Genomic DNA, 72,089 nt, shown 5'->3' with positions numbered 1-72,089 from the left:
CAGGCAGGGATCACAGCGGCTGCAGATGGAAAGAACGCTGAGAACGAGAAGGTGAGCTGCGGGATTCTGAGGGCCACAGGCGAGGGGAGAAAGCAATGGCCACAGAGAGAGGACGAAGGAGGGAAAGACCATTTTCCTTAGAACAGGCAAACAGCTGTCATCCTGATGGGAGGGACTCCAGAGCTGGGAGTTGCCAGGAGATTCTGGGTCAGATGGTTTATAGACTCCCAAGCCCCGCCCCCTCATTGGTCCAGCCTAGGGTATCCGCCCCAGGACAGGCTCTTTTCCTCCCACCAATCCTTTAGCAATTTGTAAAAGTTGTAATGTCCTGGCACTGGGGAACAAACCTCTTCAAGGGCCCTGTTCTACCTATTGGCCTCAGTTCCCCTGACTCTCCTTCAGAGTATGGCAATTCTCATGCCCTCTTTACATTTTGTAAATCTAAAGATGTTCTAAACTAAAAGTCTTAATTTTTCACAATTCTCTTTATCATAGTAATGAAGTGTCTCTAAAAATACAAACTGCAAAGATTCTTTCCATTAACCAAATTTCATCGCTGTTGTTCGACCTTCTGATCTAGCCTGTCTCTGGCAATAGAGGTAAAGGGACCACATTTGTTTACAAAGATGAATCTCATTATGGACTTGCTCTTTCGGCTTACTATTTTTACCTAACAAATAGGATCAGATTGCTTTTTGCTAACTCCAAATGACAATGACTTCCTGATTATGGAGTTTTTATACTCTAGTTTTATAAATGAAAATGATGTGTCTCCCAGGATTATTTTTATTAATGGAAATTAAAGTGATAGCAGTTTAAAGAGGTTTTAAAAGGGCGCAAATAACGAGCTTTTGCCTTGTGAATATTATACTGTCCTGTTTGTGTTTTAATATATATAAGAAAATAACCTCTCGTTTAAAACAAGGCATTTTGGAACAATGTAACATATGGATATCTTGAGGGAGATATTAGCATTTTACTAACTAATGACCTTGGTACTGGCCTTTTAAAGTATCGTGTTCGGGATTCGGGAGGGAAAAGCCCACTAAGTGGTTTAGTAGAATGCCTCCCCTTCCTTTTCTCCCTTCCTACCTGCTTTCTCTTAGCTGGCCATCCATTGTAATTTATCACTTGTAATCTATTACTATGTTGGGTTAGTACTTTTAGTGGTTGTTTTAATATCTGCTTTTATTCCTCCGAAAAGCATAAATCATACTACACAGCTCCCTTCAGACTTCCTTTTTAATGGCATAGTTGTAAGGGGAGACCTGACAGCCCTTGAGAACCTCGGAAGCTTCCTTGCCTCAGGTTATGTGTGGTTTAAAAAATGCAACTTAGAGATTATGTGTGTAAGGTGACAAAAGGATATTAAATTGTCTAAAGTCTAAGTTAAGTACATTGATATCAAACTTTCGTTTAAGTCACTAGAGTTCTCTTAAGTTACTGACCTGCTCTTGGTAGCATTTACTAAAACTGATTTTTAAATAGTAAAGAAAGTGTGTCTAATCAAGATTTACTTAAAACTGTTTGGTTTTCTGTCTGAGCTTTATCTAAATGTTACCCAAACGTTAAACCAAATCCACAGAGGCTAAGTGTAGAGTAAGAACTTGAGGGGGCAGATGGATATCTAGGAAAAGAAAATAGAATATATAGTTATGGATGAATGGAGGGGAAGGAACGGGAGGATTAAACAGGGAGTGAGAGAATGAGCATAAGGGAGGGGCAGCTAAAGCCAAAGGCCATTTGAAGGGTCTTATGAAAACTTACAACACTAGAAACTTCTTAAAATATATACATAAATGAAAGAAATCTAAATAGAATCACCAAATGATAGAACAGACAAAACCCTACTAGACATCTCTCATCAACAAATGAAACCTAAAGTTCTGGAAATCTAATCGAGTTGTTGGCCAAAGGAACTCCGTGGACACCCCAAACAACCCAGGCTACTGCCAATGCTATTGGTTGCTCTCCATAAAATGACAGTAAGGCCCTACTGCTGAAGACAATACCTATACAACTTACTGAACATGGAGAAGTTGACCTGGTGCCTACTTAAAACCCGTACTGGCTAATGTTCATGGTCCTAGAAGATACTCACAGAGAAAGGTAAACACCAACCACGATGCAAACTCTTTGATCTTCAACAGTGATCTGCCTGAAAGATATACTGATGCAATAAGTAGTACAAATGTCATAGGAGCAACCAACCAATATCTAATTGTATTTAAAGCCCATTCCAAGAGATGCAACCCACACCTAATAATGCTTGGGTGGCCAAGAAGCTGATACTAGTTAGGCGTGGAGTTGGTGGGAAACCAAATGCTCCTGTTCTGATAAAGGAAGGAAGTGATAAAAATTACTCATACAGCATTCTGTTACACTCATATGAATGCCTTGCTCAACCATCATCACAGAAGCTTCCTTCTGTAGTAGATGAGAAAACAGAAACCTACAATATAACTAAATGCAGAGAGTGACAGACTTTGGAACACTCAGTCCTACATGGGATGTCTCTGTGAAACGCCCCTCAGAGCTCAGGGGACCCTGTGGAAGAGAAGGTGGAAAGATTGTAAGAACCAGTGGGGTATATAGGAGTGAGGATGATTACAGGAAAGATAGAAAGAAGATACAAGAGACAGATAGGGGAGGGCTGCAGCTCAATACCACACCAGCAGCAAGTTTATTTTACTTAGCCTTTTTATACTACACAGTATCATGGGAAGCAAAGCCAAAGGCTATCAGAAACATTGCTGAAATATACACATAAGACATCTTTTCTCATCCAAAAGCCTCCCTGTTTCATCCACCAAGGTCAATAGATTCTTCAGCCCCTTGCCTTGAGCCTCAAGTGCACATCCTCTTATTGTTCCATGCCTCAGCAGGCCAGGAAATCTGCCAACAGGCCCTGATCCACTTTGACTCTGCCTGGCAAGCAGACTTCTCTCCCCCTCTCTCCCCCTCTCCCCTCTCTCCCCTCTCTCCCCTCTCTCCCCTCTCTCCCCTCTCTCCCCTCTCTCCCCTCTCCCCCCTCTCTCCCCTCTCTCCCCTCTCTCTCCCCTCTCTCCCCTCTCCCTTCTCTCTCTCTCTCTCTCCTACAGAGAAGCAGGCAAACTTTTACTTTGCTTTTAGAAAGAGGCAAAGGATTCCCAACAGTTTTCAGAACACAAAGGACTGTCAGTCCTATAAACTCACAGAGACTGTGGCAGCATGCACATTCCCTGAACTAAGCTAGATGGAGTCCCAGCACTGACAGGGGAAGTGCACATAAGCCCTTATCCCTAACCCAGAAGCTATCTCCAACTGGCAATCACTGACAAGGGAAAAATTAGTTGTCTTTAACAGAGTCTCACATGAACAAGCAGTGAGACCCAGCAGGGTACCCAGCAATTGATGGCCAACACAATACAAACTTGGCATTTTTGAAAGTTCTTTTCTCACAATGCTTTGAACATTATTTTTTTCTTTATTTATTTATTTTTTCTTTTTCTCTGCTTACATGTCTTTTGTGCATATATTTATGTTTTTTAGTGTTGTGTTTTTTAATGGGACTTACACACATGCAAATGTACATGTCTCTGTATCTATACATGTTTCTTCTGCTTTTTTTTTTTTGGCTCTTTTCCCCCTGGTAGTTTCTTTGTTTTATCCTCTTCTGGCTTGTTTGTTTTTATTTTATCTTGTTTTATACTATTTAATTATTTATAGATGCCTGTTAATATTCTAATGAGAGTAACAATGAAATAATGTGGACTTGGGTGGGTAGGGAGTCAGGGAGGATCTGGGAAGAGTTGGGGGAGGGGAAGCCATAATCAGAATATATTGTAGGAAAAAAATCTATTTTTAGTTTAAAAGAGCAATCTAAAAGGTATTACCTCTTTTTTCCACCAATTATTACATACATATATATGCATATGTATATATTCTTATATATATTCTTGTGTATATATATATGTGTGTGTGTGTATATTTTTTTCTTAAATATAACCTATTCAATCCATATGTGTTACTTGTATGTACATTTTCAGGACAGACCATTTGGCATTGGACAGCCAAGTGGTGTGCTCTTCCCTGAGGAAGACCATCTCTCCCACTCCCAGCCAAAATAGGCTGCCTATCACAGTCCCACAACCATCCATTGATTGAAAGACATTTAGCTTGTTTCCATTTATTATTGTAAACAGAGCAGCAATGAATATGGTTAAGCAAGTATTGTTGAATAGGAGGGCCATAGAGCCAAGGTGTGGTATAACTGGGTCATATGGTAGACTTATTTTTAGCTTTTCAAGAATTCTCTACAATGATTTCCATGGCAGCTCCACCAGTTTGCAATCCCACGAAGAGTGAGTGAGAGTTCCCTTTCCCTCACACCCCCTCTAGTATATGTTGCCAATTGCTTTGTTGATCTTTGCCATTCTGATTGATCACATTGTGTAAGCTATGGAACACTCAGTTCCTTGGCTACTGGTCTCATAGCCTGTGAGCCTTGCAGTAGTGAACTGGGGATGTCACAGTGGGGGATCTGTGGCTTCACAGTACATGAGCAATGAGACTCACTCCAAGTGGGTAAGTTGTGCATCTCAATTGAATGTGCTGTGGGTCTCACATTAGTGAACTCAGAACCCCACAAGGACCTGAAGTAGTGAGCTATGACATCTTACTTTAGACAAACTGTGGTCCTCAGAATGAATGAACTTAGGGCTCACAGTGATGTGTTCTCAGATTCACGGTAGGTGAGCTGTGTGCCCTCAATAGTGAGCTACATGCCTTACAGTGGGTGAGCTACCTGTTTCACAAGGGTAACCTACTGGATTCTCTGAAAGCTACAGGCCTCAAAATAGTGAGCTACAGACCTCACAGTCTATGAACTATGACTCTCTCAGTGGGTGACCTGTAAACTTCAGTGATAAACTTTAAATCCCACAGTGGGTAGGTTATGTTCATCATTTGGGGGGAGCTATGGGCCTCACAGTTGTTCTCAAGACTGTTGGACAGTGGTGAGCTATGAATGTCATTGTGATGACATGTGAGCTTCACCTTAGTGAACTCGGGACTTCCTAGCAGTACACTGTGGATCTCATGCTGAATGAGCTATGTGCCTCATTAGTGAGTCTACAGACCTTACAGTGGATGAACCCTGGGCCACTGCATGGTGAACTATAGGCCTCATTTGGTGTGGGTGACCTGTGAGCTTCACAGTGTGGGACCCATGACCCTCACAGTGGATAATCGTGGACCACTCAGTGGGTGAGCTATGGGTCTCACAGTGATGTCAGCACCTCACAGTGAGTATCATATCATAGTGATAAACTGTGGCCTTCACAGAGAGCAGTCTATAGGCCTCACAGCAGAGAACTGTGGTTCTCACAGTGTGTGAGCTCTGCACCTCACTGTGGGTGAGCTATGGGCCTTACAGAGGTAAACTGAGGACTTCACAGTGGGTGATCTGTGGGCCACACAATGGTGAGCTGAGAGCACCACAGGGTGATACACTGTAGTCTACATTGCTTAGAACTATGAACTTCATGGTGAATGACCTGTGAACTTCTTACTGGGTGAACTGTGGGCCTCCTAGTGATGAATCATGACCTCACGATGGATAAATTATGCACCTCACAGGAGATATATGGGGCTCACAGCGGTGAGCTCAGAACCCCACAGTGGATGAGTTGTGGACCTCACAGTGATGAACTGTGGACCACCCAATTGTATTTCGTGAGCCTCATTTGGTAAACTGTGGAACCCATGATGGATGACCTATGGGTGATCAATGGGCCTCACAGTGTGTAGGGTGTGACCTTGTGTTTGATGAGCTATGGTTCCCATGGTGGGAAACTGTGGATCTCACACTGTTTATGCTGTATCAGTTTGGTGAGCTGTGGACATTAGGGTGGGGAACTATTGGAAGATCCTGCTATTTAATAAAGATTGTAGTCTACCATGTCCAGACAGCTCCCCCAAGCTTGGCACAAAATGGAGAACTCACTGCCTTTCCCATCAAGGTTTTCTCTTCTCTACCTTATCTGAGAAACTTGACTCTGACATACTATGTCCTGTAATCCTTGGTGAAATTACAGGTTCAACTTCCTGGAATGCCTCTCAATGTAAATGAGGTATCTCCAGAACCTTAAGCCTCAGCCGATGAAAATCCACCTTAAGAAGAACCCCTTCCCACTTCCCAAGGTTTATATAGCCCCTGTTGACCCCAATAAAGAGCACAACATGTTTCATGAATATCGTCTAAGAGGGCTGTTCATTAAACATCATCTAAAAGAGCTGTAACGCTGAAATCTTGAGAGAAGATTTTTCTCCCCCAGGCATTCACTGTTGATCCAACCTTCCAGACTTTGATTCATCCTTTTCTGCCCAATGGTGTGCAGTGGTGCCTGGAAACAACAAGAGAAGAAGTGGACTTTGGCACCCAGTTCTGCTCCATCCTTCTGCTCCTAGTACACAGCAGTTCCCAGAGGAAATGGAACCACATATGCTGCTCACAATTCATAAGCTTTAGACCTCAAATGGGCTGTGCTGCAGGTATCACCTTGGTGAGCTATGGACTACACAGTAAGCAGTGAGCTCACAGTGGATTATCTGTTGGTCTCAGTGGGCCTCAGTGTGATAAACTGTAGGCTTCACACTCCAGCACTCACAATACTAAACACTGAGCCCCACAGTAGTTGAACTGTGAGGCATCACTCTAGACATGCTATGGCCTCATAGTAGTAAACTCAAGACTGCACTAGCAGTGAGCTGTAGGCCTAACACTGATGAGCTGTGAACCTCACTGTGGATGAACTCTGACATCACAGTGAGTAAACCGTGTGCCTCAGAGTAGGTGAACTATAGGCCTGATCATGGATAAGCTGTGCATTACTCGATGGGTTGGCTTTGGACTCACACTGACTATGTTGTGATGAACTGTGAACCTCCCGGTGAGCGAACCATTGGCCTCCCTGTCAATGGGCTGTGTAGACATGAGTGGCAAGCTATGGGCCTCGTGTAGGTGAGCTATGGACCTCACAATGGGTGAGCTCTGGGCTTCACAGTTGTGAACTGCCAGCTTATTGCAAATGAACTGCAGACCTTGTCATGGTTGAATTATGATCCTCACAATCGCTGAACTGTGTGGACCTCTCAGTGGTGAGCTAAAAGCCTCTCTGTACGTTATAGGTAAACCTCAATGCAGGTGAGCTGGGGGGTTCATTTTGGTTGAGATTCGTGCTTTACTATGAGTATGCTGAAGGCCTCACTGTGGGTAAAAAAGGTCAGGATATTAGAGCATGGACTTTAATTGGAACAAAAGAATCAGCACAAAAAGATAGAACTCTTCCCAGGTCCCTTCTGAAATCAGAAGTAACATCTTGGTTGCACTTTGTGGGACTTGGGTGTCAATGCTGCACTCTGGCTAAGAAGGTGGCTAAAAGTGAACTCTAACAGGCCTAAATTCAATGCAATCCTGAAGTCTAACAGACCTGAATCCAATGTAATCCTGCCGGAAATGAGCAGCTTGCTGAGTGCACAGTGGAAGACACAACTGACAGATGACGGAAACAAGGACAAGGAGGTAACCGATTGCCTTGGTGACACCCATTGCATTATAGAAGGTAATCTGTTTTACTCAGGCCAGTGAGTAAATGTTAAATTCATCTAAAAACTTCTTCAAAGTGACACCTACATTGTTGGGTGACCAAAACAACTGCACATCTTGGCCCAGCCAAACTGAAACAAGGAGAATGTCACCTTTTAGGAGAGAAGGGTAGGATCTAGGTGGGCCTGGCCCATGAAGACATAGGTGTATGCCTGGTGGCAGGTCAGAGGCAGCAGGTGCAGAGTGAGGGATGGAGGCTCAAGAGGTGCACAGCAGGAGTTTTGCCAGGACACAGTTGATAAGCAGCTGCCACTCAAAACTGCCTCCAGACCAAAGAGCAATTTGTTTCCTCAGACTAATTAGAAGCATCATCACCTAGACATGTGAGAATACATGGATTTTGCAGGAAGGACTGTGCAGAGTGCGCCAGTAGCCATTGGTGCAGCTGCTCCCCCTCCAGGGTGCCCAGTCTCACTATCCCTGAGAGAAAGTAGGTTGGGAAAGAGAGATCTCTTGGATCTCCTGGATCTGCCTTGCTGCGGGACCTGGGAGAAAACACAGTGAGCCTCAGCTTTCTCTCGGTAGCCATTTCATTCCAGACTTCAGCCTGGATGCCACCATGTAGAAATTCATTTGATGCTTGTCACTATGCTCAGGACCATCCCCAAAATTAGTAATCTTTCCCAAGCCAGTTTTTATGCAGGGAGCATGCACTCCTCCAGCTCCTGAAAATGCCTCCTTTGAGAAGCTGTAGACAGGCAGTTCAGACACTCATCCTGCTACCCAATTTGCTAAGAAATCCACCAACATCCAAGGAAGCCTCTGGGAAGGCTCTGTACTCTCCCCGGAGTGAAACACTCTGGGCGAAGCATTGTCATCTCCTCCCTAACTCCTACAGGTCCTAGGAGGCACAGGAAAGGTCATGTAGAGGTCATCAGGATGATGCCAGAGCTCTTCTGGTTTTACTTCAGGAATCACTGAGCCAGGTGACAGACAGCCCTGAAGGGAGCATCCATTGTTTCTGAGTATTGTGGACCAGCAGTGTGGACAGGCCAGCCTTCAGCAGCTTCCAGTGGCCGCTGGACCAGACCTGTCTGCACTATAGGAGCCTATAAGCTACTTGTTCAAGGCCAGACAGCTCACAAGTGGAGACACACTGCTCTTGTCTGTATTCCTCACTCACAACCATCCAGGCCTCCTCCTCAGAAGGGAGCTTCCATGCATCAAGTAACCCGGGTTTACCTGGCTCTTTGTCAAGTGAGTACATCAAGCCCTGGTGAAGTGATTCATCAATACTTCCTGGGTAAGACCAGTCATGATGGCGCACACCTTTAATCCCAACACTCAGGATGCTGAGGCAGGTGGATCTCTTCAAGTTTGAGGCCAGTCTGGTATACACAGTGAGTTCCACATCAGCCCAGGCTGCATAGCCAAGGCCTTATCTTTAAAAACAGTGCTTCATGAGAAGAAGAGAATCCATCCAAATTAGCTTCCTCAGATAATTCTGAATGCCCACTTAAAAGAATGATTTTTATCAGCAACTTTAGACCCAAATTTGTTCAAGGCCAGTGAGAATGTAGATGAGATCATATAAAACCACAAGGTCTGTGCAGAATCAAATAGACAGAAATGGCAGAAGCCACAGAAAACTCCATAGCAAAGACAAGTGCCCAGGAGATGCAGGAGAAAGGCTGAAAATGCCCATCCTGTCCCTAAGGTTCCTGGTTGCCAAGAAGAAAAGAGCCTATAGTTTTCTCCAACTCTACAACATCTATATTAGCTGTACAACTGGACACTAGGAAATGAACATCTTCTCATTTCATCGTAGTGTCTCCTTAGCTTCATTCTTTGCATGGTTATCTCAGTGAATGAATGAAAATCATACAACTGATTTAATCTGTATCACATGATTTATCAGAATCAAAGACAATTATTAGAATACTTCATCCTTATAGCTAACCCCATGGTTAAAAATCCCTATGCATATACTTTGAAGCAAATCCACAGGTGCACCTGAAGGAAATGTTCCGAGGAATGTAACATCTGGAGAGGTAGGTGGGAAGCCCAGGCTGTTGATGTATATTTGACATGATGTTTCTGCCTATGGTGGTTTGCATAAGAACAGCACCCATAGGCTCATATATTTGAATGCTTAGTCATCAGGGAGTAGCACTACTTGAAAAGGATTAGGAGGTGTGGCCTTGTTGACTCCAACTGGGGTGAGCTTTGAGGTTTCAAAAGCCCCAAGCCAGGCCGTGTGTCTCTCTCTCCCTGTGCCTGTGGTTCTAGATGTAGAACTCTCAGCTACTTTTCTAGTACCATGCCTGCCTGTGTGCTGCCATTCTTCCCACCATGGCGATAATGGACTAAAACTCTGAAACTGTAAGCAAGCCCATAACTAATTCTTGTAGTCTCCCCTCCCCTAGCCTGAAACCTGCTTGCTCAGGGGTGGAGCTTCCTGCTCATTCGTTCTGCCACGCCCACTGCTGGAACCTGCGGAGCCACACACGTGCACCTTTCTACTGGACCAGAGATTATTCGGCGGGAATCGGGTCCCCTCCCCCTTCCTTCATAACTAGTGTCGCAACAATAAAATTTGAGCCTTGATCAGAGTAACTGTCTTGGCTACATTCTTTTCTCTCGCCACCTAGCCCCTCTTCTCTTCCAGGTTTCCAAAATGCCTTTCCAGGCTAGAACCCAGGTTGTGGTCTGCTGGCCGGACACAACAAATTCTTCCTCTTATAAGAGGTGCTTTGGTCATGGTGTCTCTTCACAGCAATAGATCAGTGGCACAGACACTGCCAGATTGCCTTCATAAATGTATCTGTTTCCCTAGTCTAGAGGAGTGCCTGAGAGTTCTCATCAGGATGAACCATCTATCTTTTAATCCTTACCAACCAATATGTGGAAAACCAGTATCTTATCATAATTGATGATGGTTTTAAGCCCCTCATAGACTCAACATTCAATGGTGATTATCTTTTGGTGTCAACCATTTCAATATTCATATTGTAGGGTCTCCATGTTATCATTTGAAACTTCGCAGTTGCAAATGAGGTAATAGAAAATACAGAGATGATATAACCCCCGAGCTCAAGAGCGATTCAACTCCTGCTGGTGTTTTCCCTAATGCTTAGAATAAAGTGCTCCAATTATGTATCCGATCCAAAGCAGTGCTGATAAAGGGACAAGTGGGGTATAGGAATTGGAAAGCCCTGAGTGAACAAGGAATCCTTAGTAAGACAGTCATGCACTTCTCTGTTCCAGCTTAGACTTCACCATCACAGCTTCATACAATGGTACCTTCAGAATCTCCTCAACCTGTCGCATATTGCTTGGCCTCAGCTGCTCTTGGGCATCAAAATGCAAAACTCCAGGGCCCTCTTGATCTCAGATGGTTCATGCTTGCATAACCAGTACCGTGTGAGCAATGCTTCTGCAAGCTCAAGATGGAGCCTGGTCCCCTGACCCACAGCCATAGTTTAGCAGCCTCTGGATTCTTTAGAGGCTGACTCTGCAACATCACTTTCCTGAGCAGTTGTTTTTAAGTAGGGAATCCTTCCTGGGGTCCTCAGTTCAAGCTTCTCCTTTTAAATAAATGATCACAAATTGGAGCCTTTGACATGTGGGGGTCTGGTCTTCCGGACACCTTTGTCTTGGAAAAAAAGAATGGGCTCTCTTTTTTATGTTTTTTAAGTGTGTGTGTGTGTGTGTGTGTGTGTGTGTGTGTGTGCTTGCCCGAGTGTGGGAGAGAGAGAGAGAGAGAGAGAGAGAGAGAGAGAGAGAGAGAGAGAGAGATTCAAACATACCACACGAATGTAGATGAGTATGGAGGCCGAAAGAGGGCATTGAATGCCTGATACTGGAGTTACAGGCTACACTGGTTGGTTTTTATTGCCAACCCGACATTAGTGTCCTGGTCTGCTTTCTATTGTTGTGATAAACACCATGACCAACAGCAACTTGGAGAGGAAAGAGTTTATTTCAGCTTAGAGCTTGTAATCTGTCATGAAGAGAAATCAGGGCAGAAACTCAAGGCAGGAAGGAGTCTGCAAGCAGGGACTGAGACAGAGACCATGGACACTCCTTACTGTCTTGCTCGCCAGGACTCACTCGATTTTGTTTTCATTTTCGTTTTTATTTTACAACCCAGGACCACCTGCCTAGGGGTGGGACCACCCACAGTAGGTGGGGGCTCCCCATGTCAGTAACTAATCAAGAAAATGTCCCTACAAACTTTCCTACATGGCAATCTAATGGAGGCATTTTCTCAACTGACATTCCCTGTGTCAAATTTATTTTTGTAAAAGCACATCTAGGAAGAAGGACCCTCAGTTGAATAATTGCCTCTATCAGATTGACCTGTGAGCATGCCTGTGGGCATTTCCTTGATTGCTAATGCTGTAGAAAGGATAACCTACCGAGAGCAATAGTATCCCTATACAGGTAGGCCTGGGCTGTGTGAAAAAGCTGAGTGAGGTAACTCAGACACAAAAGAACACACATGGTATGTACTCACTGATAAGTGGATATTAGGCAAAAAGCATGGAATACCCATGGTACAACTCATGGACCACATGAAGCTCAAGAGGAAGGAAGACCAAAGAGTAGATGCTTCAGTCCTACTTAGAAGGAGGAACAGAATAATCAAGGGAAGTAGAGAGTGTGAGGGACATGGGAGAAAGAGAGGAGGGGGAGGGGGAAAAGAGAGGCAGAATCATGTATGGGAGGAGATGGAGAAAATGAACAGTGTCAGAAAATTGAACAGAGGTGTGTGGCAATGGGGGATGGGAAACTGGGGGTAGCAACCAGAAAGTCCCAGATGCCAGGAAAGCAAGAGCCTCCCAGGACCCCATGGGGATGACATTAGCTGAAATACACCACAAAGGGGAGGGGGAACCTGTCAAGACCATATGCAGAGGTTAGGCATGCCCCCCCCCCCCCGTTGAGGGATGAGGCCACCTACCCATCTCCAAAATTTTATCCCAGAATTTCTCCTGTCTAAAGGAAATACAGGGACAAAGAGTGGAACAGAGACTGAAGGAAAGGAACAGAGACTGCCCCACCTGGGGATCCATCCCACATGCAGAGACCAAACCCAGACACTATTGTGGATGCCAAGAAGTGCTTGCTGACAGGAGCACTCTGTCTCCTGAGAGGCTCTTCCAGATTCTGACCAATACAGATGTGGGGGCTCGAAGCCAACCATCAGACTAAGCACAGGGACCCCAATGGAGGAGTTAGGGGAAGGACTGAAGTAGCTGAAGGGGCCTTATCTGGCATTACTGGGAAGGAAGTCCCCTGGTCCTGTGAAGGCTTGATGTCCCAGTGTAGAGGAATGCTAGGGTGGTAAGGGGGGAGTGGGTAGATGGATGGGGAGCACCCTCATAGAAGCAGGGTAAGGGGGATGGGATATGGGGTTTGCAGAGGGAAAACTGGGAAAGGGGATATAATTTGAAATGTAAATAAATAAAATATCCAATTTGAAATAATAAAATAAAATAAAATCTCATATTTCCAATAGAAAAGAAGAGAAAATGTGAGCCAAGTGGGAGCCTGGAGCCAAGCTCTTAGGCAGAGTTCTGCACGTTCTCTGATTGAGTTTCTGCCTCCATCTTCCTGCCTTGAGCTCCTGCCCAGCTTCTCTCAACAACAGATTGTCATTCTTTTTTTATGGCAACTTCTAGGCTGTTGGCTGTGTTGAGATGAAGTTGAAGATCTCCTTCCCAGCCACCAGCTTTCAGAAACTCATTGAGGTGGACGTTGGGCACAGACTTCAGCCTTTCTACGGACAGCCTTAGCCACAGGAGTCATTGATGATGTTCAGGATGAAGAGTAAAGGTTATGTGGTCCCAACAGTTGGTGGAACCACAAACAAGGTTTTCCCGTGAAGCAGGTTGTCTTGACTGCTGGCAGAGTGCCCCTGCTGTTGAGGGAGGGGCATTCTTGTTATCTAGGTCAAGGAGAACAGAAGAGGATGCCTGAGTCTGTGTGTGAATGCCCTGTGGATGCCAAGCTGACTATTCTCAACTTGGTTATTGGTTTTTGTTTTTGTTTTTTAAAAAGGAAAGAAAGATATTCCTGGACTGACAGATCGTATTGCACCTCTGCAGTTGGGGACCTAAAAGAGCTAACAGATGTTTAAAGGTTTCCAATCTCTCTAAAGAAGATGACCACCCCCACCCCCACCCCCCATCCTATGAGACAGCCCTTCAACAAGGAGGTAAGAAGCTCAGAACAAAAACACCCAATATTCAGCATCTTGTTAGTCCACATGTCACGCAACACAAACTGCCAACAGACGGCTCTGAAGAAACAACACACTATGAAAAGCAAGGAGGGGCAGCAGAACATGCTAAACTTCAGCCAAAAGAGTGAAGAAAGCCAAAGAAAAATGCCAGGGACAGACTGCCAGGAGACAGACATGGTCCTCACTAAGAGCTTCAATTTCTGAGTCCAGGAATAAAATAAGTCTGTAAGAGGAGCAAATGATCAGATCTTGAACCAAAAGGTAGACTGTAACATGGAAGTATTAGACGAAATAAACGGCTCCTCCACCCCCAAGCCCCTTTGCAGCAACAAAAAAGCAAACTATGTACACACACACACACACACACACACTGACTGAATGTTTGTGAAGAGTCAGAGAAGAACTTGTGAGGGTCATCTCTCTCCTTCCACCAAGTTAGTTCTGGAAATCAAACTCAGGTCCTCCATCTTGGCAGCAAGCGCCCTCGCCTGCTGAACCATCTCACCTGACCTTTAGTTTTAAATTCAGCCTCACTCAGGCTCTCAGGACATGAGCAGACTGTCACCAGATCCTTTGCTGTAAGATAACCCGAATGCCCTCTAACGGATTCCACGCAGTCCTTGTTCCCCTCTGAAACCACCAGAGCTGCACCTCTCCTCCTTTCCAAGCTCCCACCGAAAATGCCTGACAAGCTCCTTTTACAGATCCTGGGGACTTCTTTGCCCTGGAGCTGCAAGCTTTTCTGCAGTCCTCACACAAGCCAGTCCCAAAGGACCTCACACCGCATGGTTTACTGAAGCAATGGTCCTCACACAGGACAATCCCAAAGGATGGCGCTGGTCATATTGTAGTCCCAATCAGAAAATAATGTCAACAGGAAGTCTGGCCAGATAACATATAAAGGCCTGTCCCCAGGGACCCTCGATCTCCAACAGGGCTCTACCTCCCAAAGGTTTCATAACCCAAAGAGCACCAGCAGCCAGCAGACAAGTGTTTAAATAATGTGTCTATGAAACATAGTTCACACTCAAACCACACAGTGTCCTTCCAAGACACACTGTGGTGTGGAGAGCTGGTAGGTTTACTTATCCTATTGTTTTAACTGTGTTACACTGTGAGTAATTTTACAGATCACCACTTCTAATGCCACATATCTAAGCCCACTGAAGTTGGTACATTCTTCCAATTAATTAGCCAACCAAATTTAATTTCACACTACAGAGCTTTGGAATAGCTACTGTTTACTGAAATCACCACTGCAAATAATGAAATCGAATGTTTAAAGCACCAACACTCAGTATTGTCAATTAAGCCTGGGCTAAATGTTAATAATCATAACACAATGTGGGAAACCATCTGCTGGCTCTGGCGGGTGGGGATTTTACCACAAACAGCCGGGTCCAGACAGCTCAATTGTTCGACAATAGACTCTTCTAAAAGAGCTGGGGGTGGGGGAAGGGTGCCATAGCAGCCCTCTGTTAGAGGATCCGATCGCCAAGCTACTGAGAGGGGTCATCTGGCTAGCTTCACATTTTAAAACGGTCAGTCTGTTGAATGATCAGCAGTAAACCAAACCCACACTATTTTAAACCTTGCAGATGGCCCTGTATTTACTTATTTCTCAGGCATCCCTTCAACCTCCATCTCATGATGGGCACGTGTTATACACACACGGGAAGCACATATGCAATTTTCTGCAACCACATCACATTGGTATTGGTAAAGCACCCTGCTTGGAAACTGCCATTTTGATTTTTGGAGGTTGACTTCACCTTCCCTCTGGTTTTCGCTGGTTTAATTTATTGCTAATGCAGATGGTTATTTGCCAGGAAGCACACAGAGTTCTCATAGCTTCATTTTCCTAAAGCAAACCCCTTCATTAAAGCAGCAAATCAAAGAGGGATCACCGTTTTTGCAGCTTCAGTTTTCTCAGTCCTGCTCACTGCTCAGAGCCCACCCACCCCACCCCACTCCACCCCTACCCCACCCCCAGCCTCCAACCTTCATTTCTTTGCTAAAAGAGAGGGGCCTTGCTTTGCCCCCTCTAGGTTCTGTACAATCTCCTGAATGTTTCATTGCCCTGAGGCTTCTGAGGTCCCAGACAGCCTTTCCTAAGGAGCTCTAAATCTGGTGGGAATTCAGAGAATTGTGACAGTCCCTTCTTTACCAAGGGGCCAAGCCCCCTGGTAATGCTAATAATTTCTCACTCAGTTGTCCAAAAGACTCTACTTCAAGAGTGGTTCTTTTATCTCACTGTTCAGAAAGATTAAAAAAAAGTGTGTTCAGAAAGCAGCAGTGTGTGAGCGAGCATGCATAGGACTGTGATATGGGTACTTCATGAAACTGTGCATGTAGAGACGTGCTTGCATGTGCATGCGTGTGTGTGCATAGGCATCATTAGAACACGTGTACATGTATGTGCATGGTGGGTGCAGCAGTGCGTGTGTGAGTGAGCATGTATTAGAACTGTGAGATGGGTACTAAGTGAGGCTTGCATGTACACATGTGCTTGCATGTGCATGCATGTGTATTCACGGCATCATCTGCACATGTGTGTATATAGGTGTGTGGCAGACACAAGACTGTGAGTCTGTATGCACACGTGCATGAGGCCACATGTGCCCTTGTGCTTCTTGTCACAAATGCTCCAACTGCTCTGGCCGGACAACATTGATAGTGTGCCACCTAATAGCAAGAGGTGCATCGAGCCTCAGGATGTCTTCTCTGCCTGTTCAGAGATCCCAAAAGCTAGATCCTGCCAACCTATGCTGTGCCCCCCAAAAAAGATCCTGCCAACCTATGCTGTGCCCCCCAAAAAGATCATGTGCTTTAATTGTCAGGTATGGATTATGGGGCCCAGGTTTTGTTTAAATGGAGACACTATCACACTATGCAACCCAGGGTGGCCTTGAATTCAATATCCTCTTGCAGAGACTCCCAAGTGCTAAAATTCTGGGAGTATGCCACCATGCCCAGCTTCTCACTAGCTTTCTATTTTAACTTATTTGTGGCAAAATTTTCAGACCCATAAAAATAAAGAATGCACACAACTTCTCCATGTCTGATTTATGGACACTTACTTCATTTTACAAGGTTTCATATCTCAAATACTATAGAACGAACACCTCTGCTGTGGGTAGAGACTTGTGCCCTCTGAGCAGGCATATGTGATCCAAGTAAGATTGCTAGCCCATGCCTCCTCAGCACTAATGCCACCAGGTTGCTCTCCACAGCACTTTGCATGCCCATCATCAATGGCTTCCTTACATTTCTGCCAGTGTCTGGCACTGTCAGACTCCCATCTGTGGATTTCCGTCTCATTCTCAAAATTACTGCTCACCATAAAATATTGATTTCCTGTGCATGGCCTGTTCATCTGGAAGTGGTGTGAAAGAGAATGAACCCCATAGGTTCATATGTTTGAACACTTCCCTAGGTTGATGGAACTCTTTGAGAGGGATTAAGGTGTGGCCCTATGAGGAAGATCCCAGTGTCCTCTCTCTGCCTCACGCTTGCGAATCAAGATGTAAGCTCTCAGCTATTCTTGCTGCCATATCATTGCTCCACCATCATAAAGTATAACCCTCTGAATTTGTCAGTCCAATTAAATAGTTTCTTTTATAAACTTTCTTGTTTTGTTACAGCAGCACAAAAGTAACTAAGACAACTTGCTTGGCCCATTATCTTTCTTGAATGCTTGACTTTTGCCTTATTGAATTCTTATTCTCTAGACATAGTGTCAACAGTTCATATTGCAATTATTCTGTATGTCTTCCAACATTGTTGCAATGCATTTTTGTATGTTGGCAACATTGTTTACATTTATGGTTAAAATGATGTGACACGACTGGAGGTTCCTCAGAAAATTGGACATAATACTACATGAAAATCCAGCAATGCCTCTCCTGGGCATATACCCAGAAGAAGTTCCAACTGTTAATAAGAACACATGCTCCACTATGTTCACAGCAGCCTTGTTTATAGTAGCCAGAAGCTGAAAAGAACCCAGATGTCCCTCAACAGAAGAATGGATACTGAAAATTTGGTACATTTACACAATGGAGTACTCAGCTATTAAAAACAATGAATTTATGAAATTCTTGAACAAATGGATGTAACTGGAGGATATCATCTTTAGTGAGGTAACCCAATCACAAAAGAAGTCACTAGATATGCACTCATGGATAAGTGGATATTAGCCCAGAAACATAGAACACCCAAGATACAATTTGCAAAACACAAGAAAATCAAGAAGAGGGAAGACCAATGGGTGGATACTTCGTTCCTCCTTAGAATAGGGAACAAAATACCCATGAAAGGAATTACGGAGACAAAGTTTGGAGCTAAGACAAAAGGATGGACTATCCAGAGACTACCCACACCCAGGGATCCATCCCATAATCAGCCACCAAACCCAGACACTATTGCATATGCCAGCAAGATTTTGCTGAAGGGACCCTGATATAGTTGTCTCGTATGAGGCTATGCCAGTGCCTGGCAAATAAAGAAGTGGATGCTCACAGTCATCTATAGGGTGGAACAGAGGTTCCCCAATGGAGAAGCTAGAGAAAGTACCCAAGGAACTGAAGGGGTCTGCAACCCTAGAGGAGGAACAATATGAACTAATCAGTACCCCCAGAGCTCATGTTTCTAGCTCCATATGTAGCAGAAGATGGCCTAGTCGGCCATCACTGGGAAGAGAGGCCCCTTGGTATTGCAAACTTTATATGCCCCAGTACAGGGGAACGCCAGGGCCAAGAATCAGGAGTGGGTGGGTGGGGAGCAGGGCAGGAGGAGGGTATAGGGAATTTTTGGGATAGCACTTGAAATTTGAAATGTATATAAAGAAAATATCTAATAAAAATGATGTGACACGTACAGAATATGGACTTACTGACTCAAGCTAAGGGACAAGTTGACACTCATCATTTACTCCTCCTGCCTAACTGAAACCTTGTCCCCATTGGCCAGAATGTCCCCTTCCTCACCTGCTGCCATAACAGCCTGGGACTCCTCCCAACTCTGTTCCTATGATTTTAATAGGTTTTGATTGTAAATGAGAATGCATCGTATTTTTCTGTGACTTACTAATTTCACTTAGCATAACAACCTCCAAGTTGCAAGGATAGAACCCTCTGGTCTCTTTAAGCCTAACAATATTCTTTTATGTACATTTACAATATTTCCTTTATTCCTACATCCATTGATCTAGATAATTCTATGACTTGGCTACAAAAAGCATGGCCCTTCAGACTTCTCTTTGGTATCCTGATGTTTTCAACACATTCAAAGAGTTTATTATGGTAGTCAGATTTCTGCAGCTTTTCAGTATATTGATATCATTTTGTAAAATTAAAGGAACAATATTAATAACCAAAAATTATGACAGAAAAATGATATGGAAAGACAAAATTATGGCAATATTAAATATTGCCCCCAATGGCTCAGCTGAGGTCCCCATGAGTCCTCCTTGACATACTAAATTTTAAAATTCTCTGGATGTGTGTTCAGTTAGTTGTACCACTATGGGTGTGTAACCAGTCAGTCATATCACTACGGGTACATACCCAGTCAGTGAGGTCACTATAGGTGTGTACACAGTTAGTGATGTCACTATGGGTATGTACCCAGTGAGGTCATTATAGGCATATGCCCAGTAAATGACATCGCTATAGGTATGTACCTAATCAATGAGGTCACTAGATCACATAGTAATTCCATTTTTAACTTCTGAGGGACCTCTGTTAATGGTTAATCTTGGTTGTCAATTTAACTGGATCTATAAACACGTAAAAGATAAACTACTGGACATCCAGATAAGGAATTTTTTAACATATTCTTTGCAGTAAGGACCCACCCTAAATGTTCACAGCACCATTAGGCAACCAGATAAAAGGTGGCCTGAATGGGAAAGCTTCCATTTGCCTGTTTGCCTTCTCATCATACCAGAAAGTTCATCTACCCTGTGGCTGCTTCTGCCACAGATGCTATAATTCCTCACTAACTTCAGAACTAAGATTCTTTGGTTTTCCCATGTGAACTAAGCACAAGTGGCCTTTTAGGAATTCTCCAGGCCCTCAGTGCCATGCTGGGACTGCTGAGGCACTGCTTCATGGTCTAAGGAACTGTAGGGTTCTTGGTCTCCCCTGAGTGAGGACAACTGCTTTGTATAAGCCATTCCAATAAGTATTCTTTTACTATGTATTCAATCTTTCCCTAGAGAAACCTGACTAGCAGGGAACAGAAAGTAAGGTTAGAGGGTCAGCCTAGCACACCAAAGACTACAGGTTCAGTCCCCAGCATCATCTAAAACCAGGTGATATGAGCACAGAGGTATGTAATCTCTGACACTCCAGATGGAGGCTGGAGAATTATGTCTTCAAGCCCATGCTGGGTGTCTTAGTTACTGTTCTGTTGCTCTGCAAAGATACCATGACCAAGGCAACTTTTATAAAGAAAACATTTAACTGGTGGGCTATCCAGAACTTTCCCTTTGTGGACACGTGTCCTTGTCGTGTGGTCCCTACCAAGCAGAAGGAAGACATGTTTCTGGATGTGGAAGATGCTGGTCTGGCCCAGCAGGATGAGGAGACAGCTCCCCCAAATGGATATAGCCACTGGGCTAGTAACAGAAGCCTCCTCCAGGTGACAGGAAGGAGGGGCAGCTGGGATGGCTGGTGGCTGGGGACCTTCAGCTGTAACCACCATGTCTGCTTTCCCATGGTCACAGGAAAGAAACAACTGGCCAGAGAGTCAAGTGTTACTCTCTTAACAGGTTAATTCACAAAGGTTTTGAGGTTGAGAACTGAATCCTCTGGTCTTGTTCCAGGCTATTTGGCTACTTCAGGTATTTGTTTATGTGTTTCACGAAAAAAAAAAAAAAAAAAAAAAAGCCTTGGGATCCCATGGTGTGTGCACTGAATCGACAGATCAGCTTGGGAAGACTGTCATCTTGGTAATGCTGTTGTCTTAGCGCGAACTTTGAGCAGCTCCACATTTCTTCTGACCCTGTATGCTTCCCCTCGGTAATGTCTTATACTTTCTTTTATAATTTTCATTCTAAGTGTTTAGCATTTTGGTGATATTGACATAAGAACTATCATCTTCTTTTTTCATTTTTTTATTAGATACTTTCTTCATTTACATTTCAAATGCTATCCCAAAAGTCTCCTATTCCCTCCCCCCTCCCTGCTCCCCTACCCACCCACTCCCACTTCTTGGCCTTGGTGTTCCCCTGTACTGAGACATATAAAGTTTGCAAGACCAAGGGGCCTTTCGTCCCAATGATGGCCTAGTAGGTCATCTTCTGCTACATATGCAGCTAGAGACACGAGCTCTGGGGGTACTGATTAGTTCATATTGTTGTCCCACCTAGAACTATCATCTTCTTAGTTGCACATAATTGAGTTTTATATATTGACCTTGTGATATGCAGCAGCCTTATGGAAGCTGTTCTTGTAAATCTGTTAATTCCTCGGGATTCATGTATGGGAGCATTATGTGGCCATACTGTTTACTGCCGTTATAACTGTTTCTTCTTTTAGCATGCTGATTAGAACTTCTGAGGCCACACTGAGTGGAATGGGTTTAAGAGCACTCTTCCTTAAAAGGGCACTGCTGCATTTTTGTCTAATTACTAAACCAACCTTGAATTCCTAGGATAAATCCTACCTGATGATCTATACAAATAATTCTCTTGTTAAGTTTCCTGATTGGTTTGTTAATATTTTATTGAGGACATTCTTAATGTTTGTAGAGGATGTGACTTAGTCTGCAATCTTCATTTTTGTGTGATCTCTTTCCAGTTTTGGTAACAGACTTGAAGAATGAGCTGAGAAATATTTGCCTCTCTACTTCCCTGATTTGGTATTATTTATTCTCTAAATGTTTGGTAGAATTTGACAATGAAGTGTTGTGAGCTGTCCAGCGGCTCACATGGACGGAGTACACCTGAGTGTCAGGCCAGTGCTAAAAGAAAGGGAAACTAGGCAGACAAGAGAGAAATGGAGCCAAGACAATGTTCTGATCAAGGTTCAAATGTTTAATGGCGAATGCACTTATAAGGGGTGGGGGTGGGGGGAGGCCCATTCCCGCCAATTCATCCTTGGAGCCTGGAACCAGCTGCAGGTGGTGACATGCAGGATAGGGAGTAGTCTCCGGAATAGCTCCGGGGGGCCTCTCAGCAGGTAGCAGTATCTTGAAAAGGAACAGGGTTAGAACAATAGAGTGATCTAGGGAGGAAGGCTCCACCCTAGGTAATCTCCTTAGTGCAGCAAGGTCAAGGTCTGGCTCAGCCTGCTTCAGGCTGAGGGGAGGCTACAATTTCCTCCCTGTTATTAATATTTTAAAAAAAAACTGGACTGAGGCATAAAATTTATTTATGCTCTATAGTACTGTCTGGGACTTATGGTGGCTGGCAGCCATGCCTGTCTTAGGAAATCTTAGATCTTCCCGAACCATCCAATTCTGTCTTGGAGGCTACGTGCAGCTAGTTTGTGTTATATTTCACACAAACATGGCTCTGTGGTGTGTTATCAACAGCCACGGCCTTTTGGCATGTACCTCTGTCTTAGATTGGTATGATTCCGAGATCTGGGTGCCCGTCATTGACTGTCCAGCCCTCATTAGCACACCTTATTCCCAATTCAGACCAAAGCCACAAAATGTACTTAAAATGCTTCTTGATGAAGATTAATAACTGCCACCTGTGCTGTTGGAGGCAAGGCTGTACACCTGCTGCAGTCAGGCTGAACTGTGCGGCTGACCTGCTTGAAAAACAAAGGTGGGACAGTGAAAAGCAACAGTATAAAAGCTTCTTTGGCGAAGTCCAGGTACTCCATTCAGTTTCAAATTAGCAATGATCAAGCTTAGACTTAGAGCTCCCGGTGTGGGGGAGGTGACTTTGAGAATTGCAGAAAGGCTGCAGCTTCTCTAGGAGTGGAGGCTGTGCTCCAAATTAACTTTTCGGCTAAAGAGGATTTTTAGTCATAATCAAGGTTAGAGTCATACTTACTAGAAGATTCAGGATCTGTGTCCAGTTGACGAACTAATCTCTCAGGCAGCCATTGCGCTCCGGCTTCTTTTTGTGAAAAAACACAGACCTAGCCCCTTCCCCAGATTAGGACCAGGTCTGGACCCTTCCATTCATTAGTTAATGGGTCTTGCCACTTTACCATGGCATAAGAACTAGAAGTAACTGGATGCCAGTGGCGATCCGCTGCAGACTGACCTTTAACATCAGTTTGCAAAAAATATAGAACAAATAAAGCAAAAGCAAGATGTGCCTTTGGTGACCTTGGGGGATATAACTGCCCTTGTTTTGTTTTTAAAAGCCAATTTTTAAAAGTTCGATGAGCACGTTCAACTATTCCTTGTCCCATGGAGTTATAAGGAATTCCAGTTTTATGTTTGATGCCAAATTCTTTACAAAATGAAGTAAAACTTTTTGCTAGAATAGGATGGCCCGTTATCTGTCTTAATACATTTAGGCAATCTCATGGCATTAAAGGCTTGTAGGCAATGATCAATTGCATTTTTGGAGGCTTCTCCAGTATGAAGAGAAGCAAAAAGAAATCCTGAACAAGTGTCAATACAAACATGTATATATTTTAATTTTCCAAATTCTGCATAATGAGTTACATCCATTTGCCAAATATGATTAGGCATAAGACCTCGTGGATTAATTCCTAAATGTGGCACTGGAGATAATGTAATACACTTAGGACATTGTTTTACAATCATTCTTGCCTGCTCCTTAGTGATCTTATGTCAGAGCCTTAAGGTATGGCTAGAGAGATGAAACTTTTCATGATCATGTTTGGCCAAAGCAACAGGATCTGAAATTAAGGCTTCTCCTATTAGAGCTCTGTCGATGCAACCATTGCCTTCAGCTAAAGGTCCAGGAAGACCAGAATGAGATCGTATGTGGCCAATACAGAATGGGCGATTTCGGGCAAGAATGATGTTTTGCAATTGTGAAAACAGGGATCCTGTTGGCGTATTAAAGTTAAACGTACCACCAGTCTCCAATAAGGGTACCGATTGTGGAACATATAAACTATTAATAAAAATATTAAAAGCCTCATGTACAGACTGAAAGACATTCAGTACTGCTGTTAATTCTGCTAATTGAGCTGAGAGGCCAGGAGTCTTTATGATTACCTGTTGATTATTTATAAGAAATCCAGCTCGCCCTTTAGAAGAGCCATCAGTAAAAACCAGAACAGCATTGTGTAAGGGTTGTAAAGAGGTCATATTAGGAAATATCACCTCATGTACATTCAAAACTTTTATCAACTTATCTTGAGGGTAGTGGCTATCTATAGTTCCTTTAAACCCTTTTGAGCAAGCAACCAATATGTACTGTGCTGTTTCAGCCAAGTGTCTTGACTTATGCTGTAAGGCTGAACAATAATATCTGGCTCTTTGCCAAAATAAATTAGTGCCTGATTCCTTCCAAGGATAATCATCTGAGCTACTGCTTCATAATGTGGCAAGATATTACGTTTAGGAGAAATCCTCAAATGTATCCACATTAGAGAAGACTTTTGCCATAACAATCCTGTAGGCACATGAATCGTATTAAAAAAATAACAGATATAAAGGCAAAGAGTAATCTATATAAGTGACAAATTGCTCTTCAATAGCTTTTTCCACTTGTTGTAAGGCCAGCAATCCTTGTGAGGTTAAAGATCTAGGGGAGGTAGGATCAGAACTCCCTTTAAGAATATCAAATAAAGGTTTCAACTCCCCTGTAGTAAGCTTTAAATAGGGGTGAAGTCAATATCACCTAACAATTTTTGAAAATCATTCTAAGTCCTTAAGTTGTCTCTGCAAATAACTATCTTCTGGGGAAAAACAGCTTGATTAGTAAGTCTAAAACCCAAATAATTATAAGGATCCTGAGTTTGTATCTTTTCAGGAGCTATCTGTAATCCTTTCTCAGCTAAAGCTTTTTATAAATCTCTATAACACAAAAGCAGATCCTGAGGGTCTTTTCCTGCCATCAAAACATCATCTGTGAAATGAATGATGTAGATCATAGGCCATTGTTGTCTCACAGGCTGAATGGCATAAGGTAGGACTATTAGCCATGCCCTGTGGGAGAACTGTCCATTGATATCTCTTCATAGGTTCCTTAAAATTTATAGATGGAACACTAAAAGCAAATCTTTCACAATCCTTAGGATGCAAAGGAATAGTAAAGAAACAATCCTTCAGATCTACCACAATTTTATAGTATCTTTTAGGGATGGCTACCAGAGATGGAAGCCCAGGTTGTAAAGGTCCCATAGATACCATGGTCTCATTAACTTTTCTTAAATCTTGTAACAATCTCCATTTACCAGATTTTTTCTTGATAATGAAAATTGGTGTACCCAAGGGGACTGAGATTCTACTAAATGTCCTGCCTCTAGTTGTTCCTGCACTAGCGAAGAAGCAGCTCCTATTTTTTTCTTTAGGTAAAGACCACTGATCCACCCACACTGGAATATCATTAAGCCATTGAATTTTATCAGCATGGGATGCAGGCAAGATAGTGGCCATTACCGAAAATACTCTAAACCTCTTGTGTTAGAGTGAGGTTTAGGATCTTCAAAAGTCTTAATTCCTTGTCCCTTCTTTTTTAGCCCATGACCAGGCAGAAGTCCCTGTCTGAGTGTCTGCTTAGTCACCATCTCATTAGGACTGTACATTATAACGCCCACAAGAGATCTCTTCCCCATAGAGTTACAGGCAAATTCGACATAACATATGGCTGAATTTGTCCTGAATTGCCTTCCCCATCTCTCCAGGTTAGCAATTTGGAGCTTTATTTTGGGTTACTAGTGTAACCAATTCCTTGAAGGTGAGTAAGTGTATCAGTCAAAGGCCAAGTTGAGGGCCAATCCTGTCCTCTAATAATTGTTACATCAGCTCCAGTATCTAGTAATCCTTCAAAGCTTTTTCCATCAAATGTCAATTTAAGGTTAGGTCTCTGATTAGTAATAGATTGAACCCAATTCATACCAGAGGAGTCAAAGCCACCTTGTCCTCTCTCATTCTTAACAAATCTGGACGGTGGTGGATGTAGAGGGATTAAAACAAGTTGAGCAATTCTTTGATTAGCAGGTACAGTTATAACACCATGGGGGGAAGCAGCTATGATTTTAATTTCTCCCTCATAATCATTATTTATAACACCTGGATAAATCTGCAGGCCTTTTACAATAGAACTGCTTCATCCTAAAAGAAATCCACAAGTTTCTACAGATAGAGATCCAAAGACTCCGGTAGGCAGAGTTTGGACTCCCATTTCTGGGGTTAATACTGCGTGGGTGGTGGAACAGAGGTCCAATCCTGCACCTCCTGGTTTTGCCCTGACAAGTTCAAAAACTGATCTCTTTGGCTGGGCAGCAGGTTCATGGGCCCATAAGCTGTTTTCTGTGAGTAAGGCGGGGCCTGGGGCTGGCCCCTCCTCTCATTTCCCGGCATTGGAGGCCCAGAGTGCCTGGCTTGGATTTGCACACCTTAGCCCAATGGTTGCCCTTCCTGCACCGGGGTCAAATTCCTGGGACAAGGCCTGCTTGCCCACTCTTGGCACCTTTGTTCTTAGGACAATCACTTTTAAAATGACCCAAACTTCCACTCTTAAAACATGCATTATTCCCTCGTTTCCGCAAGAACATTGCTTGTAAGGCAGTCCCTTGCAAAGCAGCACCGAAAGCCAAACCCTGATTATATGATGGCCCGATTTCTGCACAAAGACAGACATATCCCACTAAATCTGTCCTTTGTGTGGCTGGATATCAGCACAACACATTGCGTTAGCATTCTCGCTTCCCGTGTCAGATTTTCCAAGGATTCTACTAGCTGCTATTAATAGCCTATCCACAACGTTCTGGTAAGTCTCATCAGGACTCTGCTGAATGCTGGCTAAACTCCCATCAACATCCCCTCTAACAGTAACTGTCCCCAAGAGCGGCAGGCAGCCACCGTGATCTGCGAGTACACTCCAACGGGAAAACCAATCTGATTAGCCTGGCCCTCATACGGACCTTCTCCCAGAAGCATGTTACTATCCCAGTCTAGATTACCGGTCTGAGCATTTAAAGCAGCAGTTTTCTTACTGGTGTCTCACCATTCAGAATCCCAAAGCAAGAAATCTCCTCCTGACAAGGTAGCCTTACATAATCTTCCAATCTAGGGGGGTTAAGTGTGACTCCACGACCATATCCAGTAATGCTTGTGTGAAAGGGGCTGAAGGACCGTATTGCACAACAGCTGTTTTTAACTCCTTTATCGGCTTGAAATCCAAAGTCTGGTAGTGTCTGACCCTAGTATCTTTCTGGTCAATTACTTCAATGACAAGAAAGGCTAGCACATCACATGTATCTTGTCCTCTCCCACAAGCCTGACTCACAGCTCTTCCTAACAGCGCTTGGTACATTTCAGAAGAGTTACTCCTTCCTGTATCTGACATCCTTTTTAGCTCCCAAAGCTCATTAATCAATTTCTGCAGCCTAACTTCAAACTCTAATTTGCTTAGTTGCATGTCCCTATGAGTAGCATCTCCCATGGTAGAGGCTATAGGTGGAGTGGGAGACTTGCAAGGAGGCCAATCCTCTTCAAAATATTTGGCAGTTCCTCTTTCTGAGTAATCTTCTTTGTTTAAAATTAGCTCATCATCAGAGTCTCCATATCTATCAAATTTAGAGTTGAGAGGGCCCCTTTTCTGAGAAGACCCTCTCTGAAAGGCTCTCTTCCTGAGATTCATCAAGCTCTGCCTGGGTACCATCTAACCCCTGGGAGATCACCTTTTCAATAGCATCTTTTACGAGCGCCCAGAGGCAAAGGGTCAAATTATCTGCCTGAGCGATTTTCAAGGCTTTTCCAATTTTCTCCCAGGTTCTGATATCTAAACTTTCTTCTTCCTTGAACCATGGGCAACAAGAATCTATCCTATCTAAAAGATTTTCTAGTAATTGTACTTCGAGCCCTACTCCTCTTGCTCTAAGCAACTCTTGAAAACTGAGGACAATCACCTGATTCATTTCTTTTTTTTTAAACCCTTTTCCTCTCGCCTGAGGCAGCTTTTAAAAGCTGTGGACAATGCCTGATCAGTTCCTAGTTCTGATAATTCCGATGCAGACCTAAGTGGATCCAGCTCTGAGTTAGTGCCGAATCCAAACTTAGCCCGTATCTTTCCACACCTCTAGCAACCCTTTAAAAAATGAAGTTTGAATGTGTGCCTGTTGCTTTGGTGTCCAATACGATCCTTTTCTTTTTCTTCCCATGGAGCTCCACACAAAATAGTGTTCCTTCAGCATCTTCCTGAACTTCTTCAGGTCCCAGTCCGGGCGCCAGATTGTTGTGAGCTGTCCAGCGGCTCACATGGACTGGGTACACCTGAGTGGCAGGCCGGTGCTGAAAGAAAGGGAAACTAGGTGGACAAGAGAGAAATGGAGCCAAGACAATGTTCTGATCAAGGTTCAAATGTTTAATGGCAAATGCACTTATAAAGGAGTGGGGAGGCCCATTCCCACCAATTAATCCTTGGAGCCTAGAACCAGCTGCAAGTGATGACATGCAGGATAGGGCATAGTCTCTGGGGCCTCTCAGCAGGTAGCAGTATCTTGAAGAGGAACAGCGACAGTGGCTGAACAATAGAGTGATCTAGGGAGGAAGGCTCCACCCTAGGTAATCTCCTTAGTGGCAGCAAGGTCAAAATCTGGCTCAGCCTGCTTCAGGCTGAGGGGAGGCTACAATGAAGCTTCCTGGGCTGGGACTTTTCTGCATGGGGATGATTGGACTACATCTATATTTAAGGGTGGGTGGGAAGGGCCATCCTATGGGGATGCTAGAGGACAGGGGAGAAAGCAGCCATCGCAAAGCTGGGAACCTTCTAGTTTCTCTCAGGCCTTGTTGAGGAGCTGACTGAAAGGAATATTGAGCTGCAGTATTCAGTTCTTACCTGGCATTTAGTTAATGAACAGGACTGATTCAAACCGGTAGAATCCTTTAGAACCGGTAGAATTCTCTGTGTCTTCTCAGAATTCAGGAACTCCAAGCAGTGGAGTAGAACAGACATCGGCTCTTCTTACATTCTGGGACCTCTGTATTCACAGTACCGATGCACATGTGCTGCTTACCTCACTGGTGATACAACAGACAGTCCTCCTCACCCAACTGTCTTAGGTCCATGTGTCTCAACCTGTGGGTCTGGACCCCCTTTGGAATCAAATGACCCTGTCATGGGAGCAACCTAAGACCATTGGAAAACACAAATATTTACATAATGACTTGTAACAATAGCAAATTTAGTTATGAAGTAGCAACAAAAATAACTTTATGGTTGGAGATTGCCACAAAATAAGGAACTGTATTAAAAGGGTCATAGAAGAACCACTGTTAAAGGACCTTCACACTGTCTATTCTGGGGAATATTTTGTGTATAATTGTGAGGAACGCGTGTGTATTCCCTGAGCTTAGGTGAAGTGTTCCATAGATGTTATTTTGTTCAAGTCCATTGGTAATCCTATATAAACTTTCTGTGGTCAGCCTGACTTACTGTCTGTTTGCTCTGTCCGTTACTGTGAGTAAGGTGTGGAAAGCTGCAAATATTATTGTTGAATTGCTCATTGTTCTTTCTGCTGGGGTTTGCTTTTCAGATTTAGTGGTTCTCTTGTTAAGTGCATAGATGTTTACAATAAGTATCCTCTGCTGATATATCTGTTCCTTTATCACTATAAATGACTCTCAGTCTCAAGTGAAATTCCTCATCTGGAGACGGATTTTGTCTGAGATTACTATACCCATGCCAGCTGTCTTATTTTTATTACTGTGTGGTGAATTTGAAAGACCCACAACGTGAGGACTCCCCCACATTCTGACTCAGGAGAGGCGACACCCCAAAATCACCAACAAGAAACGGTCTTGCTGCAAATTGCAAGAGGATTTTTATTCAAGAGCGCTCTCGGGCCCACGGTCATACACCACGCAGGGGTAGAGGACTGTGGCGCCCCGAGTAGCTGAGTAAGGGGGTGTTTAAAGGAAGGAACCACAACTCAAGGAGGTGGGAAGGGCGTTGTTGGAAAATACCAAAAATACCAGTTAAGAGTCACAAGGAAGTACAAAGTCACAAGTGTCAGGTTATCTCTCAAGACAGTTTTTAAGGGCCCCTAACAATCTAAGAGCCCCTAGCAATAGCACCTTTGCATAGTGGGTTCCAGCAATGGTCAGAGTGGGTCAGGGTGACTTTCTTTGAATGAGCATTCTTTGAACCCAGGAAGAGGGTGTGTGGAGGAAGGAATGTCGCTATCTGTTTTATGATTAGCATACCTTGGAGCATTGAGTTTACAACTCTTTCAAATTCCTATAATTTTCTATTACCTAAGCATCCATTTTAAATAGATGTTGGATTTGTTCTCAGCCACAGCAAGCATCATGAAGTTCATGTCTCCTTGCTCTAACTAGATATTGTCCAGAAAAGATGATAAGGTGATGCCCTAGGTTGCAATAAAAGATTATGTTTACCTCAGACACCCAAAATCACACTTACAACTATTTTACATGTCTTTTAAATGTTGTATGTGTGCGTATGTGTTCATATGGGTGTGTAAGCAGGTGAGCACACTTGTATGTGCACACACTGGGGGTGGTGGGCAGAACTATGTATTGAACTTCTTCCTCAATTGCTTTCCATTTTACTTTTTGAGACAGGGTCAGTCACTGAACCTGGAACTCACAAAATTGGCCAGGCTGGATTGCCCAAGAGAACCAGCTTCCGAGAGCCACCCATCTCTATCCCCAACTCCAGTGTGGTCTTACAGATCCACCAGCATTTACTGGTGCTGTTGGTCCACACTCATGCTTGTACAGAAGGCAGTTAATCATTTGAACCAACCCCCTAGTCCTTTGTAAAGATTTTAAGACAGAGAAATACAGCTACCACTGCTAGCACTATGAATGTCTTCCCGTGGATGCACACTGCCCTGAATATTTCCTTTTCTCTCGCCAGTTCATCCCTGCCTTAGCATCGCTCTCCTGTAATCACTGCTCTCCCTCTTACCTGAGACCTTGAATTGCTCTGTCAGTGGTTGTGAAATTAACTTTAAGTTGGTTATGAGAACAGAAGTGGGGGGGGCTGATTTTTGTAATTGCCCACATAATAAGCTTTATTGGTGCACTACATGTTGTGTTATGAATAAGATTGCTCTCTGGTGTTGCTTCCTTCTATCTCAAATAACTTTTCAGAAACTCTCAAAGGCACAGATGCTAGTGAGGAGTTGGCTCAGTCTTTGTTTGAATGAGAATGTCTTCAGTATGAAAGAAGCTTGCAGGCTATTCCTATTGAATAGGTTTTAGGATTTAGAGTTTGGGGATTTGCTTTTGTTTGGGTTTGGGGGGATACTTTGGATATATCACCCCACCACTGTGCTTTCTATTGCTTGTAATGACATCAGTTGTTTTTCTTATCATAGTTGCCTTTATAAACTCTTTTTATTGATTTCTGTGTCTTCTTATCTCTTGACTGTTCCACTGTGTCTGCAGTTGCTCTGTCTTGCTGTGATCCTGCTCAATATTCATTTGTCGCTTTTTTTTACTTGTAGACATTCTTATTATTTGGCATAATCTTGCCTGTTATTTTCAATAGCTTTCACTCCTCCTCCTGGACTGTCACTGTGCATAAGTTTCTCAGTGTTGTTCTGGATCTGTTGATGCAGAAACACAGCTCTTGCCTCAAAAGGAATAAGAGATGGTTTGTTCTGGGCCAACAAAGGATGACTGTGGCCTAAGAACGTGCCCCACTGGACAAGTGGTTATGGACCTTATATAGCCACAGAGCAAAGAGGGTCCTCAATCCATGTGCTTACCAAACACACTAGAGCATGGAGGAGACCAGGTAGGCAGGTTATAGCAAAGTAGAAGAAACTCTGAGATAGATTGGAGATGTTAGCGGGTGATGTTTATGACACTGCTTTCTGTCCCATCGAACTAAGAATGATTTTTCCTAAGGTCTAATAAAAATGAGTATGTATAGACTGGAAAGATGTCTGCAGGAGATAGAAATAGCTGCTAAAGCTGTAAAGGAAGTAGCCCCTGGGTCATACTGACATTATTAGCCATCATGTATAATGATGCATGGTTAATACTGCTCTCCAATTAGCAGGACCTAGAGTCATCTAGGAGAGAGCCCCTGGGCATGCCTGTGAGTGTGAACTGAGGTGGGAGGCCTCACCCTAGCTGGCAGACTACAGAAGAAGGAAACAGGAGCTGAGCACTAACACGCAGGGCGCTCTGCTTCCTGAAGCTCTAGCCGCCATGACGTCCCTTCAACTGTAAACCAAATAAATTCCTCTTTTTCTAAGTTGCTTTCATCAGATGTTTGGTTGTAACATTTAAAAAATAACATATAACTGTCCTTCTATTTCCATTTCTTATTTATTATTTTTGGTCCTGGGTAGCATTATATTCATATAGATATAGCATTCACATAGACAGATAGTAAGAATATTATTATATCTCAAAGAGAGAAAATGTGAAGTTGAGTGGGCTGGGAGGTAGGAGGATATATGGAAGGAGTTAGGGGGAGGGGGGTGAATACAATCAAATTCATCATATGAAATTCTCAGAATTAATAAAAACATTATTTTAAAAATAGTGTTACATGCACAGTTAAAATAATCAAAAATAAATTAAAATAGCAGATGAGACAAGGAATGGCATTTTAATTACCGCCCCCCCAATTCTCTGCATGTTTCTTGATACTCTTTAACTAGACTGACTCATTTGCTCCTTGTTTCTATAGTTACTATAGTCTATGAAATATTTTAGTTGATGTTTTGAGGGTTTGAAATAAATCATTATTATTTTTTTTAATTCTAGCTTTTCCTTCTAGCCAGGTTGATTTCATGCCCAAAACCTCATGCGAAATAACTAGGTTCTAATTTTAGAAATGATTGGTCTTTCATGTCTAAATTACTCTAGCTCTTCCTTACGGCTAATAATTTTCTTTGCTTACTGTTTGATATTGTATCAGATTTTTAGCTTGGGTAAGTAAACAGACAGTCATAATGCAGGCTAAATCAGATAATAACAGTGTCATTTTTTGAATTCTTTTCTCAACAAAATTGTCCTTTCTCCACGCAACAAACATTAATGACAGTGGGCCAGACACAAAGCCAGACTTGTGGAAGATCAAGATTCTATGGACACAGCCCTACCTTAGTCCTCATTTTACAACCACAGAGGAAAATAGCTCCAACAGGAGTCATTTTGTAATACAGCCTGTTTACTTTCCATTGGCAAAATAAGACTGTTATTTAGTCTCTCTACAACCTCAGCTAATTGTACTGTGAGCTACACTGAAGACTAATTTCAGAGGAAAATGCGGGCTCACGAGGCACAGTCTCTTAGGTTACACATTCTCACTTTTAAAAATAATGTTGTCTCTACATGTCTTATGTTTTGAACACGAATCCTTTCCTAAAGCGTGCCTTTATTATTTTTAGTAAAGCCAGCCTGTCTGAAAGATTCCCAATTTCTGTGCCTGCACCGTGAGTGAGGTAGGTTTTGGCTCTAACATTTGTCCAATTTTGATTAAAAATAAATAATTGAACTGATTAGAATACCATGAGGCCATTGTCATTGACTGTTTTTGGACACTTTGAATATGAAGAATCAACCCAAGTTTTTGAGTCAAGAGAGCTGGAGGCACTCCAAGGTAGGCTGGAGTCGGAGTGTGTTAGGATTCCCAGAGCCTTCCAGCCCTAACGGTGGCCCATACCCGAATCCTGTGGAACTGAACCCTATGAACTGGAGTTAGTGTGATTAAGAGGTATGACTAGGCACCATATCAAAGGACATATAAATTTACATATTTACAATATTCGTATACATATTTACAATACAGATGGTCATCAGAACAGGCTGTGCTGATAGGATTGGGGAATTCATTGAATCTTAGTTCCACTATCAAGATCAGTAGCCAGCCAGCTGGACCCAGTTAATATTCCTCTGTTTCTCTTAGAAGAAACCCTGTCATTTGCACTGTAGGTGTTTTATATCTAAAAAGAAGTTCTCCAAAAACAGGGCTCCTTTTGGAAGATATAAAATAAGTCTCTGTCAATCTATAAACTAGATTTTCTTCCAGCTACACTGAATAATGAAAGGATTATTTTATGGCAATAAAAAAAAAAAAGATTGGAATCTTTTTAAAGATGAAGACCCAGATCAAATAAAGTATGGAGACTTGGGTGAGCACAGAATAAGAACATTGTCAGTGAGAAGCGGTGATACCGTCACTGCTGCCGGGAGTTTTCCTGAGACCAACATCCCCAGTATCCCTGTTGTTTCAGGATCTCAGACATCTCTGTTGTTTAAGAGAACACACCAGGACAGAGTCCGAGGATCTCAGACAGTTTTCCAAAGCTCTAAATATAAAAAAAAAAAACTTAAGGGCCGGGCGTGGTGGCGCACGCCTTTAATCCCAGCACTTGGGAGGCAGAGGCAGGCAAATTTCTGAGTTCGAGGACAGCCTGGTCTACAGAGTGAGTTCCAGGACAGCCAGGACTATACAGAGAAACCCTGTCTTGAAAAAAAAAACAAAAACAAAAACAAAAACAAAAAACAAAACTTAAGGACTGTGTTCTAAAGGCTGAGTATCAGAAGAAACGTCGCCAGTGGGGTTTTACACTCTGTTCCTGTGGTTTGAGATGACTGTCCCCATACTCCCTGGCGCCCATGCAGCTGTGCTCTCAGAAGGAGCTGGCACACAGGGAGAGTGAGACCCAGCCTGGGAGTCAATCCTCCCCAGCTCTGCAGCACAGCAGGTGGCTGGGATCCTGCTTAACCACACAAAAGCCTTCCCAGAAGTCTCAAAGCCTTTCCTTCTCACTTAGCATCTTTATCACAAATATGCTTAAAAGTATACTTTTCATCTCTTGTGCCTCACTTTCATACTTGAAATACTTTCTTACTTTTCTTTATAAAATTTCTCAATCTAGAAAACTCATTTTGGTAACAAAATAAAATAACTTACATTTTAATTAAAACCTAGAAAGCTACATCTGTCTCTCTTTCTCTGTCTCTCTTTCTCTCTCTCTCTCCTCTCTCTCTCCCTCTCCCTCCCCCCCCCTCTCTCCCTCTCCCTCTCTCTCTCTCTTTGTCTGTGTGTGTGTGTCTCTCATGCATGTGTACATATACTTATGTGTGCAGATATGGAAAGCCAGAGGTCAGCACTGGATGCCTGCTTCAGTTGCTCTCACCGTATTTTTGCATCTCACTGGTCGGGAGCTCACTGACTTTGCACAGCTGGCCAGCCAGTAGAGTGAGGATCAGCCTGTCTCTGCCTCCTTGGCCCTGGGATTACAGGTACGCATGTTCATACCCAGCATTTCTGTTTTAATTCTTCTCTCTTATATTACTTCCTGACCGCAGTTGCTCCTCCCTCCTCTCCACCCAGCCCCTCCTCCCTCACCCCTCACCCCTCACCCCATCCACTGCTCCTCCTCTGTTTCTTTTTAGAAGAACACCCAGCTTTTTTTTTTTTTTTTTTTTTTTTTTTTTTTTTTTTGTGAAACCTGAGGATCTGAACTCAGGTCCTCAGGCTTATGCTGCAAGAGCTGCACTGACTGAGCCATCTCCCTTCCGGGAAATTACATTGAAACATAGAAGATGTGGACACTGTGTGTTAAATATCTAACAATAATAACACAGGCAAGAATGTGCTTGCTGTCTTTGATACGTTTCTATTTTCTCTTACTAATAAGTCTAAGTTAATTTATTAAACTTGTTTCAGTCCTATGAATTAAGAAGTATTTCAACTAAATTTACATAAGCACTTACTTTCCTATAAGCTGATTTCGACTGGCCCTTCACGGGATGGTATCATGTAGACCATTCACACAACAAATATAAAGGTGGCTTTCAGAAACTCACTCATATGGCAAGATCACATGACTTTTCAGTTGAAATCTTAACCATAGACAAAGTAATCCAATAAAGCAGATTGGTAAATTTTAAAAAGGAGTGTTGAGACTAGAGAGATGGCACAGTGGTAACGAACACTGACTGTTCTTCCAGAGGTCCTAAGTTCAATTCCCAGCAACCACATGGTGGCTCACAACCATCTGTAATGGGATCTGATGCCCTCTTTGGGCATAAATCTTTGAAAGAAAGAAAGAGAGAGAGAGAGAGAGAGAGAGAGAGAGAGAGAGAGAGAGAGAGAGAGAGAGGAAGGAAGGAAGAGAGAGAGAAGACATGACAAAACAAGAAAAGAAAAGAAAAGAAAAGAAAAGAAAAGAAAAGAAAAAATGAGTCTTGATCTAAATTTGTAACAGGGTGAAAAAAATTGTAACCACCTGTCTATTTGGTCAAATCCTAAGGATTTTTATTGTTGCTGATGACTTAGGTAAAACTCATTGTTTTATTATTTTATGTGCGGGTGTTTTGCCTGCATATCTGTCAAATATCATATATGTGCCTGGTGACCAAATCAAAGAGAGAGCTGGATTCCTTGGAACTGGAGTTACATGCGATTGTGAGTTCTAGGAATCGAGCCTAGGTCCTCTGGAAGAGCAACCAATGCTCTTAACTGTTGAGTCATCTCTCCAGCCCCACTGCTTAGATTTCAAACCTTTTCCCTTACACAGTCCCAACCCAGGGTCATAATTAACTGTGGCATATCTGACTTTAGGTAGGATGGGCTTTAGACAGCAACCTTCTTAGACAACACAGAAACAACCAAGGAACATAGTGAGGCAGACATAGGGAAAACACAATGCCACCAGGAGAGTAAATATACATATAAAACAAGGGTATCAAATCAGACCCATAGGCCAACAGACAAAACAAAACGACACAAGCATTTCATGAAATCAACAGTTACCATGAAACCAACCTAACAAGGAACTCTAAGACCACAACACAATCGCATTAAGTCCAAGAGGGAGATTAACCTAAATGTGGAGAAGGCCTAAGGAAGACAAAGAGCCAAAGGATGAGCTTGCTGTGCAGAGGCCAATAAACCTCCTCCCTGTCTTAAGAGTTAGTGGCTGAAAGACAGACACCCTTACAAAACAAAGTCAGAAAACTTGTTCATAGGCTTAGATTTTTCATGACCTACTTTATTAAGGGTTCTTAAATACTCCAGCCTCCTTTCCAGTCCACTGACTAGAAGTAGGGAAGAAAGAAGGTTAATAGGAAAAGGGTGTTGTGGACTTGTTTAGAAGCACTTCTTTGGGGGCAATTCCACCCTTGTTGTCAGTATACCAGCAGTCCTGTTTAGTAGCAAACACCAAACACAAATTGGTAGTGGTGGCATGATCCAGCAGAAACCACGAGGCTCTACTGGATCAACAGAGGAGTCAGTGGAAGCAGCCAGAGTCAGCCAGAATACCACAAGAAGTTTTTTGGTGCATTTCTCTCTACGAAGTGAGGTCCAGCAAAGACCAGTGAAGCATTGCAGGGCATCGCAATGCAAGAGCCACCTCTCACTGTTTATGGGGTTCCATTTACACTCTTCCCAAACATCACACCCCCTCTCAAGAGTCTGCTTCAGCAAAACATCACATGCCACTCACATGTTGGCTTCAGCAAAACATCACATGACACTCACATGTTGGCTTCAGCAAAACATCACATGCCACTCACATGTTGGCTTCAGCAAAACATCACATGCCACTCACATGTTGGCTTCAGCAAAACATCACATGCCACTCACATGTTGGCTTCAGCAAAACATCACATGCCACTCGCATGTTGGCTTCAGCAAAACATCCTCTCACAAGAGAGCTTCTGGAAAAACATCATATGACACAACTGAGTTTCCAAAGAAACCAGAAATTTCCACTTCACCTGTGAGTGGGTCAGTAGTATGATCTGAAACACTTGGGTAAGTCTCAGTGAATAAATGACATGACTCAGGAAATAGCTCAGGTTTTGTCCAATACAAAAAGTTTTGGGACTCCCTCTGGGCTCTGTGTTGAGATTATAGAGATTTTTCTGGGATATAAACCTCCATTGGTCTCTTGTGTCACCCCTGCACTGCCTAGGTTTGGTGTATGAGTCAGAGAAGGTCCAGGCACACCCTGCTCTGAACTACTACTTGGCTTTCCTGTCAAGATGCCTGAGGAAGTGTACCATGGAGAGGAAGAGAGGGAGACCTTTGAGACAGAAATCGCTCAGCTCATGTTCCTCATTACTGATACTTTCTATTGAAACAAGAAATTTCCTTTGGGAATTGATCTCTAATGCTTCTGATGCCTTAGGCATGACTGACTGAGAGCCTGACAGATCCCTTCTAGTGAAACAGCCATAAAAACCCCAACCCTCAAGAGTGCATGCTGACTTTGGTGGACAGGGGCATTGTCATGACCAAGGCTGACCTCATAAGTAACTTGGGAGCCATTGCTAAATCTGACACAGGTCTTATACATGATCGATTGATCATGGAGGATCTCCAGGCTGGTGCAGGCATCTCCATGATCGGCAGTTTGGAGTTGGATTCCACTCTACCTGTACAGTAGCAGAGAACGTGGTTGTGATGACAAAGCACAATGGTGATGAGCAGTATGCCTGCACGTCTTCTGCTGGCACATCCTTCACAGTTCATACAGACCAACGTGAGTCCATAGGCTGGAGTACCAAAGTGATGCTTCCCTCTGGGCTCTCACCTCAAACGAGACCAGACAGAATACTAATAGGAGATGGGGTCAAGGAGGAGGTGGAGAAACTCCTAGAGTTCATAGGCTATCCCATCACCCTCTACTTGGAGAAGGGACTAGGAAATGAGATCAGTGATGAGGAGGCAGAGGAAGATAAGGTGAGAAAGAGGAGGAAGATAAGAATGATAAGGAGAAGCCTAAGGTTGAAGATGTGGAGTCAGATGAGGAGGATGACAGTGGCAAAGTTAAAAAAAATAAGGAAAGGAAGAAAAGGAAGGAGAAAGACATTGATCAGGAAGAGTTGAATAAGACTAAGCCTACTTGGACCAGAAACCCTGATGACATCACTCAGGAATATGGTGAATTCTATAAGAGCTTTACCCATGATTGGGAAGGCCACTGGGCAGTCAAGTATTTCTCTGTAGAAGGTCAGTTGGGATTCAGGGCATTGCTCTTCATTCTTCATAGGGCTCCCTTTGACCTTTCTGAGGAGGAAAAGGAGGAGGAGGTGACCTGTACGTCCACCATGTGTTCATCATGGGCAGCTGTGATGAGTTGATTCCTGAGTACCTGACCTTCTCCGTGGTGTGATTGTCTCCAAGGTCCTGCCCCTGAACATCTTCCAAGAAATGTCCCAGCAGAACAAGATCCTGAAAGTCATCCACAAAAACACCGTGAAGAAGTATCTGGAATTGGCTGAAGACAGAGAGAACTACAAGAAATCTTATGAGACATTCTCCAAGAATTTAAAGCTTGAAATCCATGACGATTCCACTGAACACCGGCACCTCTCTGAGCTCTCGATATCACACCTCTCACTCTGGAGATGAGGTGACTTCCCTGTCAGCCTATGTATCTCACATGACTGCAACACAGAAGTCCATCTAGGATATCACTGCTGAGAGCAAAGAGCAGGTGGGCAACTCTGCCTCTGAGGAGTGTGCACAGAAGAAGCAGGGCTTTGAGGTGGTGTATAGGACTGAGCCTATCGATGGCTACTGCATACAGCAGCTCCAGAAATCTGATGGAAAGGGCCTGTGGCTACCAGAAGGTGGGGAACAAAAGAAATGAAGGAGAGCAAGGTGAAGTTTGAGAATCTCACTCATGAAGGAGATCGTGGATAGGAACGTTGACTGGTGACAATCTCCAATAGGCTTGTGTCTTCACCCTGCTGCCTGTGACAAACACCTACAGCTGAACAGATGGAGTGAATGATGGAGCGGATCATGAAGGCCCAGGCACTGAGAGACAACTGTGCAGTGAGCTACACAATGGCCAAAACACACCTAGAGATCAGTCCTGACCACCCCATTGTGGAGACTCTGGGGTAGTAGGCTGAGGCAGACATAAACAACAAAGCTGTCTGAAACCGCCCAGCTCCCCTCTTTCTCACATAAGGATCCCAACCCCACTCCGACTGAACCTGCCACATGATCACACGAGGCCTGGGCATTGCTAAAGATGCAGTGACAGCAGAGGAGTTGCTGTTTCTGATGACACTCCCACATACACACACACACACACACACACACGCTTGAGGGTGAGGAGATGCCTCGTGCATGGAAGAACTAGACTAGAGACTCCCTGGGAAGCCCAAGCCCTCTGTATAGTGTCCCTGTGGCTCCCCAAGCATCCTTGAGGGGTCCTGACCCACCTGGCTCTCAGCTAACGTCCAAAGGGATCTCTTCTATCCTGCCCTCGTACCTTAGGGCAGGAAAAACCTCTCCCATGGAATAACAGGATTGGGTACTGTGTATTATGGGTTGGTTGAATTGTTGGTTGGTTGTGTTATTTTGTTCTGAAATTAAAAGTATGCAAAGTAAAGTAAGATGACTTTCTTGCCCTTGAGGGTGAGAGTAGGAGCGGGAGGGAGAAGCGAGGTCAGAGGAGGACAGTGAGCGAGCCACTGACACTGAGTTCCTCAGAAGTCCTCTTTACTTTCTTACTCTTTAACATCACTTTGTTTTAACCTCCATGTAATTTTCAAAGCTCTCATTGACTTCTTGCTAACTAGTAATTTCATCATTTCCTCTCTTACATGCTTTTAAATCCCAATTAAAGGGGGTTGACAGGTTGTCAACGTCTCCACTTCTAGTTCAGCATGAGAAACATGAGGGATAGCAAATGTCTCCCCACTTCCCCCAATACCTTGAAACTGAATTGCTACAACTATTCTAAAAATACGACCCTGGGGTCTCAAGAAAATAACCATGCCACCCAAAGTTTTTTGGCAAGTTCGAGAGTTTTAGGTCTGCTGAAGAGTATGTAGCTGCCAAATCAAGCAGGCATGCGCACCCTGCGGATGCCCCACGGGGTTTCCTTCCTTTGTCTGATGCTGAACAGTCAGCGCTCAAACTCACGCTCAGAGTTGGCTAACGTACAGCAACTCGGGTTCTAACTGGTGGTTCCTCTCTGAACCATTTTAGGATTTTAGGTTCCCATTTTAGGATCCTGTGCTCTCGCTCCGGCTCCCGTTCCTCCTCTCGTTCCCCCTCCCCCTCTCCCTCTCCTTCCCCTCTTCGCTCTCTCTCTCTCTCTGGCTCTCCTAAAAATTGCAACCTCTTTGTTACCTGTGGGATACTGTTTTCAGTCAACGTTCTGTGCTGATTATGGGCATGGTTCCCTCTATTCTCATCCCCAGGATGCTTCTACTCATGAAGTCTGGGGCCGGGGTGCCTGTTTATAAGAACTTGAGGGCGCTCAGGAGCTGGGTAAGATATATCTCCACATATATGCATCTTCTCAGCTGAGCCAGCAAGGCTCCTTTCCGCTCAGGAGTGAGGGATGTGGTCCTGGGTTTCCCCGTGAAGCCATTGTATGTCCACTAGGAAGTCTCACCCGACGCTTTTCGTACTGATGGGCTGGTGGAACGAGTGTTTTTACCATCAAGTGCTCGTAGAATTTCTAGAAGCCGCACGCACACACACAAGGCTCCAACAGGCAGGAGAGGAAATGAAAACCCTGAGTTCAATATTGGAGGTGTGGCAAGGGAAGGCCTCGTGATCCGAGGTTCTGACACCCGCTCCGAACCAAGACTAGAGCACTGGACTATCACCCTGCCCAGTGTACTTACCAGTGTTTTCCTGAGGAAGCAATATGAGCAGCCAGGCACCCCAGGTCCATGCTGGCTCTTCACACCAACGTGGATGAAACAATATGAAGCAGCCAAGCACCCCAGGCCCATCTGGCACTTCACACAAGGTGGATGAAACAATATGAGCAGCCAGGCACCCGGGCCCATGCTGGCTCTTCACACCAACGTGGATGATCTTCTGGTGAAAGTGGATCATCCTTGGGGTCCCATACTGAACCGCCCAACACCTGACACATATCACAGTCCTTGTTCCTCAGAAAATAGCAAGTAGTTTGTTCTGAGCCGAGTACTCCGAAAACCCAATTTTTACACAGTACCTTGATACATATCCTCATTGACTAGTTCCCAAAAGCCCATGTCTATAAAATAAAGCTAAGCTCTGTTTCTGTATCTGAATTATGACAGCTTGAGTCTCCATTGGCCTCACTGGGAGAAGCTAACTCCCTCCAAAACTGCCGTGAGTGTCCCCTGAGAATTCCACAGAATTGTTCTATGGATGCTTAGGGACCTACACCTCCCAGCCTATCACGGAACCCTCTTCCCCGTTCCCATCTATGCACCCACAAGATGGCCACTCTTCGGGATCACTTTCGGATCACAGTCCTCTCCTCAGCCACTTCATCTGAGGTGTGAGTGGACTCCTTGTTGCCCCCATAACAGCTTTTACTGACATTTGTGGGGAGCCAGTGACCTGAGGGAAGCTGTAAGTCCCTAATTCCCAGAGATGATGAACATGATCCAGTCAGAAAAGATCTTGGCAGATTGAAAAGTTACACCAGAGCACTTACGGAGTAGGCGCCGTGCCCCTTGGGAAAGCTTGGCCTGTGCATTTCCCCGTGCAGATGAGTCTGGACTCGGTGCTCGTGAGCACTCATGGGCGTTGTCTGCCAGAGATGCATCTCATACTCCCTTTCCCAGCTCTTGGTTCCATGTGCAAAGATCTGCTTCACTGGGGTTCAATCTCCAATGTCACCTTGATTGGGTTTACCATCACCTAGCGCAGAGACCCGCCCTCAGTGTATGAGACTGCATCCCCTGGACTGAGGGCTTGTGTGGAATGATACTGGGGAAAGAAAAATATCCACAGGGTACTGGCACCCACCCTCCTGGCCCACCATGCTAAAAACTGGTCAACTCTCTGGGTCCTTTATACTGTGAAACAGAACTTCTTATACACACACGAGTCAAAATAAGTTCTCCCTCCCTTCCGTTGTTTCGGTGGGGTACTCTGTTCACATAGACAAAAAGTTAACTGTAAAGGCCCAACCAAAGCCTGGTGTGAGGCCACATTCAGAACCAAGAGTTCCTTGCCAGGACAAACCATCATCAGGCATCCTTGTGTTGGTGACATTCAGCACACTGCCAGGTCACCATGCTTGTCAGCCTGTGGTGATTGACATAAACTAGGAAAACCTCACCAGCTGAAATAACAAGTCCAAACCCACGTATCTGTGCTGCTTGTAGAAACAGGAGCGCTGAGTCTTGCCTTATCTCATTCTAGGACACTTGACAGCCACCTCAAAATTGTCTGTAAGCCCCAGTCGGTCCATCATCTCCTCACAATTTCAAAGGCTTCACACACAAACCTAGGGAGGCAGTCCTCTGCGGTAGGGGCTTCTCCTTTTCTTGTCCTTGGTGAGTAAGAGGTGGCTGACAAGAAAAAATCTTGACCTGGCCCGGGGGGGGGGGGGGGGTACTGAAGCGTAGTCTACAGGGAAGGCTCCTGATGGCACACAGTGTATCTGGACTGGGGATCTCTGTGTTCTCACTGGTCAGGCAGCCGCAACGGGGAACATGCCCCTGGGATTGATGCATCCTGTACTTGCAGTGCGGTGGTGAGGCTAGCTCTCCCTCCCTTTCACTTCAAGCCTGAGCCTCACCTGCTCCCAGAGACCACGTGCAGGAATTGCCCAGGGAAGCCCTCAGTGCTGAAAAAGCTAACACACAACCATGTGGCTCGCTTTACGGGAGTCCAGAGATTTGTATGGCAGCAGCTTTGAAGACAGGCTCGTCTCCTGCTTCTAAAAATAGCTGCAGGTGAATAATTCCAGGGAGAAACGAGACTTCTGTTCTCCAGAAATTCTAACAATACCTTGAAATACCTGCTGCTAGAATAGATCTTCACTGCTGTCGCAGAAGTCTCTCTGGGGACTGCTGGAGGCAGGTGAGCGTGGAGGTCTGGAGCTGGGCGTAACCATTACTCTCACTGTCTTGGCCATGAGTGTGACAGGAGCTCGCTTCTTCAGCTTTCTTCTGAGGTTGAAGTGACTGCCCATGAACCAAGGGATGTGCCCACAACCTTCCCATCCCTGAAGCAGCTGAAGAAGCAAGAGTAAGCAAGAGATAAGATCTTAAGTCACGATAAGACAGGTTTCTGGACTACCTCCCAAGCCTGTGCAGTAGGGCCTTCCCTGGTGTGAAAAGCAGAGCTAACTCACCCCTTCCCATTTATCCCTCATTCGTTCATTTATCTCAAGAATATATCCTGAGAACCAAGCCTGCTGCTGGAAGCAGAGAGGTCCCACCACAGGGATCAGCATCCAAAGGAGGCTGTCTCACAAGCAAACTGGTGAATGGGCTGGGGGTTCCGAGGGAGGTAAACTGGGGGCATGAAGCTCTGCAGAAAAGCAATCTCTCACCAGCAAACAGGTGAGAGAAGAGCAAAATCCCAGGCAGCCAAACAGCAGAAGCTGAAGCAGAAAGGCCTTAAGACTGTGGCCAGCTCATGGGTCCACCCTGCAGTGAGGGCTCAGGGGCACAGCCAGCCCACACTGCTGGCTCCGAACACGAGCTTACCACTGCATGTGGCCCCTCACTTGGCACCTTAGCTCACAACCGGCTAAGAGATTGTCAACCGCAGTCATGGCACTCCTCAGGCCAAAGCACAGAGTAACATAGTGTAGAGAGAGCTAGCTCCTGATACTCAGGCTGTCTCAAGTTTCTCAGGAACACAGAGACTCTGCAGAAAAGTCCAACCAAACTCTGGACCCTCAGATTTCTCCTGCTTTCCAGTGCCCCACCCCCACCCCCAAACCAAGCTCCACACTCCAGGTCCCTGAAGGCCACGGTCACATGCAAGAAAGGCATGCTTACACAAAAAAACTTCCTTGACTCCAATAAACGTCCATTCCTGCTATCCTTTACGAAGTCAACTAACTAAAAATTAACAAGGAAAATTCGGAAGCACATAACTGATGAGTTTGAGACCCCATCCTGAATAATGTAGGACTCGTGTGTGTCCCTCTGTCCCACTGGGAGCATGGTTAGCAGTCCGCCCAGGAGTCCTTGCTGTGTAAGCTTCCCTCCTGGAGCTACTCAGCCATCACCACAGTCCTCAGACGGCTTCCACAGAATTCTGGGGCTTGGTTCAAGTGACCTCTGCTTAGCAATGGCCTCAACCTTTAAAAGCTTCAAAAGCAACCAGATGAGCCAGGTGGTGGTGGCACACTCCTCTAGTCCCAGCACTTGGGAAACAGAGACGAGCAGATCTCTGTGAGTTTGAGGCCAGACTGGTATTTAGAGCGAGTTCCAGGGCACCCAGGGCTACATAGACAAACCCTGTGTTGAAAAACCAACAAACGCTGGAGAGATGGCTCAGCGGTTAAGAGCACTGGCTGCTCTTCCAGAGGTCCTGAGTTCAATTCCCAGCAACCATATGGTGGCTCACAACCATCAATAATGAGATCTGGTTTTCTCTTCTGGCCTGCAGGCATATATGCAGGCACAATGTTGTATATGTAATAAGTAAAATTTAAAAAAAAAAAAAAGAAGAAGAAGAAGAAGAAGAAAAGAAAAGAAAGGAAAAGAAAAGAAAAGAAAAGAAAAGAAAAGAAAAGAAAAAGAAAATCAAGCAAACATCAACCAGCTGTAAAAAGTTGAGATAATCACGGAAATGCAAATCAAAACAACCCTGAGATTCCACCTCACACCAGTCAGAATGGCTAAGATCAAAAACTCAGGTGACAGCAAATGCTGGCGAGGATGTGGAGAAAGAGGAACACTCCTCCATTGTTGGTGGGATTGCAAGCTTGTACAACCACTCTGGAAATCAGTCTGGCAGTTCCTTAGAAAATTGGACATAGTACTACCGGAGGATCCAGCAATACCACTGGTGGGCATATATCCAGAAGATGCTCCAAAATGTAAGAAGGACACATGCTCCACTATGTTTGTAGCAGCCTAATTTATAATAGCCAGAAGTGAAAAGAACCCAAATGTCCCTCAACAGAGGAATGGATACAAAAAAAAAAAAAAAATGTGGTACATTTACACAATGGAGTACTACTCAGCTATTAAAAAGAATGAATTTATGAAATTCTTAGGCAAATGGATAGACCTGGAGGATATCATCCTGAGTGAGGTAACCCAATCACAAAAGAACTCACATGATATACCCTCACTGATAAGTGGATATTAACCCAGAAACTTAGAATACCCAAGATACATTTCGCAAAACACATGAAACTCAAGAAGAAGGAAGACCAAAGTGTGGATACTTCGATCCTTCTTAGAAAGGGGAACAAAATACCCATGGAGGAGTTACAGAGACAAAGTATGAAGCAGAGACTGAAGGAATGACTATCCACAGACTGCCCCACCTGGGGATCCATCCCATAAACAACCACCAAAACCAGACACTATTGTGGATGCCAACAAGAGCTTGATGACAGGAGCCTGATATAGCTGTCTTCTGAGAGGCTCTGCCAGGGCCTGACAAATACAGAAGTGGATGCTCACAGCCATCCATTGGATGGAGCACAGGGTCCCCAAAGAAAGAGCTAGAGAAAGGACCCAAGGAGCTAAAGGGGTTTGCAGCCCCATAGGAGGAACAACAATATGAACTAACCAGTACCCCCAGAGCTAAACCACCAATCAAAGAAAACACATGGTGGGACTCATGGCTCTAGCTGCATATGTAGCAGAGGATGGCCTAGTCGGTCATCAATGGGAGGAGGGGCCCTTGGTCTTGTGAAGGTTCTATGCCCCTGTATAGGGAAATGCCAGGGCCAGGAAGTGGGAGTGGGTGGGTTGGTGAGCATGGGGAGTGGGGGAAGGGTATAGGGGGTTTTCAGAGGGAAAACTAGGAAATGTAAATAAAGGAAATATTTAATATTTAATAAAGAAAGAAAATATTAAAATCATGTTCTACAAAAAAAAAAAAAAGTTGAGATGAGGCCATGCTTGGTTTACATTGAGCCAAAGTGGAGGGTTTTGTTTTTTGTTTTTGTGTGTGAGTGTGTGTGTGTGTGTGTGTGTGTGAGTGTGTGAGTGTGTGAGTGTGTGAGTGTGTGAGTGTGTGAGTGTGTGTGTGTGTGTGTGAGTGTGTGAGTGTGTGAGTGTGTGAGTGTGTGTGTGTGTGTGTGTGTGAGTGTGTGAGTGTGTGTGTGTGTGTGTGTGTGTGTGTGTGTGTGTGAGTGTGTGAGTAGTAGAAAAGTAAAACCTCCATGACATATAAGAGTGTCCCTCCTGATTACTCAGTCCAAGAGGAAGAAGCTCATGTGTTATGGTTATGAGTTGTTCTCTGGGCTCAGTCATGGCCCCTGCCATTCCGGGCTGACCCCGGACTGCGCAAAGTAAATAAACTGACTGCCTTTAGGACTCTAAGTGTCCACTGCTCTTATTATGAAATGAGAGTGCTCTTATTATGGAATGAGGATCTTTGTTCCTCACACTGACTCTGCCTCGTCTGTTGGGGCTACACCAGAGGGAGTGTCCACTGTGAGGCAGAGATAAAAAATAAAAATTAAAAAAAAAAGAGTCCTGCGCCCTAGGAAAGCAAACCTCTTTAGTGGGATGGTTATTTCCATAAGAATCAGTACTGATTCTAACCAATACCATCTCAGCTTAGCAGGTACAATTCAAAGAAATGACTGAGTGCTATAATAGGGAAGAAACTTCCTGGAGACAAAATTAAAGCGAAGGTCCCAAATTAACACACTCAAAAGATGGAGTCCTGCTCTCTCAGGTAACCGGCCATGGAATTTTATTGCATATATTTTTAAATACAGCTAAGCACAAAGTCAGTTACAGCTGGGGGGGGGGGGGGCTATGGAAAGATTCAGCTATAACTCAGAGACCGCTGTGCCTGTTGTGGGACATAAGGAGAAAACAATGCAGGGTCACTAAATTATAAATCAGTTTATCCTAATCCCAAACTAAGAAGAGTGGCATTCAGAAATTCGGTAACACAGAGCCCTGTGGGCACCACAGTCCCATCAGATCAAGGCCACGTGTCCCTCGGTTTATCCATTTTCTCTCAGCTCCCACAGCACCAGCAGCCCAACACCTCCAATTACACCAGCCCTGCCCTCTGTTCCATTGTCAACCACAGAGACTTCAGTGCTTCTTACAAACTCGCTGCCTCTAAAAATCAGACAGCCCCAGGGCTCAGGCCTCGGGCTTCCTCTCTTTGCATGTTTGCCTTCCTAGTTCAGAAGGATTCAGTAATGTCCTAAATAAAGTTAGAGCCCAAAGAACAGAGGAAGGGAAGCTGTGTGTTACAATTCACAGCTTCGAGTAGGATCAGCAAAGAAAAAGAGAAGGCGGTTTGGTGTTCCTGGTTTTAGGGTCAGCCAATCGAAAAACAGCAAAACCTTCTCTTTGTATACTGGTTGCTGGTGTCCTGACAGCGAAGCAGATACCCTAAAAAGAGACACCTGTACCCCTCCCTTTAGCTTTCAGACTATTGAAACAGGGACCCCAAAATAATGAGCCCTGGAGAATCCCATCCTGGGACAAGGAAGAGGCTCAAAAGCCCCTGCATAGCAGAGCCAAGCAGAGGAGAACCTTGCTACGTGAGCAGGAGGCTCACACGACTCTCACAGCTTGCTTCACAGTTAACACACACATACATTTCCTGGCCTTTTGCTTCACAGTTAACACACACACACATTTCCTGGCCTTTTCTGCTTTAAGGAAGGCAGGCTGAAACCAGGAGTCTTTCTCTCCCAAGTTTGGGCAAACTCTATAAACTGTTTTTCTTTACCAGTTTCTAGTTCCCTCTAGGGACTGAAATCCCATAGAAGAGACTCCAGCCATATCTACGCTAATAATAAACCAGGGGGGACTGACAGAGAGAGTTGGAATGTTGCAGATTCAGAGCCAAGAGGATCTTGGATCATCTGCCAGCTGTCCATGCTGCCCACTCCAGGAGGTGTGAGGAAGCCCTTTCTGAAGCCCAGACCATCCCTTGGTTTGCTCAATGTCCATTCCTTTCTTCTGAGCTGGTCGCTTGGATATTCGTTTGTTTCAGAGCATTCCCTTTAGAGTGTTTCCATGAAAGCATTTGTCTGTGACATTCAGCCTATGTCCCTGCCACTCCTCCCATATCTAAAGCTCCTTTTTCTGTCTCCTCTCTACTGCTTTTTATAACCTTGTCTTTTGAGTTTAGAAATTTTGTGAGTGCTTCATAAAAATACCAGTTAAAGAGCTTTTCTTCCTCCAATGCAACAAGGTAGAGGGGTCACATGGGGACTCCCTAGAACATGCAGTGGCCTCCCTGGAAAGACTAAAGCATCTCTTCTATCTTACTGGCTTAGCCATGAAGATGATCACTCAGTCTCTTGAGCCCCTGATACTCCCTTAAACATTTGAGATTAGCCCTATATAAATCAGGGTACATGTGGGAGGACGCACCCTTAGGATGTGAACTCTAAGGGAGTGACTCCCATAAGCAGCACTGGGCTCTGACCCAAAGCACACATCCCACCACCTGCCATACACAGTTGCAATAGTCATAAAAACATCTTTTAAATGACACTAAAGCAAGAAATAAACCCAAGGAAGGAAGAAGTGTTTTGAGAAAATAACTTCCATTCTGTACTCCGGTACGTGGTAGCAGTGGTAATTCAACTTGAAATGATTCTCAGAAATGGAAACATTGATAGTCTAAATTAGGTTTTGTTCATTAAACTAGATAGCCTAAGCAATAGAAGAAAAGATGACAAATGGGCAGGCTACTCTAATTAGAATGTTAAAGCATTTAAGAGAACAAGTGAGAAATTGTTATTTTATAAGAAATTAATAAGTGTTTTTGAAAGCCACCAAAAAAAGAAATGAGCCCAGAAGCTTCCATCTTGGATGAAAGTGGAAGTAGTTAAACCTCCTTTGATCTTGGTCCCGAGACCTCCCTTCCTCTCTGCCTAGTTGTAACTAACTAGCTCCCTGTCTCCTTTGGAAGTGCATCACAGACTTAGAAGGAGAACATGTTGTCCCCAGGCAGGCAGCGTTGGGAGAGGGGGAAATGAACAGAAGACATAGTGACCATCCAGAGAATGCTGAAGAAGCAAAATTACAAGCAAGGGATCCTCGCCTAGGACAAAAGTCTGGCTGTTCCGACTCTTTAAGCAAATGACTGCAGAAATGGGCAAGCAGGTTGATATTCTGGCGGTGGCAAGATGGCAAAGACTAAGATGAAAGAAAAGCTGCTTCCTGCCGCAACCCAGAAGACAAGAGGTGAGCATATCCTAGTTCCCCGGGGCCTTCCTCAGCGGAAACCAGCCCTGGCTTCAGGCAAACTCACTCACTGACTAAAAGATCTGATTGTCAGGGATGGAGAGATGTCTCAAAGATTGAGAGCCCTGACTGGTCTTCCAGAGATCCTAAACTCAATTCCCAGCAACCACATAGTGGCTCAACCATCTAGAATGAGATCTGACGCCCTTTGCTGGCACGAAGGCATGTATGCAGGCAGAACACTGTACATAATAAATCTCGCACGCCTTTAATCCCAGCACTCGGGAGGCAGAGGCAGGCGGATTTCTGAGTTCGAGGCCAGCCAGGTCTACAACGTGAGTTCCAGGATAGCCAGGGCTATACAGAGAAACCCTGTCTCGAAAAAAACAAAAAACAAAAAACAAAAAACAAAAAACAAAAAAAAAAACAACAACAACAACAAAAATCTGTGTGCCTTTAACACTTCCACACAGGGTGACTTACCCACTCTTAATATCTGTTCATGTACAGTCATTTGATAGTGACAGCTTCATATGCAGCAGTGCTGTGTGCTGCAGGCAGAAGGAAGCATATCTATGCAGAAAGCCATGTTGCAGCAATGTAAGTAATCAACCTGAAAATAATAGTATATATTATGTACCTTAGTGTAGACCTAGTTCATGCAAGCAGCTAGTGAGCTCCACAATATTAACATTTTCATTTCCTTCACCATAATTACAGCTTTGTGTGTTGCTCTTGCTCAATAGGACCCACCTCCATTGCCTCGGATTTCTTCTTTCTTCCTTTCCAAAACAGAACTTAGAAAACTTACGTACTTCAAACGCAAGTTGGTGGGCTCCAAAAGATTTGAATGGCTGTGCAAACTTGAACTTGGCCTTAAATCTGTTTCCTATTCAGCAATAGACTTTTAGTAGGGCGGTATTTGCCTATTCTGGGACACGTGTGACTTCAGCACTTGCTGGCTGTCACTGAAGCCAGTGTCCTGCCTCAGCTCTGCAGTGTTGGGGCAGCTCCCTTGGTTGCAGGTGGGCCTGCAATGACTGCTGCGTTCATTTTTGTCCTGTTTTTGAAAGTGCTATAGTTTTGCATGGTCAAGTTTTGCACAGCTCTGGGGACTTGACCTGACTGGGGTCACAAGGGAATGGAGACAGGACAGACACAGACATACAAAAAAGCTGGGGTCAGGTGGTCTGAGCTCACTGATGGGAAGCTACAGCACCTAGACGCCCAGCGTGTTTATGATATACAGGTGAATTGAGAGGTGGGGTTGTTGAGTAGATCTGAACAAGGGAGTGGGGCTGTCGTAGACAGATGAACAATGAGATAGGCTTTATGGGACACAGCTGAGAAAGGAGACAAGTATAGACTGAGTATGAGCAGTCTTGATAGGGGGACAGTCTTCAGGCTGTAAACATGGTGGACATTTTCTGCATTTACTGTCAACATTTGCACTCAAACCAGAAGGACAGACTTTTCCATTTTCCTGAGCCATGCTTGGAGACGGCTTTGCCATGTTCCCATTGGTCTAAGGCATTGTTCCTTGACATGGCTGACTCAGTCAACAACAAGCATCCATTTAGAACATGACACACCAGGGGCCTCCTCCACCTCCACCCCCACCCCCACCCTCCACCCCCCACACACACACACTGCACAACCTCTTAACATATCTGTATAAACTCCACACATTCAAAAGGAGACACTATGCCAACCAGAAGCACAGACCACCCTATACATTCTCCATATGCCACTACAGCTCCTGTAGAAGAGCCTACAATCCTAAGCTTATAAAAACTGAATGTCTGCTCTGCCAGCTGAAGAATTATACTCATTCATTATTGCTAATATTCACAACTTTCAGTGGCCTTATACAAAAATGCTACTTTGCTGAGGCTTATCTTTTGCGCTGTGCAAAACCTTTTTATTTTGACTTCTATGAAAATTATACTTCATATAATTTATATAAACTTCCTTTTACTACCACATTCAACTCTGGGGACACTAAAGTAAAAGCCTTGCATTCTTGGTTTTCTGTTTTCTTCTCATGTCCCACACCACACACACACACACACACCACACTCCCACACACATCACACACCCCCACACACCCCATTCCCCACACTCCACCCTATATCCCACACACCCCACACACCCTACACTCCCACACATACCACACACACCACAGTCCCACACACACTACACATACCACACTCCCACACACACCACACACACCACACACATCCCATTCTCCACACTCCACCCTATACCCCACATACCCCACCACACATCCCACATACCGTACACACCCCACACTCCTGCACCCCTGCACCCCTGCACACCCACACCCTCATATCCCACACCCCATCTTTTCTCTGCTTCAGTGCCTCGTGATTTCAGGATGTTCCACTTTTGGAAAGCATAAGTGTCTCTAGCTTTACTCTTTAATTTTACTTAAATAAAAGATTTTTGTGAAAAAATATAAAATACAGATGACCAATAAACATGAAAAGATGTTTGACTTCATTAGCCATAAGAAAAGTGTAGATCAAAACTACTTTGAGAGTCCATCTCACTCCAGTTAGAATGGCAGTCATTAAAAGACAAATAGATTCCGGTACAGGTAAGGACAAAAGGGAGCCCTTCTATGCAGATGGTAGGAATGTAAACTGAAGTTTTCTCAAATGAACCTTTCATGTGACTCCGTGTTGTGTAACAGTTTCCTCAGAGCTTAAAACCCCTCATCTTGGAAAGAAACCTCTTAAGACTTGGGATGTAAAGGAAATGTAAAAAGGAAGGATATTTTAGGACAGATTGTCTACAAAGAGGCGAAACATCCTGAGAAGTTCATTAAGACAAGAAGTAGAACACCGGGTCACCTTGGGAGCGGATTCGGCGGACACCCCCAAGGTCCCCTAGAGGACAGCTGCTGAGACAGACCCCTTTTTAGGCTCCAGACATCCGGGCACCTTCTCTGCCAGAGGAGAGGTGTCCGCCCTGCCAGACACCCGGAGGGCTTTGCCAGAGCACCTGGGGAAGCCATCTTGGTTCCCTGATCCCTCCAAGACTAGTCTGTGCAGGTGAGAGTGTGGACTACAGAAGCTAAAAGTTTCTGTGACAGGCCAAAGCAACACGGCTTCTGGGACAAGTCCTGTTTCAGGCCTTCATCTTCTGCCAGGAGGGAGGTCCGAATGCCAGATGTCTGTGCACCTTCCCTGTATAAGGAGAGCTTGCCTGCAGAGAGTTCTCTGACCACTGAAACTATAAAGAGAGAGTTAGTCTCCCAGGTCTGCTGATAGAGGCTAACAGACTCACGAGAGGAACAATCTCTAACCAGAGACAACTATAACAACTAACTCCAGGGATTACCAGATGGCGAAAGGCAAATGTAAGAATCTTACTAACAGAAACCAAGACCACTCACCATCATCAGAACCCAGCACTCCCACCTAGCCCAGTCCTGGGCACCCCAACACACCCGAAAAGCTAGACCCGGATTTAAAAGCATATCTCGTGATGATGGTAGAGGACATCAAGAAGGACTTTAATAACTCACTTAAAAAATTACAGGAGAACACTGCTAAAGAGTTACAAGTCCTTAAAGAAAAACACTAAAACACAACCAAACAGGTAGAAGTCCTTAAAGAAAAATAGGAAAACACATCCAAACAGGTGATGGAAATGAACAAAACAATACTAGACCTAAAAAGGGAAGTAGACACAATAAAGAAAACCCAAAATGAGGCAATGCTGGAGATAGAAATCCTAGGAAAGAAATCTGGAACCATAGATGAGAGCATCAGCAACAGAATACAAGAGAAAATCTCAGGTGCAGAAGATTCCATAGAGAACATCAGCACAACAATCAAAGAAAATGCAAAATGCAAAAAGATCCTAACTCAAAACATCCAGGAAATCCAGGACACAATGAGAAGACCAAACCTATAGATAATAGGAGTAGATGAGAATGAAAATTTTCAACTTAAAGGGCCAAAAAACATCTTCAACAAAATAATAGAAGAAAACTTCCCAAACATAAAGAAAGAGATGCCCATGAACATACAAGAAGACTACAGAACTCCAAATAGACTGGACCAGAAAAGAAATTCCTCCCGACACATAATAGTCAGAACAACAAATGCACTAAATAAAGATAGAATATTAAAAGTAGTAAGGGAAAAGGGTCAAGTAACATATAAAGGCAGGCCTATCAGAATTACACCAGACTTTTCACCAGAGACTATGAAAGCCAGAATAGCCTGGACAGATGTTATACAGACACTAACAGAACACAAATGCCAGCCCAGGCTACTATACCCAGCCAAACTCTCAATTACCATAGATGGAGAAACAAAAGTATTCCACGACAAAAACAAATTCACACATTATCTTTCCACAAATCCAGCTCTTCAAAGGATAATGACAGAAAAAAAAAATACAAGGAAAGAAACCACGCCCTAGAAAAAGCAAGAAAGTAATCCTTGAACTAACCTAAAAGAAGACAGCCACAAGAACAGAATGCCAACTCTAACAACAAAAATAATAGGAAGCAACAATTACGTTTCCTTAATATCTCTTAATATCAATGGACTCAACTCCCCAATAAAAAGACATAGGCTAACAGACTGGCTACACAAACAGGACCCAACATTTTGCTGCTTACAGGAAACCCATCTCAGGGAAAAAGACAGATACTACCTCAGAATGAAAGGCTGGAAAACAATTTTCCAAGCAAATGGTTTGAAGAAACAAGCTGGAGTAGCCATTCTAATATCGGATAAAATCAACTTCCAACCCAAAGTTATCAAAAAAGACAAGGAGGGACACTTCATACTCATCAAAGGTAAAATCTTCCAAGAAGTACTCTCAATTCTGAATATCTATGCTCCAAATGCAAGGGCAGCCACATTCATTAAAGACACTTTAGTAAAGCTCAAAGCACACATTGCACCTCACACAATAATAGTGGGAGACTTCAACACACCACTTTCATCAATGGACAAACCATGGAAATAGAAAATAAACAGGGACACAGTGAAACTAACAGAAGTTATGAAACAAATGAATTTAACAGATATCTACAAAACATTTTATCCTAAAACAAAAGGATATACCTTCTTCTCAGCACCTCATGGTACCTTCTCCAAAATTGACCATATAATTGGTCACAAAACAGGCCTCAACAGATACAAAAATATTGAAATTGTCCCATGCATCCTATCAGATCACCATGGACTAAGGCTGATCTTCAATAACAACATAAATAATAGAAAGCTAACATTCACGTGAAAACTGAACAACATTCTTCTCAATGATATCTTGGTCAAGGAAGGAATAAAGAAAGAAATTAAAGACTTTTTAGAGTTTAATGAAAATAAAGCCACAACATACCCAATCTTATGGGACACAATGAAAGCATTTCTAAGAGGGAAACTCATAGCTCTGAGTGCCTCCAAAAAGAAACTAGAGAGAGCACACACTAGCAGCTTGACAACACACCTAAAAGCTCTAGAAAAAAAAGGAAGCAAATTCACCCAAGAGGAGTAGACAGCAGGAAATAATCAAACTCAGGGGCGAAATCAACCAAGTGGAAACAAGAACTATTCAAAGAATCAACCAAATGAGGAGCTGGTTCTTTGAGAAAATCAACAAGATAGATAAACCCTTAGCTAGACTCACTAGAGGGCACAGGGACAAAATCCTAATTAACAAAATCAGAAATGAAAAGGGAGACATAACAACAGATCCTGAAGAAATCCAAAACACCATAAGATCCTTCTACAAAAAGCTATACTCAACAAAACTGGAAAACCTGGATGAAATGGACAAATTTCTAGACAGATACCAGGTACCAAAGTTAAATCAGGATCAAGTTAATGATCTAAACAGTCCCATATCCCCTAAAGAAATAGAAGCAGTCATTAATAGTCTCCCAACCAAAAGAAGCCCAGGACCAGATGGGTTTAGTGCAGAGTTCTATCAGACCTTCAAAGAAGATCTAATTCCAGTTCTGCACAACAGATTGGGAAAGGATCTTTACCTATCCTAAATCAGATAGGGGACTTATATCCACTATATAAAAAGACCTCAAGAAGGTGGACTCCAGAAAATCAAATAACCCCATTAAAAAAATGGGGCTCAGAGCTAAACAAAGAATTCTCACCTGAGGAATACCAAATGGCTAAGAAGCACCTGAAAAAATGTTCAGCATCCTTAATCATCAGGGAAATGCAAATCAAAGCAACCCTGAGATTCCACCTCACACAGTCAGAATGGCTAAGATCAAAAATTCAGGTGACAACAGATGCTGTCGAGGATGTGGAGAAAAAGGAACACTCCTCCATTGTTGGTCAGATTGCAAGCTTGTACAACCACTCTGGAAATCAGTCTGGCAGTTTTTCAGAAAATCGGTACATAGTACCGGAGAATCTAGCAATACCGCTCCTGGGCATATATCCAGAAGATGTTCCAACTGGTAAGAAGGACACATGCTCCACTATGTTCATAGCAGCCTTATTTATAATAGCCAGAAGCTGGAAAGAACCCAGATGTCCCTCAACAGAGGAATGGATACAGAAAATGTGGTACATTTACACAATGAAGTACTACTCAGCTATTAAAAAATGAATTTATGAAATTCCTAGGCAAATGGATGGACCTGGAGGGCATCATCCTGAGTGAGGTAACCCAACCACAAAAGAACTCACATGATATGTACTCACTGATAAGTGGATATTAGCCCAGAAACTTAGAATACCCAAGATACAAGATACAATCTGAAAAACACATGAAACTCAAGAAGAACGAAGATCAAAATGTGGACACTTTGCCCCTTCTTAGAATTGGTAACAAAACACCCATGGAAGGAGTTACAGAGACAAAGTTTGGCACTGAGACAAAAGGATGGACCATCTAGAGACTGCCATACCCAGGGATCCATCCCATAATCAGTCTCCAAACGCTGATACCATTGCATACACTAGCAAGATTTTGCTGAAAGGACCCAGATATAGCTGTCTCTTGTGAGACTATGCAGGGGCCTAGTAAACACAGAAGTGGATGCTCACAGTCAGCTATTGGATGGATCACAGGGCCCCCAATGGAGGAGCTAGAGAAAGTACCCAAGGAGCTAAAGGGATCTGCAACCCTATAGGTGGAACAACAATATGAACTAACCAGTACCCCCAGAGCTCCTGTTTCTAGGTGTATATGTATCAGAAGATGGCCTAGTCGGCCATCACTGGAAAGAGAGGCCCCTTGGTCTTGCAAACTTTATATGCCTCAGTACAGGGGAACGCCAGGGCCAAGAAGCTGGAGTGGGGGGGGTGGAGATGAGTTGGGGGGAGGGTATGGGGGGACTTTTGGGATAGCATTGGAAATGTAAATGAAGAAAATACCTAATTTTAAAAAAACTTAAAAAAAAAAAGATAAGAAGTAAACAATTTAAAATATCCTCAGGAAGTCTCTGAAACTGACCAGATTCACTAGGTCCCTCACTTTCTGTCCCAGTTAGGGCTTTTATTGCTGTGATCAAACAACATGACCAACAGCAATTACGGGAGGAAAGGGTTTATTTCATCTTGCACTTTCACATAGTCCATCACCTAGAGAAGTCAGGGCAGGTACTAAAACAGAGGCCATGGAGGAACACTGCTGTCCCATGGATTACTCAGCCTGCTGTCTTATAGCCCTCAGGATTACCAGCCCAAGAACAGCATCTCCCACAGTGAGCTGAGCCCTCTCCCATCAATCACCTATCAAGAAAAGGAATTTCAGGCTTATCCACAGGTGAATCTGGTGAGGGCATTTTCTCAGTGGACGTTCCCTCTTCCCAAATAACTCTGCTTGAGACAAGCTGATGTAAAAATAACCAGCACACTTCCCAAGAGTACACAAGCAATGCTAAGACAAAACAGGCTGCAAAAAGACTCCCAGACCAGTTGCTTGGAAAAGGCTCAGACCAAGCAAACTGGAAGAAACAGAGACCATCCGAGAAGCCAGAAAGAAGCAGCGACCAGCCAAACTGCCTAGAAGAAACAGAAGATTGAGCCATCAGGAAAAGACATCCTCCAGCCTGTTAACGTGTGCCGGTTATGCATGTCTTCCAGGCTCCCAGCTTTCATAAGCTTTCACCCATCTGGGGTGGGCTTTAGTGATGCAGCTGTCTCTTAAGTCACGTCTGCTCCTGTAAGTAACCCCTCACCCATATTCCTGTAGGCAAGTAAGAAAACCCAATACAACTCATTAGCTCACCAGGTTGTTCTTTGGAGGTATCTGTACTGTAGTCTGTCACTGACTCCCTGTCTAGGGAGAACAGACAGTTGTTCATGTCTCCCCAGAAACACTGCCACACAACTCCCAGCTATACTGCTCCTGCCCACAACTCAACCCAACACATCACAGAGATGCTTTAAACATCAATGTTTGCTGCCTCACTTTCCATAAGAGCTAAATTATGGAAACTCAGTGTCCAACAACAAATGGATAAGGAAATAGAACATGGCTAGATATTTTTCAGCCATAAAGAATAAAACAGCCGAGTGGTGGTGGTGCACGCCTTTAATCCCAGCACTTGGGAGGCAGAGGCCAGCCTGGTCTACAAAGTGAGTTCCAGGACAGCCAGGGCTATACAGAGAAACACTGTCTTGAAAAAAAAAAAAAAAAAAAGAAAGAAAGAAAGAAAGAAAGAAAGAAAGAAAGAAAGAAAGAAAGAGAATGAAACAGGAAAACAAATACAACTGTTGGGAGCTATTAAGACAACACTATTGTCCTGATCTCTGAATTGGGCCTCTCCCCCCAAGAAGAAAAGGGGGTCAAAAGTGGGCCACCGACACACCGCTCGAGGACAACCACAGATTGTTCCAGCCCTAAGTCAGTGCCGGATGTCCTGATCTCAAGATGTACCCTGATACCACCAAGTTCCTGCTTCCCCGTGCAGTTGCCAAAAGAAAAATTTCTGCTGCCCCATCCCTCCTGCTGAGAAATACTTCCTCCTTTGCTTGTGCATTTCCTCTGCCCCATTCCTCCTGCTGAGAAGTACTTCCCCTTTTTGCTTGTGCATTTAAGCCTTGAGCCTTGCTAATACAGTGACACCTTGATGCTATTCAGAATGGTTCCATGTCGTTCCTCGCACTTGGTGTCCGTCTTCTCTCCCCCCCCCCATTTGGTTCTTAGGAGAAGGTCCCCTCGAGACCCTCGAATAACTGGACCTGCTGGATGGGTCATACAACTGAAGCTATTAAATGAATTAAGCCAATCTCAATTTATGAAATTAATGACAGGTATTATCTGTCATTTGTGATTGCTAGATTTTACATATACACATAAAATTACAGATATATGTATGCATATAGAGAAAGACAGTCTTACATATACAAAATTATATATGTGTGTCATATAAATACATAAAATTATATATATGTATATATACACATTTATATAAAGATACTACCTACATATATAAAATTATGTGTGTTTTACATAAATACATAAAATTTTATATATACACATATAGAAAAGACACTTATCTTACATATGTAAAATTATATGTATCTTACATAAAAACATAAAAATATAATTATTAAATATGCATGTATAGATATGTAATATACACACATCATGAATATAAAGAAAGACACTGCCTAGTTAGGGTTTCTATTGTTGTGATTAAACACTATAGCCAAAAGCAATTTGGGGAAGTGAGAGAGAAAATTTACTTCATCTCAAAACTTATAGTCAGTCCATCATCCCGGGAGTCAGGACAGGAACGGGAGGCAGGGACGCTGCACTTAGGAATGCTGCTTACCGAAGTTTTCTCATCCAGTTTTCTTATAGCACCCAGGACCACCTGCCCAGAGATAGCACCACTCGCAGTGAGCTGGGCTCTCCCATACCAATCACTGATTAAGAAAATGTACCACAAATGACTCTAGTTTGTGTCCAGTTGATATTAAACTAACCAACATGGGCACACATGTATATACATGCCTTGGGCACAAAGGGGAATGATGGTAAAGGAGAGATGGAGATAATAGTGGAAAATATTCAATATACAGTTTATAATGCACAAAAGTTTAATAAATGAATTAGAATATAGAAAATCTGTCAGAAACTTTTAAAGAGTGTGTGTGGTAGTTTGAATGTTTGGCCATAAGGAGAGTCACTAGTAGGAGGTGTAGCCTTATGGGAGGAGATGTGGCCTTATTAGAGGAATTGCCTCGTGGCTTTGGGACCTCCTGTGCTCAGGTTCTATTCAGGTCCCCCTCCTCCTGACAGCCTGTAGAGGACAGCCTCTCCTGGTTGCATTTGGATCAAGATGTAGAACTCTGCCTGCATGCTGCCATGCTTCCCACCATGATGATAATGGACTAAACCTCTGAATCTGTAAGCCAACCCCAATTAAATGTTGTCTTTTATAAGAGTTACCTTGGTTGTGGTGTCTCTTCAAGCAATAAAGCCCTGCCTAAGACAGTGTGTAAGATCTGAATAACCTCTGGAGAACCCAGCCTTGTTAACCGTTTTCTCTCATCACCCTCTTCTTCTGTTCCCTTCTCTAGTGATTCTCAACACCAAAATCTTGTATCAGTGAATTTGAGGCCAGTCCTCACATCTGATGCTGTAAACCTTGACAAAAGCCCATGGCTGCACCCCTGGCAGTGGGCAAAGAGACAGCTTGTTGGTGGTGGTGTTCTTGTATCAGCCAGTGGCAGAGCAGATGGCAGTCCTCTGTTCATCCTAGCCTGATGCCTGGCTTAGTGGCCAAAGATGTCTTATACCTAGGATTCATAAAAATCAAATCAAACAAAATCAAAATCAGGCAATGCTGCGTGTGAGGAGGAAGACACAGAGATCTGCAGACCACCATGCCACCCACAGCTCTGCGCTCCAGCCACAGCACAGGCCAGCCATAGGCACCCGCTTGCTGCCACTCCGTGCAGTGTGGATGGAGGATATCACCCAGGGGCCCACCTGCAGGAGGAACCACCAAATGTGTGAATCTGTGGAGCAGCCTGAGCATGGTGAAGAGAGATGGAACTGGAGACTCTAGGATGAAGAGAAGGAGCCTGTTGTGAGTGGCCAGCCCTGCCACCTGAGGCCGTGGTGAGGTCCCAGCCTGAGCTACTGCTGAGGGCCATGTTTGGATGTGGGCTTACGCAGCAGCGGGGTCAGTGTCGACGTTCATGCCTCACATTACCACCAGAGAAAATAGGGGTGCACCTTGAGCAACTTTCCAGAATGCCATGGATGTCCAGGGGCTGTGCATAACTGGTCCTACCCCTCACTAGCCACAGTGCTGCTTGGGTGGCCAAGAACCTGAGGCTAGATGTATCCGGGCAAAACCAAAATACTACTGTTCTGCTAAAGGAATGTAGCAATAAAATGACTTCTAATGACATTCTGCTATACCACAATTAAGGGTCTTGCTCGGCCCCTACAGAGAAGCTCTGTCCTGCAGATAATGGAAATAAATGCAGAAACCCACACCTGGACAATGGATTCCATCTTATGGAGTGGGCCTTAAATCCAATAAGATAGTGGTTGGTTACACCCATGACTTTTGTGCCACTCTTGTACCAGCATATCTGACAGATAGGACATCATTGAAGATTAAAGGGTTTGTAGCTAAGTTGATGTTCAAGTTTCTCTTCTGGTAGTGTGCAGAGTACTTCCCAATACCATAAACACTGTTCATTGGGGATGGAAGCTTTAGTTAGGCACCAACTTCTCCATGTTTAATGAGTTATGTAGGTGTTTTCTTAAGCAATAAAGCCTTACCATCAGTTCACAGAGAGCATCCAATAGTCTTAGCAATACTCTGGGTTGTTTAGGGGTTTTCATGGGACCCCTTTGGTTGACAATTCAATTAGATATAATCCATTCCTGGTACTGGAGATCTCACTTGGTGGAGAGATATATTGAGGTTTTGTCTCCCCCATTATTTAGTGATTCCATTTAGGTTTCATCCATACATATACTTCTACTGTAGTAACTTTATATACAGCCCCTCAAAGGCCCTTAGTTTTAGCGATTTATTCCTGGATTCCACTCCTTATCCCTCCCTTCCCTCTTCCATCACCTGTTCATCCATAACTAAATATTCTATTTCTGTTTGGACTTTTTTTTAATCTTACTAGCCTTTTGCTTGTATGTTATAGTTTCTGATTTTATGGGGATTTGTGTGTGTGTGTGTGTGTGTGTGTGTGTGTGTGTGTGTGTTCTCTTTTTTTATTGTTTTGTTTGATTGTTTGTTTGATGGGGTTCTGTTTTTCTCTAAAGAGGGGAAAGAGGACATGGAGTTGGGTGGATGGGAAGATGAAGATCTGGGAGGAGTAGGGGTAGGGAAAACCCTTATCAGAATATATTGTATGAAAAAATATTTCTAGTTAAAAACAATTCTGTGTTTTGGGGTTAAAGAAATTGCTCGGTGGTTAAAAGCATGTGCTGGTTCATTTTAAACATAAATTAGAAGCATCTCAGGGGAGGGAGCTTCATTTGGAAAATGCCTCATAAGACTGGTCTGTGGGCAAGCCTGTAGGGCATCATTTTCTTATTTAATGATTGATGTGGGAGTTACCAGCCAATTGTGGGTGGTGCCACCCCTGGGCTGGTGTTTCTGGGTACTGTAAGTAAGCAGTCTGAGCAAGTCATGGAGAGGAATCCTTCCCCATGACCTCTGCTTCAGCGCTGCCTCCAGGTTCCAGTCCTCTTGAGTTCTACCTTGCCCGAATAAACTGTTATTTAAGATATGTAAGCCAAATGGGCCTTGCGCCACACCCACCAGTTACTTTGGCCATGGTGTTTCATCACAGCAATAGGACCCCTGACTAAGACATAACACTTGTTGCCTTTGGAGAGGACCCAGGTTTGGTTTCCAGCAACTCCGTGGCCGTTCGCAACCATCTGTAACTCCAGTTGCAGAGAATCAGATCCCCTCTTCTAATACCATAAAATAAAGAGAAATGATTCTGTATCAAATGCAAAATATGCTGCTGCTTCCTTTTCTGGAGCCTGGAGAGAGGAGACCCTGATACTTCCTGCACTCATTAAACGGAGCTGCTCTGAACACTTGGATTATAAGGTTTTCTGAACCATATGAGTCTCTCTGGAATTCACTAAAGAGTGTCACATCATCTTATTGACCTGCAGTCCAATTTTCTCACTTTTATTCATTAATTCAAAAGTTCCATTTGCAATGGCACCTTCCTCTCTGCTCATTCACACTTAATACAGGGGAAGCTATCAGCATAGCTTTGTGTGAAATCTGCACAGCAAGTTCCACTTGTTAACGTCACTGCCTCTCACAGGACCCCTGTGATGCTGCAGATGGGGACGTGGAAACTGTCTGCCTTGTTTTCATCCTGTGTGCACTCTTAACTTAGTGCAATTGCATTTTGTGTTCTTTTAGTTTGTGTTGATAATGACTGGTGTCAGATCTCTGCTTATGCGTCATTCTGTCTGCTGGTCTCACCTTTAGCACTTGCTTATGGTTTAATATTTTTGTTTTACATAAACATATGTGTGAGATACTACAACATAAAGAACTTTTTGCCTCTTGGTGTATATGCATTTTGTTTTCCTACTGCTTTCGTCTAAGAAGAGTGGTAAACTTTCTACTTCAACTCCATCTTACCTAAAGTCTAGGCATACAGAAACTGCTGGAGAGAGCTACTTTGAAATGTAAGAGTCTTTTAAAAAGTCAAGGCCTGCCCCACCTCCTAAGCTTCCCCAGACAACCAACTGGGGATCAAGTATTCAAATGCCCATGACTTATGGGGCAAACCCCTACAAGCTAGGCTTTCTGTCCAGTGAGTCCCAGGATTCCCCCTGTCTCTACCTCCACATTTCTGGGATTACCAGTACACAGCACAGCCCTGGGCTTTTCCCATGGGTGCTAGACTTCACACACAGGTCTTCACACTTCCACAGAGAGCACTTCACTGACTGAACTATACCCCAGACCATACTTTCTAAAATAGTGTTTTGCTGTATTACTGTCAAGAGAATCTGATGCTCTCTCCTGACTTCCTCAAGCACCAGGCAGGCAAGTGGTGTGCAGACATAAATGCAGGCAGAACACTCATATCCATTTAAAAATATTTTTTTAAATAAATCCAAGAAGAAAATAGTCAGTCTGGTTAAAAATATGCTAATACATACAAACAACTTTTTTGGTTACTTAGAATGCCTATCTGGCACTCTTACTCCCTTGGAGCTACTATAGTATTGATTATTTTAACTTTGGGTATAATAAGTTTATTGTATGTCACATCTCAGATCCAGACTGCAGCCAAGAAATAGAACTCAGACCTAGGTCACAAAGGCTGGTCACAAATATGACACAAATCCCCTATTCTTAATAACTTCAGCAAAACTCTCCTCAAAACTGCTTCCCCATCACCTCAGCCACCATCTTTATCAGATCCAAGGAAGAGGCCCTGTGAGCCATAGGTATAAATTATTTAGCCTCCAAATGCACAAAATGTAATACTTGCTCAGCAAGAGTCACTGTGTCTGACATTCCCAGAATAAAACCCAACCTTTAATTAACATTTCTACAAGGCTGATTGATTGATCCAAACATCTTGATTGTGGAGTTGGAATGTTGTAGATCCACAGCCTAAGCTACCTTGGGCTGTCTTTAATTCCTTAGTAGCCATTTATCAAGCACCTTTTGTAACTAACATTCCTTTTAACTATAAGGTTGAATTTTTGAGATGAAACAACTTAGGAGACTTCTAGATCCACTGTTCTAAATGCTAAAATTATTAGATATCATATAAAACCTATGGCAGAGATTTCTCTGCTTTGCTGTGACCTGCTTCATGTTGTCCCCATGAATGTATTTAGTAAATATATTTAAGGTATTTTTCTGTGTATGTAATCAACTACCCTGGGCTCATAGGAGCTCACAGAGACAATCAGGTAGCCTATATGGGTCTGACCTAGGTCCTCTGCATATATGATATGGTTGTGTAGCTTGAACTTCTTGTGAGACTCCTAGCAGTGGAAGTGGGAGATATCTCTGAGTCTTTCACCTGTTTTACAGACCCTTTTCCTCCTACTGAGTTGCCTCATTCAGCCTTAATAGGAGGGGAGATGCCGAGTCTTATTGCAACTTGATATGTCATGTTTGGTTGATATCCTTGGGAGCCCTGCCCATTTCTGAAGAGAACCAGAGGAAAAGTGGATCTGGGGGAGAGAGGAGGTGGAAGGACTGGATGGAGAGAAGGGAGGGGAAACTGTAGTCGGAATATAACATGTGAAAGAAAAATAAATTTAAATTCTTCTTTAAAAAGGAGGGAATGAAGGAAGGAAGGAAGGAAGGAAGGAAGGAAGGAAGGAAGGAAGGAAGGAAGGAAGGAAGGAAGGAAGGAAGGAAGGGAGGGAGGGACAGGCCAGTCAGTTCAAGTTCAGCCTGAATAACTAAGGGAGCCCCTGTCTCAAAGTAAATGGTAAAAAAGGACTAAGAATAGATGTAGCTCAGTGGGAAGGCACTTGCTTAGCATGTTCAAGATCCTAGAGCCAATCTCCAGTTTCATAGATAGATAGATAGATAGATAGATAGATAGATAGATAGATAGGATAAATATGATAGAGTAAAAATTTTTTCTGTGCCTCTCAGAGAAACATGACTCTGTTCCCAGACAATAGTCACTCATATTTGACTCAAAATAAATAACCTCTTACTTTCTTTGAGGTAAGAGCTATGCACACTTGCTGTTTCTTACATGTTTGTTAGCAACATGGGCTAACAATTCTGAAGTCACTTTTCATGGATTCCAAAAATGAATTGCTAGGTAATTGAACAGTGGGTTTGGGGAGCCAGGCTTATCAGTCTCATATTTTTAATAAGACAGAGGAGAAGGTCAGGATGAGGCATGTGCAGCCACATGGACATTTTAAGCCCTAAGCAGATAGATGAGTATGTGTGTGTGCAGACATGGGGACAATGTTCTATAGAAGAAATTGTCAGACCTCACTGTTTTGGCTGGTTGTTGTTGTTTTGTTGTTTGGGGGTTTGGGGGGGTTGTTAGTTATTGTTGGTTTGGTTTGGTTTGGTTTGGTTTGGTTTGGTTTGGTTTGGTCAACTTGACATAAGCTGGAGTCATCAGGGAAAGCAGACTCTTAATTGAGAAAATGGCTCCCTCAAATTGGCTTGTAGGCAAGCATTTTCTTACTAATGATTGATGTAGGAGGTCTGAGCCCATGGTTGGTGGTACCACTTCTGGTCCTGGATGGTATTAGAAAGCAGGCTGAGAAAGGCATGGTGAGCAAGCCAGCAAGCAGCACTCCTCCATGGTCTCTGCTTCAGTTCCTGCCTGTAGGGTCCTGCCCTGGCTTTTCTCCATAATGGACTACAATCTTTGAGGTGAAATAAATCCTCCTCAAATTGCTTTTGGTCATTGTCTTTATCACAAGAGTAATGTGTAACTAAGACAATTACCCAGGCCAATGACCAAAGCAACTCATTAGCTCATAATAATGATAAGTATTCTTTATGTTACTTGATAGTGATAACACTTTTTTATGCAATCTTTCTCCAGAAAAACTTTTATCCCTAAACTGAAGGATCTTCTCTAAAATCCCTGTTATGGTTTTGAGGGTTATGTGTGGTGTCTGTGTGGTGGTGGTGGTGGGGGGGGTGGCAGTTTAGTCTTTCTATGTGACTCAGGCTAACCTCAGACTCATCACCTTCCGACCTAGGCATGTACCCCTTGTAACTGCAAGCCACCCGCTGCTTGGCTTACATGAACCGAGTACTCCTGAAAGGCAGGCTGGGGCTGAAAGAGACTAGACGGTGAGAAAAGAATGAGGCCAAGACAAATTTTTCTCCAATCAAGGCCCCAAAGTTTACTAAGAGTCTGTACTTATAAAGGAGGGAGGCCCATCTCCCCCCAATCCATTCTTGGTGCCTGGAGCCAGCCTGTAGGTGACATGCAGGATAGGATGTGTCTCCAGAATGTCTCAAGGGTCTCTCAGCAGGTAGCAGAGTCTCGGAGCAGCAGTAGTTGACATAACAATATAGCCATCTAAGTCAGAAGGCTACACCCCAGGTGATCTCATATTCAGTGGCAGCAAAGTCTGAATCAACCTGCTTCAAGGCTGAGGGAGGCTACAACTCCTCCCTAAATATATACTAAAAATTAGCTGGACAGGGGCATAAAAAATTTTTGTGCTCCATAGTCCTGCCTGGGAGTTATGGTGGCTGGCCAGCTACGCCTGGCTTGGGAAATCTCAGATTTTCCCAAACTATTCTTATCCGTCAAGGAGAATATATGCAGCTTGTTTGTGTTTTATTTTACACAAACATGGCTCTGTGGTGTATAATTAAAAAACCACGGCCTCTTGGCATATACCTCTGTCTTAAATTGATATAGTTCCAAAATCTGGTTACCTGTCATTGACTGACCGGCCCTCATAGCACACCTTATTCCCAAATCAGACCAAAGCCACAATATATACTGAATATGCTTCTTCATATCGATGAATTTCTGCCACCTGCGCTTGCTAGAGGCAGAGCTGCACACTTGCTGAAAACAGGCTGTAAGGTGTTGACCGACCTGCTTGAAAAAACAAAGTCAAGACAGTTGAAAAACAACAGGATAAAAGCTTCTTTGGGGAAGTCCAGGTACTGTATTCAGTTGCAAATTAGCAATGATCAAGCTCAAACTCTGACCTCCCAGTGTAGGAGAGGTGACTTTGAGAATCGACAGAAAGACTGTAAATTCTCTGGAAATGTAGGCTGTGCTTCAAATTAACTCTTCCAGCTAAAAAAAGATTTTTAGCCATCATCAAGGTTGGAATCATACTTACTAGAAGATTCAAGGTCTGTGTCCACTTGCCGAACCAATCTTTCAGGCAGCCATCGCGCTCCATCTTTTGTGTGTGTGTGTGTGTGTGTGTGTGTGTGTGTGTGTGTGTGTGTGAAAAAACACAGACCGAACCTCTTCCCCAGATTGAAAGAGTATCTGGACCATTCCACGTATTAGATAATGGGTCCCACCATTTAACCATGGCATAAGAACTGGAAGTAACTGGACGCCAGTGGCAATCTGCTGCAGACTGACCTTTAACATCAGTTTGCAAAAAATTTAAAAGGAACAAGACAAAAGCAAGATGTGCTTTTGGTGACCTTGGGGGGTATAACTGCCCCTGTTTTGTTTTTAAAAGCCAATTTTTCAGAGTACGATGAGCATGTTCAACAATTCCTGTCCCATGGGGGTTATAAGGAATTCCAGTTTTATGTTTAATACCAAATTCCTTACAAAATGAAGTAAAATTGTTGCCAGTATAGGATGGCCCAGTATCTGTCTTAATGAGTTTAGGCAATCCCATAGCATTAAAAGCTTATAAACAATGATCAATTACATTTCTAGAGTCAGTAAAAATCAAAAGAGCATTATACAAAGGCTGTAAAGAAGTCATATTAGAAAATATTACCTCATGTACATTTAAAAAATTTATCAACCTATCTTGAGGATAATGATTATCTATAGGTCCTATAAATCCTATTTGAGCAAGCAACCAATCCATACTGCTCTGCTTCAGCCAAGTATCTTGATCTACACTATAAGGCTTAACAATGATATCTGGCTCTTTGTCAAAATAAGTTAGTGCCTGCTTCCTTCCAAGTATGATCATCTGAGTACTGCTTCATAATATCCAGGATATTACATTTAGGAGATATCCTCAAATGTATCCACACTAGAGGAGCCCTTTGCCACAACAATCCTGTAGGCATATGAATGGTATTAAAAATTAACAGATGTAAAGGCAAAGAGTAATCTATATAAGTAACAAATTGTTCTTCAATAGCTCTTTCCACTTGTTGTAAGGCCAGCAATCCTTCTGAGGTTAGAGATCTAGGGGAGGTAGGATCAGAACTCCCTTTAAGAATATCAAATAAAGGTTTCAATTCCCCTGTAGTAAGCTTTAAATAGGGGCAAAGCCAATTAATATCACCTAACAATTTTTGAAAATCATTTAAAGTTTTTAAGTTGTCCCTGTGAATAATTATCTTCTAGAGGAAAACAGCTTGATTTGTAAGTCTAAAACCCAAATAATTATAAGGATCCTGAGTTTGTATCTTCTCAGGAGCTGTTTGTAGTCCTTTATTAGCTAAGGCCTTTTATAAATCTCTATAACACAAAAGCAAACCCTGGGGGTCTTTTCCCACCATCAAGACATCATCTGTGTAATGAATGATATAAATCATAGGCCATTGTTGTCTCAGGCTGAATGGCTTGTGCCACAAACTTTTGACATACGGTAGGACTATTAGCCATGCCCTGTGGGAGAACTGCCCATTGATATCTCTTCATAGGTTCTTTAAAATTTATAGAAGGAATACTAAAAGCAAATCTTTCACAATCCTCAGGACATAAAGGAATAGTAAAGAAACAATCCTTCAGATCTACCACAGTTTTATAATATCCTTTAGGAATGGCTACCAGAGACGGAAGCCCAGATTGTAAAGCTCCCATAGGTACCATGGTTTCATTAACCTTTCTTAGATCTTGTAACAATCTCCATTTACCAGATTTTTTCTTGATAACAAAAATTGGAGTATCCCAAGGAGACCGAGATTCTACTAAATGTCCTCCCTCTAATTGCTCCTGCATTAGCAAAGAGGCTGCTTCTATTTTCTCTTTAGGTAAAGACCACTGATCAACCCACACTGGAATATCATTAAGCCATTGAATTTTATCAGCATGGGATGCAGGCAAGATAGTGGCCATTACTGAAAACACCCCAAACCTCTTGTGTTAGAGTGAGGTTTAGGACCTTCAAAAGTCTTAATACCTTGTCCTTTCTTTCCTAGCCCCTGACCAGGCAAAAATCCTTTTGTCTGAGCATCTGCTTGGTCACTGCCTCATTAGGACTGCACATTATAATGCCCATCTGTGACAAGAGATCTCTTTCCCATAGGGTAACAGGCAAATTTGACATAACATAAGGCTGAATTTGTCTTGAATTGCCTTCCTCATCTCTCCAGGTTAGCAGCTTGGAGCTTTGTTTTGGGTTATTGGCATAACCAATTCCTTGAAGGTGAGTAAGCGTATCAGACTAAGGCCAAGTTGAAGGCCAATCTTGTCCTTTAATAATTGTTACATCAGCTCCAGTATCTATTAATCCTTCAAAGCTTTTTCCATCAAATGTCAATTTAAGGTTAGGTCTCTGGTTAGTAATAGATTGAACCCAATACACACCAAGAGAACCAAAGCCACCTTGTCCTCACTCATTCTTAACAAATCTGGACGGTAGAGGATGCAAAGGAACTAAGACAAGTTGAGCAATTCTTTGATTAGCAGGTACAGTTATAACACCATGAGGGGAAGCAGCCATGATTTTAATTTCTCCCTCATAATCATTATCTATAACACCTGGATAAATCTGCAGACCTTTTACAATAGAACTGCTTCATCCTAAAAGAAAACCACAAGTATCTGCAGGTAGAGGTCCAAAAACTCCGGTAGGCAGAGTTTGAACTCCCATTTCTGGGGTTAATATTGTGTGGGTGGTGGAACAGAGGTTCAATCCTGCACTTTCTGGGGTTGTCCTGACTAGTTAAAAAACGGATTTCTTTGGCTGGGCAGCAGCTTCATGGCCCCATAAGCTGCATGCTGTGGGTGTGCAGCCCAATAGTGGCGTGACACGCTGCCTTAGCATTCTCATAAGCCAATTAATTGCATAATGAAAGGACTTCCCATGTCAGAGTCTCCAAGAATTCTACTAGCTACTATTAATAGCCTATCCACAAAGTTCTGTAAAGCTCATCAGGACCCTGCCGAATGCTGGCTAAACTTCCACCAAGATCCCCTTTGGCTGATAACTGTTTCCAAGCAGGGTGGGCAGCCATAGCAACCTGCACGTACACTCCAACAGGAAAACCAATCTGACTAGCATTGCCTTCATATCGACCTTCTCCTAAAAGCATGTTACTACCCAAGTCTGAATTACCTGTCTGAGCATTTAAAGTGGCAGTTTTCTTCCTGGCTTCTCACGCCATTCAGAATCCCAAAGTAAGAAATCTCCTCCTGATAGAGTGGCCGTACATAGAGTCTTTGAATCTTGGGGGGTTAAGTGTGTCTCCATTACAGTATCCAATAATGCTTGTGTAAAAGGAGCTGTAGGGTCATATTGTGCAACAGCTGTTTTTAACTCCTTTATCACCTTGAAATCCAAAGTCTGGTATTGTCTGACTCTATTATTTTGCTGGTCAGTTATCTCAACTACAGGAAAGGCTAACACGTCAGATGTATCTTGCCCTTCCCCACAAGCCTGACGCACAGCTCTTTCTAGGGAAGATTGGTACATCTCAGAGGAGTTGTTCTTCCCTGTATCTGACACCTGTTTTAGCTTCTGAAGCTCATTAGTCAATTTCTGCAACTTAAATTCAAACTCTAATTTACTTAGTTGCATGTCCATTTGAGTAGCATCTCCTATAGTGGAGGCCATAGGTGAAGCGGGAGGTTTGCAATCTAAATATTTGGCAGCTCCACTTTCTGAATGATCTTCCTTGTCTAAAGTTAGCTCATCATCAGAATCTCTGAATCTTTCTAATTTAGGGTTGAGAGGGCCCCTTTCTGAGAAAGTCCTCTCTGACAGGCTTTCTTCCTGAGATTCTTCAAGCTCTGCCTTGGGTACTATCTGACACCTGCGAGATCTCCTTTTCAATAGCATCTTTTACGAGCACCCAGAGGCAAAGGGTGGAATTATCTGCCTGGGTGTTTTTCAAAGCTTCTCCAACTCTCTCCCAGGTTCTCTTATCTAAAGTTTTTTTCTTCTCTGAACCATGGGCAGCAAGAATCTATCTTATCTGAAAACTTTTCTAACAATTGTTCTTCAAACCCTACTCCTCTTGCCTGAAGCAGCTCTTGAAGGCTGCGGACAATTGCCTGTTTGGAATTTTCTAGTCCCATATTTCACTGACAAACCCTAAGTGGAATCAGCACCGGGTCAGCACTGTTCCAACTTAGCCCGTATCCTATCGCACCTCCAGCAACACTTATACAAAATGAAGTTTAAAGCCAGCGCTAGCATAAATACCTGTTGCTC

The 72,089-nt window shown here is 43.6% G+C and overlaps 1 non-coding gene and 1 pseudogene across 1 annotated transcript; both read left to right on the top strand.

Moving 5' to 3' along the window:
• On the top strand, positions 37,854–39,991 carry Gm11983 (predicted gene 11983; annotated as a pseudogene).
• LOC115487896 lies at positions 60,675–60,818 on the top strand. Its single transcript, XR_003949924.1, has one exon. It is a non-coding gene; the product is annotated as a small nucleolar RNA SNORA48 (small nucleolar RNA).
• The last annotated feature ends 11,271 nt before the right edge of the window (positions 60,819–72,089 follow it).

Source organism: Mus musculus, chromosome 11 (assembly GCF_000001635.26).
Source record: "Mus musculus strain C57BL/6J chromosome 11, GRCm38.p6 C57BL/6J".
NCBI classification, from domain to species: Eukaryota; Metazoa; Chordata; class Mammalia; order Rodentia; family Muridae; genus Mus; species Mus musculus.
The sequence above is the reverse complement of the archived record's forward strand: the minus strand, read 5'-3'. Positions and strand labels throughout refer to the sequence as shown.